The 70,279-nt window shown below is 50.5% G+C and overlaps 2 protein-coding genes across 5 annotated transcripts; both read left to right on the top strand.

Moving 5' to 3' along the window:
- Positions 1-13,219: 13,219 nt before the first annotated feature.
- KCNA3 (potassium voltage-gated channel subfamily A member 3) lies at positions 13,220-30,004 on the top strand. The gene is made up of 2 exons (XM_052815426.1): positions 13,220-16,736; positions 25,904-30,004. Exon 1 carries the CDS (start codon positions 13,362-13,364, stop codon positions 15,120-15,122), a length of 1,761 nt encoding a protein of 586 aa, XP_052671386.1. The 5' UTR covers positions 13,220-13,361; the 3' UTR covers positions 15,123-16,736; positions 25,904-30,004.
- A 12,073-nt stretch (positions 30,005-42,077) lies between these two features.
- KCNA2 (potassium voltage-gated channel subfamily A member 2) lies at positions 42,078-53,092 on the top strand. 4 transcript variants are annotated; one of them, XM_052815442.1, is made up of 5 exons: positions 42,092-42,193; positions 43,104-43,348; positions 44,206-44,593; positions 45,385-48,612; positions 48,646-53,092. In XM_052815442.1, the coding sequence occupies exon 4, from the start codon at positions 45,466-45,468 to the stop codon at positions 46,963-46,965; it is 1,500 nt and encodes a 499-aa protein (XP_052671402.1). In that variant the 5' UTR covers positions 42,092-42,193; positions 43,104-43,348; positions 44,206-44,593; positions 45,385-45,465; the 3' UTR covers positions 46,966-48,612; positions 48,646-53,092. The 4 variants fall into 4 exon arrangements, with proteins under 4 accessions (XP_052671399.1, XP_052671402.1, XP_052671398.1 ...); XM_052815438.1 differs by having other exon boundaries at positions 45,282-48,612; XM_052815439.1 differs by lacking the exon at positions 43,104-43,348 and having other exon boundaries at positions 42,078-42,193; positions 45,282-48,612.
- The last annotated feature ends 17,187 nt before the right edge of the window (positions 53,093-70,279 follow it).

The raw sequence follows: 70,279 nt of genomic DNA, 5'->3' as shown, positions 1-70,279 counted from the left end.
ATTGGAGCTGCTGCTGCAGGTACCTAATAGCTACATATGTAGCACTGGGTAGCAACTTCAGCAGCACTGGGAATATAAGAGGATCCCAAATATTTTTGATAGTATGATTTACATTATAATACAGAGATTCAGGATTGCATCTGCCTTTCAGGAGCCTAGTAACTTCCTTTTGTCACCCTCCAGCAGCAGCCCTATATGACTGGGAATTACTGCATGGAGCAGCAAGGCTGGAAAATACCTTTTAGTTGACCTATGCTGTTAAGCCAGAAGCTAGGATGAGGTGTCAGGCTGAGCACAAGAAGCAGAGATTTGGAATTACCTATGAAAAATTCCCCTTCTGATCTTTCTGGGGCGAGAATAGAGGTTAACCAGGGACCTGGTTCGAGCAAAGGGATTCTGCAGGAGCATCTTCCTCCTGCTGCTGAGCAGCAGCCCCTGCGCCGGAGACTCCCAGGCTGTCGCTTGGGTGTAAGTTTACTCGGATGGGCTTTTTTTCTTTTCCCCAAGTAACCCAAGTGCTCCAGCCAAGTTAGAGTTTCCAGCCCTGCCAGCTGTGCCTGTGTCCCGCAGGGCACCCACTTGGCTCTGGTGTGTATTTGGGACCTCTTCAAAGAAACAGGAGGAAACGGGTGGTCCCAGCCCAGCAAACTCCCCATAGACTCATCTTTTACCCATGATGTTAGAGCAAGGCAGCCTGTTTGGAGACTCAGAAGAAAGGGAGGCTGTAAACTTGAAACAGCAGTATCCCAGAAACCCCAGATGACCTGTGGATGTAGTAGGCTTTATCAGCCAGGGTCTGCATCCTGGCAAGAGTCTCTTCTGCGCTTTCCCACAGTACATCGTATTAGTCATCCCTAATTATTCAGCTCTAGTTGAGCAAAGCCTTGTCTCTGTCCTTTTTTTTTTTTTTGTTAGCCTGAAAACCTATATTTAAATATGAAGGGGTGGGAGGCATTTTTAATCCCAGCTGGATAATTCCTAAAATGCACAGAGGTAAAGCCTTAGCAGACAGCTGCTGTGAGAATGTGCTGTTACGTTCCTCTGCTGCCTTGGGTGCGTAAAGCCGGGCTTGAGCGCGGCTTATGCCAGGCTCTGCCTTGCTCTGTGCCTCTTGGACAGCAGCTGGATTCTTTCTGCTAAGTTTTGCCATCATGTGCTGGATTTGTTGTGTACACCTGTGTAGGGATGTTTGTGAAGCCTTTCTGGATTTACATGCTTCATTTCTACCTTGGTCCTGTCTTGGGTATCCTGTCTCGCCCATGCATGATGCCTCTTTCCCATCTCACTGTTTTAAGCCCATTAAACTGCGTGATATTTAGGAGGCAGGGAAGTATTGTGGCTCAGCAGAGAGGGACAACAGAGCTGCAGTAAGCTCATATGCCATGGTGGCAAAGGGGCTTTTTTGGGGGTAAGTTCAGGAGAAGAAACTAGTTAGATTTGGGGATGTTTCTTGAGTAGCAAGAGAGATGAAGATGTGATACGGCCAGGAACATCCAACAGTGACCACAGACCAGACCTTGCCTCTCTCTTTGGTGAAAGGAGCCAGATGTGAAATACTCTCTGAAATAGAAATACCACACATGCGATTTTGGCACAAGGGTCCAGAGCCCCAGGAGACTTAAATGCCTGACTCAAGGCCACGTGGAAGGTGGTGGCAGAGTCTTTGAGGCTTCCTCCAGCCTATTTCCCACCCTCATCTCATCTTCATCACGGGCTGCCTCTCCATCTCGTTAATTTGAGCTGGGGAGGCTTACTCTTGCCTTGTAATCTTGATTTGGAGTTTCATTATGAATTACTTGAGTCTCATGTGCCATTTTAAATTGATTCGTTATGCTAAGTACTTGCCAAATGCATAATGAGGGTCTAAATCGGTCTGTATGTAACAAGGCAGCAATTCAATTATTCCTAACACTCACGCTCTGACAAAAGCCTCGATTATTGCTGTCACTTGCATTTTGGGACCTTCCTGCACACAGACACACACACACACACGATCCTTCGGAGGCACTTCATGGTTTCTAGCACCCGCCCTGTTATTTATTATTATTATAAATGTTGCTATTTTTGGCTTCCTCGCACATGAACACAGGGCTGGGAGTTTGCCCTGCAGGGATTTGTATTAATGAGAATTGGAGCAGCTTTCAGTGGGGATCGCTGCTCTGTCTCTTCCAATCCATTCACAAAGTCTGTGTGGCAGCTCTTAAAGACCGGTGGCAGAAATGAAAATTAATCAAATGAAGGGGCTATTAGCCACAGCACATCAAAGAGAGCCTGAAAGTCTTCAGACCGACCAGAAAAAAAAGCTTTTATCTCTTTCTAACAAATGTTAGAAATCCAGACACAACCACAATGGGCTCTAAAATGCCATTGGGGTGGTGTAAATAATTATAATCGCCACTCTAACCACGTCTTCCCTAGATTTCAAGGCACTCCACCAAGGAAGGTCAGTACCTGCAACCCATTTTACAGACGGGGAGACTGAGGCACCATTCCCCAAGTGCATTGCAGAGCCTCAGTGACAGGGATGAGGGGACGTGGCGTTTAGTCCCTTTTCCCCAAAATTTTGTGCATCACCTTGGGACATAGTCCCAAAGTCATCTGTTTAATGGAATAATGAATGATGGGCTAAACCAGACCCAGATATGGTCAAACCTCCTGGCTTTTCCCTGACCCTGATTTGCAGTTCAGGTACCTTTAAATGATGAAGCAGCCTCCAAAATATAGGTCCAGGATCTCCTCCTGTCCCTGGTCTGTGTCTTTATCCCTCTCCTTGAGTCAGGCTGGTGGAGGAGGTGGTTGCAGTATTGCGCACATCACATTTTGGGGCATTCCTGCAAACTTTGGAGCTCAAAAAACCCTTTTACCTCTTTGCTTTGGAGATTCAGATGAGCAGAGAACAGCCTCAGGTCCAAACCTCAGTCTCTCCTCCACGCTGCAAAAAGCTGCGAGATGCTGGTAGCCGTAAGCTTTTCTTCCAAGCTCCCTCCTGATGAAATGTCAGTGCAAGGCAGCGCCCCGTCCGCAGTGCTGCAGCTGACACTGGGGCTAGGAGCTGCTGTGAATCATCCTCATTAAAAAGCATTTCCAATTCAGCTTTGCAGAGATGCCTTGCACCGTCTTTGCTGCCATAATGGAGCTATTAAAAGCTCCCGTGTAAGGCAGGCGGCAGACAATAGACACAGGCAGGTACAGCCTGAAACCCTGTTGCAGAGGGCATGGGGTGAAAAACACGTTTTCTCACCCGTTTTCCATGCCAGGAACAGAAGGAGGAGGCTGGACCTGCCAGCAGCATCTCCTCGGTGCAGGGGCTGCTTCCTGGGGATGGAGGGACCTGGCCTTATGGCATAGGGGTTCCTAGGGAGGCTTATCTATAGGTGATGGTTGTCACCCAAATGTGGGTGAACTGGGAAGAAAGGTGCGTGTAGGGCCTATATGGCCAGCAGAGCTTCTTCGATATCCCACCGTATCCCCAGACCCCCATTATCCACATGCCCTGGGCTCTGACATCATTGGGTTCCTGCAGTGCTGAACATGGTTGTGTATGTTGCAGAAATTGGAGGATTCAGCAGGATTTCCCTGTTGAATTCTGGCTTAAGATAACTGTTGAGCAAGGCGGGATCTTTTGGGTTGATTTTTCTCTAACAGGCACTGCCAACCTCGTGCGTTTCCCAGCCGTGAGTCACATCTCATCCTCTGCTCTTCCCCCTCCCCGAAATCATCAGGCGCCTCATGAGGTTTTTGGAAGATAATAATAATATCTTGTGCAGGGTTTTTGCTGGCTCTGCTCTGCCTGAGGGCTGGAAACTCACCCTTTGAGTGAAAGGTGAGGGTCTTCCATTGCTGCTGGATGGCAGGAGTTGGGGTCAGGGGGAGAGGGAACCCAGCCCAGACACGACCACATCTGGCAAGACCATCCGGGCAGCTTCACAGCTAGTTGGGGGTACCTAGACATACTCCTCATGATGGATGAAGGAAAAACAGAAATAAATCCTGGCAATTAAAAAAGCATCATCAAATTCACTATTTATTGGGAGGGGTGTCACATAGCTTTGCTCCCAAGGGGGCAGCTGCAGAAGTGTGTCCTGTTGGGGACCACCGTGACACCTCGGCTCCCTCCCCACTCCCTCTCTCCCTGAGATGCTGGAAGCTCCCTTTGGGTCCCACTCCCGCCAGCATCTCCATGCTCTGCCTGCACTATGTTCCCGTTGCTCTCTGGCCAAAATTACTTTACCAGGAGGAAAAGCTGTGAGAAAAGGCGAAGTCAACTGATTTCCTCTCTCTTGGCTGTTCTGGGTCTCATTTTGTGCTTCCCCAAGAGAAGAAGGGGAACAAAGCAGTGGAGAAAGAACAAGATTTGCATTAAAAAAGAAAGCAAGCAGCAGGCAAATAAGGTCAAAGGAAAAGAGAGAGGAGACTTTCAGTCATTTAGGGGAGAATTCTTCTTTTAAGAAGGCCTTCTCAAGTTTCTTCCCCTTTCTTGCTATCTCCAGGCTGTTAATAATTCAGTGATTTATATTTGCAGCAAAACCTTCCATCTCGGGAGTCATTTCTGTTTGTAATGACTTCAGCGAATTAATGGTGGGCACTGCCTTTTGAACTGAAATGAATTCCTTTGTGGAATTAAACTTTTCCTTGATATTCACTGATACTTTTTTTCATGTGTTCATTTATAATTGAGTTTTCTTAATTATTTTTTTAAGGGGAGGGTTAGAGGAAAGGAATAGCAAGACTCTTCCAGCGATGCTTTTTATGAAGGGTGAGCTGTGAAAGCGAAGCAGGCAGTGAGTCAGCATCCTCTCCTGCCTCTGCCGGCAGCCGAGCTGTTGCTGGGGTTACTGTCACAGGTGACAGAGCAGATCAGCCTTCCTGGTGTCCCCAAGCTGAGCGAGGACCTGTTTTTCCTAATATATCAAAGAAAAAAAAAAGCCAGGCTCCAGAAAGCATCCCCCACCAAAGACAACATCCCCAGATTGGTTATATTGTTATTTGGGGCTTAGAGAAATGGAAAAGAGGAACGTGGTGGCTTTCACTTTTGCTTTGGAGGTTGCATAAGAAAAGTCGTTTGAGAAATCTTGCGTTGTTAGCAGATCTTGTTTGTTATTACTAGCTCTTGCCAAAAAGGACATCGGTCAGCCCCTGTGGCACCCATAGGTGATCTCCTGGCAGGACTGTGTCACCCATCGCCCGTCGCCCAGCATTGCACCCCTTGGTCCCAATGAGAGGGCTTAAGAAGACAAAAAAGTGACTCATCTGCTACCCCTCACACCATTTTTGGTGTGTTCCTCCTTGCGAACACCCCGTGATACAAGGGTATTTCTGAGAAGGTTTTCAGGGTTTCTCAGAAACAGGCTGTGCAAGAAGGGGGTTCCTGGAGAAGAAGTGCTGTTGCTAAAAAGCAGGAAATCTGCTTAAAAATAAATCACAAGGTTGAGCTGCAGAGCTAGGTCTTCCAACACTCCTGCAGACTCCCTGTGATGCTGCACAAATTCCTTTGCTTCAAATTTTTGCTGGTTTGGGTTTCCCAGCTAGAAATGAAGCCTTTACCTAATGGCTGGGAAGCATTAAGGAGCTCCAGCTTTACCTGCAGGCTTTGCAGATCTACCAGCATCCAGATGTTACAGCTAAATGCAGATCTACCAGCATCCAGATGTTACAGCTAAATGCAAACAAACTTACTGCCTGTGTTTGCAAACTGCAAGACATGAGCAAATGTGTCTCCCCTGCAGAAGATGACCCCCATATAATGTTATAGCTGAGGGAGGGCTTTTTATAACAAACCAGTTCCCAGTGCTGGTGATCGAGGGTTAAACGCACTTGAAGATGGGGAGGACAGACAGAATGGCCTTCAGGCAGAAGAGAATTTCACCTGGATTGTCAGCTAGAAAGCAAATGATGACAATATTAGCCCTTAATGCAGGGGGGTTTTTTGTGTTTCAAAGCACTGTACAAACATTAACTAATTAACTTAAGCCAGGAAGCCAGGGCTGCAGTAATGTGTTTTGCCTGGTGACCTGTGCAAGTTTTAATTTTCTATTTAGCCATTTCCTTTGAGACTGAAAACCCGAGGACCGTGTCACTGGGGGATCCAGCTCACTGGAGCATCCTTGTCTTTGTCATGTGGCTCTCTAATTGCAGCCAGGCAGCCACCCTGTTTCTTCCCTTGACTTTATTAAACTCTAATGGAATTTTGATGGCTTCAGAGTAATTATACCATAGTGAGTTTGCTCCTGTGTTTGTTAGAAGGTGAAACGTGATGATCTACAAAAGGGTTTTTCTGTCCCCTCTTGGCTCTCCCCTGTCTGTCGTCTTCCCCATTTTGACCACCAGCAGTTACACCTCTGGCAAAATCTATCATGTGATTTCGGTGGAAACCAGAGAGCTTCCTTGTTTTGGTTTTTTGGGTTAGCATAGTCTCATGGGGGCTGTGGGTACCCAGAGCTGGGTCAGGCTCCCCCAATCCCACTAGCCCTTAGGGGACTGGGATGCTCTGGGGGACAAGCCCGGCTCTCCAAAAGCTGGCTTGTCCCCAAGCTGAATGTATTGATGCTTGCATTAAGCTGCATTCCTCATGCTAGCTCCTTACTGACACCAAATTTGCTAAATGATGGGTCTTCCCCAAAGATGCCAAAGACGTGTAGTTGATGGAAGTCATGTCCCACTTGAATACAACATGATGGCAATGCCTCATCCCTCGTTATTTGCTCTAGGGCTGTGTCGATCAAACTCCTTCAAGCTCAGATTTCATCTCTTGCCTCTAACACGATGTTCACTGAACTGGCAAATGAAAAGTCATGAAAAAATCGGGAGGATTGGGGAAGGGTGGAGAAATCCAAGAGACAAAAACCAGTTGGAAAGTCCTTGCCTGCTTTCCAGGCAGCACAGCGGCTGTCATGGGGATCCTGTGCTCGGGTGAGACAGCTCAGTGCCCTCAATAAATCTCCTCCTTGCTCAGCTCCCACTGATCTAATTGCTGGGAGGCCGCTGTGCCTGGTGCCAGGGCAGAGGAGGGTTGAGGCAGGCTCCATCCCAGCTACCCAACACAGGAAAAATCACTTCATTTCTGTGATGCGATTTGTTTTTCTGAATATAACTGGCTAAAGAGTGGGAAAAAGGTGGAGAGTACATGTTTTAAAAATAAGCATTTGAGCCTGTACAAGGAATGCTTTGTGGCCCATGGTGGCTTATAGATTCTCCAGTATTTCTATGCAAAACAAGATCATATTACTTAAAAACAGAGTTGTTTGTGCAGCCAAAGGGAGTTAGGCACCAATTCACCCTGAATATCTTGAGCAGCCTCTGAAAATTCAACTTAAAATACTGTTGTGAAGAGACCAATCCCGTATTTTAGGGCAAACTGCTCCGACCACATTCATTTAGATGGATGAGCCATTGCTGGATTTGGTTGTAGGGGCTGATAGCAAGAGTTTTCGCTGCCGTGGGATGGCATTGTGGTTCGCGCAGCTTAAGGAGGATGCAAAGGCTGCGCCTTGCCTTGTGCCGCCTCGCTGGGTGACTGTCACCAACTCTGACGAGAAGTGACATCCATCGAATAAATTATTCAGGGGGTGAGCAGTCACCCCTCGCCTGCACGATGGTTTTTGCTGCCAGAAATTGGGGCTTTCATGTCGTTACACCGATGGTGTCTCCAGCTCGGCACCGTTCCTCTCCCGACATTGCCTCGAGTCCCCAAGGAGTCCTCTGGCTTTCCTCCTCCCCATCACTGAAATACAGGTCGACTTCCACTGCTGCAGACATTTTTACCTTCATAATGAAAACACAGTAACGTTGCCCTGTTTTCTCCCTGGATTTGTGGTTAAATTGCTTTGTCAATGTAATCTTATACCTTAATGACCAAATAATGGCGCGCAACAGGAGCTGCATAAGAAGTCGCTGGGTATCATTTTGCTGTCATTGTGAAGGCCGTGGAACGTGATCCCCATTACGGTAGAATTTGCATTAACATTGTTTGGCCACCATAATCCCACCCGGTTAATCATATTTTTAGGATATTAAAATAGGTCTAACTATATCCTGAGTTGTAACCCCTATATCCCCAAAGGGTTGGATGGGATTTAGCTCAGGCAGCTCCGTTATAGCCAACAGAGTCACTGAGTGAAATAACGGAGCAATGCAGAGTAACTTGGCTGAACTTTTTTAGCACCAAATCTTGTTCTTTGCTGACCAAGTAATACTCTTGCTAAATCCACAGCATTGTAGAAAAAAAACATATGAAAAATAGCTCCTGTCCATGCTCAGTTATTTTGGGTTAGCAGTTCAATTTTCACTTCCCCCAATCTATTAACAGTAATGACTGTTCTCGAAAGACGTGCTGCCTTCGGTAGCTGGACTGCAGCAGTCGGAGAGGATCCCAGAGTGTTCGGGGTCCTTTTGTGCTTGGTGCTAAATTCCTTGTTAAAGAGAGGCATCAGTTACCCCTACGGAGCTCGCAGCGATGCTCTTCACCTGTGCTAAGGGCTAAGCAAGCTGCAGTATTTAGGCAGCATTGAATTTTCCTCCCTTTTCCAAATTTCAGTGTCTTTCTCGTTTTCTGCAACCATGAGCGCAGCGAAAGGCTTCTGGTGTAGGATTTAAATAGAGTCTAGGTGGGAGGCGAGAAATATTCTCTTAATGTACAGATGAGAAACTGAGGCACAGAGAGATTGAAGGATTCACTCCACAACTGAGTTACACCCGGAGTCTGACTAAGACAGGGACAGGAATAGGGACTGTGTGCTCCAGAGTTAGAGCACTAACTTCATCCTGGGAAATCAAGATTCAGTTCCAATCCCTCCTGCTGCCTCCCTGGGTGGCATCAATGAAGAATTTGTCTTACACAGCTCTTACCCCAGAGGTGTAACCCTCACTGGATGCTTTTGTGGCTTGATGAGGAGACGAGATGCGATGCCTGATTTCTGGGAATGGGGCCAGTGACCCCAGCTTGGTGTAGGTTGGGATAACATCACAGCTGTCCTGGAAGGGTGTGAGCCTCGGGGACTGTGGGGATGTTCCCACCTCCTGTCTCCGCAAGGGAGAAGGTGAGGATGGCAGGACTGGTCAGTGTGGAGCCAGAGGTCGCGTTTTTCAACTTATTCCCCAGCTGCTGAGCAAATAATCATAATTAAATCAGGGATAATCTGGAAGGGAAGAACTAGTTGAAGGCTACAGGGAGGGCAAGCAGCTGAACCTGGCTGAAGCAAGCTAAGCAGAGCAGGGTTAGAGCATCCATTCATCTGTTTTAGCTGTGTAATGTATGTTTTAGCTGTATAGTATAGGGATTGCTCCAAGTTAACCTTGAAAAGTTGGGTTGATGCTGATGTCTGTCTGATGCCAATGGTACTCTGCAGTCCTGTCTGCAGAGGTTTCAGGCAATGCTTAGTGACCCGAGTGACAACCTTGAGCCTTTATCTGTAATGTTTGTCCATGTTATGAGCAGCAGAGGTAGAGCTCATGTTTCCGAGATGACACGAGAAACCTCGCCAGTGAGTTAATACTGCACTGCCTTGATGTAGCAGTTGGGGCTTTGCGCGCTCCCTGCTGTGGGAGGAGAAACAATACATTTACAGCGCATTAAGGTATTATTGTAACAGCGTTTGTGCTGAAAGGTTTCTGATCCTCCGAAATAAAGAATAGCAGATTTGTCCCAGATTTATCAATGGAGGCAGGGTTCCCATTCAAACACGAGGGACGGGAGAGCTGGCGGGAGGGGAGAGTGGGTGAGATCCCGCTTGCTGCAGCAGCCAGGCTGGATGCTGAACCACTCTGCCCAGCTGCCTGGTGCTAACGGGGGGCAATGGGGGGGTTGGTAGGAGAAGGACAACCCCAAAAGGCTGCTTGAGAGGTGATGGGGTTAAGCAAGAAGGATGCAATATTTCAAGGTGGAAGCAGGGTGCTAAGGCAGCCCCATGCCTGGAATAGCTGAAGGTTGGGGTGAAGGTCCTGAGATGTTTTGTGCAGCCCATGTGCCCCTGGGGAGGAATGCTGGGGGTTTCCCTTCGTGGTCCAGGTCTGGCTGTGGGAAGAGGGAAGCTGTGTGTCCCCTCTGCTTGGAAAGCTGCCCTGAGAAGGCCATTAAAGGAGGAAAAGAATGATGCTTGCTCTGCTTCTTTGTAGAAACTGCATCTGATGTTACAGGTCAGCCTGTAGATCATTGCATAGGGGGATTTCTTAAATGGCCGTTAGGAATAAAATTAAGTTTGTTGAGACCAGATGCAGCAGAAGAGCTGGATGAAAAAGCAGAGGGAAACTTGCAGAGGGAGGACTGGGACATCTTGCATTAGACAGAAAAGTCACAGCCTTGAGGAGCAGGTTTGATGCTGCACCTTGCACAGCGAGCTCCCAGCTCGCAGGAAGGCGCTGGCCAGGTTGGAGATCACAGAGATGTCCCTTCCCTTGGGCTTTTATTCCCCTGCCTCTGCCCTTGTGCTCAGACCTCCTGGTTTTGGGATGTGACCTAGGCCACCTCTGTTGCTGCTTGACAAATTTTGGGCTTGGTGCAGTGCCTGTATACAAACCCCTCCGGAGAACATGCGTGGGGCTGGAGGTGGGTGATGCCAGGCTGGAGGTGATGCTATTGCTGTATCCCCGACGCTGAACCAAACCTTGGCTGGGGACCTCACGAGAAGGAAGGAGCTGAGGGGACTTTGCTGGGGAGGAGGTGATCTGCCCCTCCGGCTGCTCTCTGCCTGCAGCGATGCTGCTTGCCTGGCACAGCTTAATTGGCTTTGATAGGATTACAGGGAAGCAGTGGAGGAGTAAACATGGCCAGGAGGCCACTCAGTGCCTGGGGCTGCCGGGCTGTAGCCTCCGGACAAATCCTTTGAGCCAGCGCGATGCCAGACCAAAGCTGCCTGGAGCTCAAGGGTTAATGTCTGCTGCTGTTTTGCGGCTGATGGGGGGGTAAGGGCTTAATCCTCCTGCTGGTTTTAGGGGAAGGGCTTTTCCTAGCAGCATCCCAAAGGTCTGTGGGTCTGTCAATAATTTCCAAAGAGCTTGCCCCTGCCTGAGAACCAGACTAAACTGTTGCAATTATGGAAGTTAGGCCTTGTTGCCTCAAGCCTTTTGTCATCAATAAATGTTTATGGTTTAAAGCAGCCTTGTTTGTTTCCCTTAGACCAGATGACAGTGATTTATTGGCAGAAATCCTAGCAGAGGAAAGAGATGAGCCAGACAAGTCTTGAAGTGCTACACACATATATGTAGTGAGGAGTTGATGGTTATTTCATGACCATGGAACCTGTGGAAAATAGAGCCTCAAACTTGGATGTGAACTGTTGTTTCCAGGAATTTTTCTCAACCTACAAGCAACATGGGCAGCTGAAAGGTTACTGATGCTCCAGGGCTTTGCTTCCTCCTTTATCTGGGTTTTGGGATGGCTGGGAGATACTATATGTTGGAAAGGAGGAGTGGATGCTCTTGCTGGGAGCATGTTGATGGTTAGCACTATTAATTGCTGTAGAAATGATGGGAGAGCAAGACTGGGGACCCATCGCTACAACTCCCCCATGCCAGGAGATCTGCAGCCTCAAACAAAACGGGACTCAAAAGCGGGGCTTAAAGCCAAGGATGGAGGTGGCAACAAGGGACATGTGTCCAAGTCTGGGGCAAGGTGACATGTCCTGGAGATGGGTGTCCCTGCCTGTGATTGCGGGTGAATGTCTTCCAACAGCCACACAGAGCTGCTGCCTTACTGCTGGTGTGAAAAACCCAGCATTGGCCACGCCAGCACCGGGAGGTTGGTGGGGATGGAGGCAGAGCGGGCGGCTCACCTAAAGGCTGTGTTGGGTTAGGTCCTGCAGTCAGGTCCACCTTTTCATGCACAGGACCTAGCTGAGGCTTATTCCCCCAGGAAATCTCCCTGATTTCTACTGGCAGAGGGTTTTTTCCCCTCTGTCAGCAAAGAGGAAGGTGGGCTTGGCTCGCTCAGACCTCGTCTGCACTGTTAATCTGCCATTCGCAGTCTGGAGTCAGCTGTTACACCAATATTTATTGTTGTTCCCCCCCCCCAGTTTGTATATTTTGTACAGCTTGTTTCTAATTTAAAGTATAAATAAGTTTGATCTTTTCATCTGTTTTTCTCCCTACCTTCTGTAGGCTGTGCTGGTTAAAAATAACCACGGTGATGAGCTAAAGTGCGGCTGGTGGAGGGGTTTTAACTTCCCTCACGGCGGGACCACTCGGCCAGCGTGGGAACGGCGGTGCGGTCGCCCTTCTCGCCTCTCCCCTACGCTTGTGGTTGGGCTTTTTCCCAAACCGGGAACTCCCTGAATTGCCTAAACCCTGCTTGGCACATGACTGGGGATTAAAGCGCTTCTGCTGTTGGGGGGGGTGACAAAATGGGGACCCACTGGGGGAGCTGGGGGGACACAGCTGGGTGCAGAGATCAGAGCTTGTCCCTGATGCACATCTCCAGGGGATGGAGCGTTTTCCAGTGTTGGGCTCCTGAAGAGGAGGCTTTCACCTTAAAAAAATCCCTTTTGACCAAAATTGGAACTATTTGCATAAGAAGATCAATTGAAGGGAGAAAGAAAAAAATGTGGAGTCTTTTGGCTTTCTTGCAGGAAAGTCTGAAAAGCTGATTTGGGTTCAGACTGAGGCTGCCTTGGTTGAGGGCTGGCTCAGCTTCACTTCTCTGTTTATTTTGCTGGGGGGATGCACATGCACACACACGCGTGTGCAAACACACACACGCACACACACGTGGGCACACACAGACACATGCACACACACACACAGAGTCTCTCTCCTATAGAGAAAAAAAATCCCCAGCACTAGCTGAAACGCTGATTCAAAACAACTGTTGGCGGCTCCAGCCGCCGCGGTCTGCTTTCCATTACCCACAGCCCCGCCGCGGCTTAAAACGGTGACTTGAAACAAACAGGCAAACCCCAAAATTAATAATAAAAATTACATTTCACCTTCCCCGGGGAAGGGCAGAAAAACTCTTTCTAGGCAGCGGTTGTGCCAGGAAAAAACTCTCCCTGCTTGTAACCCACTGAGCATCAAAGGATGCTCTCTGGGAGGGGACCGAAGCCCCTCGGCGTGTCGCTGGGTGGGGGTACGGATTGGGCCCCCCCTGGGCAGGGGTCGGGGAGGGGGTGCCCGCAGCTTGCTGGGGGCTGCAGGGCAGGGCTGGGGGTGCTGGTGGGTGTCTCCGGGAGCTGTGACTGAGCGAGGCGGTGCCAGCGCTGGGGGCGGATTTTTTGAGAAGAGCCTCAGCTCTTCAGAGCAGCAGCAGCCGCTGGAGGAGTTGGGCGGCTGTTTCTCCCTCTCCGCCCGGAGGAGGAGGAAGAGGAGGAAGAAGAGGCTTCGGCTGCCGCCTCTCCGATCCCCCCCCTCCCCTTCCCCTTCCGCCCCACACCTTTATGGACGAGCGCCGGAGCTTGCTCTACTCTCCGGCTGCCTCCTCCGCCAGCCGGCATCCGAGGGGCGGCTCGACCAGCAGCCACCACAACCTGGGCTACACGGAGCAGCTGCCCCCCGCCACCCCCCAGCCGGTACCCGAGCAAGAAGAAGAAGAGGGTGAAGAAGGGGAGGAAGGCAGCATGACCGTGGTGGGAGGAGGCGGCGGCGGCGGAGACCCTTTGCTGGAAGAACCGCAGCATCCTCATCCTTTGCTCGGGGGGGACCGCTACGATCACGCCCCGACTCCGGCCGCCGTCCCTGCCGGCCAGCCCGCGGGTGGTGGGGAGCACGAGTGCTGTGAGCGGGTGGTGATCAACATCTCGGGGTTGCGGTTCGAGACCCAGCTGAAGACGCTGGCACAGTTCCCCGAGACGCTGCTGGGAGACCCACGTAAGAGGATGCGCTACTTCGACCCCCTCCGCAATGAGTATTTTTTCGACCGTAACCGGCCCAGCTTCGACGCCATCCTCTACTACTACCAGTCGGGTGGGCGCATCCGACGACCCGTCAATGTCCCCATCGATATCTTCTCCGAGGAGATCCGCTTCTACCAGCTAGGGGAGGAGGCCATGGAGAAATTTCGGGAGGACGAGGGTTTCATTCGGGAGGAGCAGCGGCCGCTTCCCGACAAGGAGTTCCAGCGCCAAGTGTGGCTCCTCTTCGAGTACCCCGAGAGCTCTGGGCCAGCCCGAGGCATTGCCATCGTCTCTGTCCTGGTCATCCTTATCTCTATCGTCATCTTCTGTCTGGAGACCCTGCCTGAATTCAGGGATGACCACGACTATGAGGGAACTGGGGGGACCTTTGGGACAGGCGGTGGCCCTCTCCCACCTGATGTCTTCACCAACTCCTCGTCCTCGGCTGCTTCCATGGTGTCATCCTTCACTGACCCTTTCTTTGTGGTGGAGACTTTGTGCATCATCTGGTTCTCCTTCGAGCTGCTGGTCCGCTTCTTTGCCTGCCCCAGCAAGGCCACCTTCTCCAAGAACATCATGAACATCATTGACATTGTGGCCATCATTCCTTACTTCATCACACTGGGCACCGAGCTGGCTGAGAGGCAAGGCAACGGCCAGCAAGCCATGTCCTTAGCCATCCTCAGAGTCATCCGGCTGGTCAGGGTCTTCCGTATCTTCAAGCTCTCCCGGCACTCCAAGGGCCTGCAGATCCTGGGGCAGACCCTCAAGGCCAGCATGCGGGAGCTGGGCTTGCTCATCTTCTTCCTCTTCATCGGCGTCATCCTCTTCTCCAGTGCTGTCTACTTTGCAGAAGCCGATGACCCCAGTTCAGGTTTCAGTAGCATCCCCGATGCCTTCTGGTGGGCAGTGGTGACCATGACCACAGTGGGCTACGGAGACATGCACCCCATCACCATTGGGGGCAAGATTGTGGGGTCTCTCTGTGCCATCGCGGGGGTGCTAACCATCGCTCTCCCCGTGCCTGTGATAGTCTCCAATTTCAACTACTTCTACCACCGGGAGACAGAGGGTGAGGAGCAAGCCCAATACATGCATGTCGGGAGCTGCCAGCACCTCTCGTCCAGCGAGGAGATGAGGAAGGCTCGCAGCAATTCCACCCTCAGCAAGTCTGAGTACATGGTGATCGAGGAAGGGGGAATCAACCACAGTGCATTCAAACAGGCTGCCTTTAAGACAGGCAACTGCACAACCACAAACAATCCCAACTGTGTGAACATCAAAAAGGTCTTTACGGATGTTTAAAAAAACAAAACCAAACAAACAGCAACAAAATCTGAGGATGCGGTAAAAAAAAAAATAGTAACAATAATAATGCAAAGTGACTGTGTACTCGGTATTGTGTGGAACATGCACCATCGTCGGTCTGTGTGTGCCCTCGTTTTTATACGTTTATTTTTTTAGATCCTTCCTTTCTAAAGATCCAAAAAAAGGATTTAAAATTCTCTGAAGAAGAAGACGGCTAAAGGGTAAAGAGAAGGAAGATGAAGACAAAACACACTCACCGTCGAAACAGGTGTTTGTTCTGCAACATGTTGCAGGGCTGCTTTTGTTTTCTTGGCTTTGGGGACCTCTCGCTTTGCTCCTGAATTTCCCCCTCTTCCCTAAAGGCAGCGTGTAGCCGATTTCCCTTCCATCACATAAGCTCACTTGTTGGATTAACAACCCTGGGTTGGGTGGGGAGACGAGGAAAACATGTTGCAGAGCGAACTGGAAGGGGGTTGGGAGGAAACAAGCATTTAATTTTGCAGAGAGTCTCTGTTACCACACTGTTAAATGACGCTTAATATTGAAACATGTGGTGTGCCGTTACAGGCACATCACAGATTCCCTTTTCTCCGCCATTAGATCATTTATAGAGTTCTAATCTGGTCAGAGACCGTGTGCAATCAGTGCTGATTTAAATAGAAAAAAAAAGAAAAAGCCCTTTTTTCCATTGTTAATTCCCTTCCCCTGTAACCCTACGGCATTATTTCATCCAATGTCAAATTTGTGGCCGTGCAGTGGGTCTGTGTGCGGGGAGAAGGGAGGCGAAAGGCAAAATGGAACGGCTTCAGGAGCCGACGGTGCGCAGGGAGCGATGCCGGCGTGGACCGGGGGATGCAGGATCCGTGACGGGCTCCTCGCCGTGGCTGTGCAGCCTCAAACCCACCCAGCTGGAGACAAAGGGATATTTCCTCCTTTTTTTGCAATGCGTTTGGGAGAGATGCAGCCGCTTATCGCAAGAAGATTAAAGTGGCGAACACGCCTTCCAGCGGAAGTCACTAATTCGGACCGGAGTGATGCAGTTGCCATGACGACCCTGGTTTCCTGGGAAACCCCCAAAGGTTGTCATGGCATCCCTTCTCCCATCCCCCTTGGTCCTCGCTCTTCTCGCAAAAAACCCTTTCCAGATGGTTCCAGCCCCATCATCCCGCAGGACACCGCGGCTCTGCCCCGCTACGTGACCCCATCCTGGCATCCCCTTCCCCTGCCACGGCTTCCCCGGTGCCGAATAAAGCGCCCGTAGGCAATAAGTACACCACAAATCCACCTCTGCCTCGCAGAGGAGCTCACACCTTGGCAGTGAAATTGGGGGATGGAGTCTCATCCTGCAAACACGAGCGCCCGCTCCACCGAGAACGACCCCGCGCTCCCCCCGCGCCGTGCAAAACCCAGCGGTTTCCCCAAACCCGGTGTGAAATGGCACTGAGCAGCCAGCGGGAAGGCTCGGCTGAGAAACCTCGGCAGCTTTTTGAAACAAGGGGGACAGAGCTATAAAGAGCAGGATTGAAAAGTAACCAAAACTCCGCCGGGGAAAATACACCGGCTTCATCTTTACGTGTGCACCAGGGGCCACGGGACATCTGATGGGATCAGGTGAGCTTTGCACGGGGCAAAGTTTAATAGCATCATAAAGTAATGTGGCTTTTTTGAAACAAACCTCGTGTTTTCCAATGCTTAGTATTATTTTTCAGCTTGCCCTGCTGCTCTCGGGTATTTTTGCACACATTAGGTAAAGTGGAATAACATGCTATAGCTCCTCTGATTTTATTTGCTTTTCACTTTGCTTTTTAGTGCTATGCATAGGAGGAAAACCCTGCTACTTTTTTGAGCTGGATGTCTTCAATTCTGTGCTAAAAAGGTTATTTGCAGTGGTTTAATGCTTCAGTCCGACCCCTGCCATCAAAGCAGGCTGAAGGCAGGGCCTGGCTGCTCAGCCTCGAGCACCTTGGCTCCAGCTCTGCTCTGTTTTGCTGGGTTTTAGGTTAAATAAAAGAAGATTCCTTCAAGGTAGTGTACTGCACAGGGACCCTGTTAAATACCTCCTATGACAAAGAGAGATTTGACCCCAACCTGTGCGACTCATACCTTTCCCAAGTGTGTGGAAAGAGGGATTTGTCCTGAGAGATGCCGTCTGTGCCGAAATAGGAGTTTAGCTAAGATTTTACCCAGACTGAAAAGGATCAGGACAGTTTGGAACACTCTCCCTTAGCCTTGCCTTAGCCCCAGTTAATAAAACCTTTATAACCAAGAAAAACATCAGAGCAGCTTCTTAGCTGATGGTATGTGACAGCTTTATTGGAGCTACCGCAGTTTTCACCAGCTGAAGATCTAACAAAGGATCTTTATTAGGGAGATGCTCTGGAGCATCGCAGGAGGTAACAAACCTGGGATCCCTTGTCTGGGATAACTGGGATCCCTTGTCTGGAATAACTGGGAGCACCCCAACATGCCTTTTCCCCCAGCTGCCAGCAGGTGAAATGTCATTTCTGCCTACAAGCCCTCACTTTTTATTGTTATTCAAGCTTTCCCACATGCCTATTCCTAAAAGGAGGATTTGAGTTTAAAAGCAGTGGAAACAGTCCTACTTGGGAGAGTTTGCAGATAAGTTTTGTGTCTGTGTTTTCCCCATGGCAGCTGCATGGGGTACGGAAACCACATGTTCTCCTGGAAATGGCACAGTACAATTTTCGGTTTCTCTGTCATCTAAAATAAGCAGAAACCTTGCAGGTTGTTAGTTTGCTTTCCTGACTACTTCCTGCCTTATTTTGTAGGGGCAGAATAATTTCAAATGGATTTTATTGACAGTAAAAGGTGCTATATGGGAGAGGTGGCAAGGCAACCACTTCATCCACTGGAGTAAAAGGCAGTTTTGCTCCAGTACTGAAAAATATAAAAGCACTGCTGCTCTGTCTTTAAGATACACCCAAAAAATTGGAAGTGGAAAAATGGGGATATCCTTTCAAAGCTTTGCCCCATTTCTGTCTGCCTCTTCCCTCTGTGCTGTCTCGTTAGGTACCATTCAGCAAGATAAACACTTTCTGCTATTGCACGGTCTGACAGCTTCTCTTAAACTGGCTGCCGCGTGCGTTGTGCCAGGAACTGGAGAGATCCCCGAAAGATTGCTCTCTTTGCAGCCAGCTGCTTATTTAACTTACTCTGCTCTTTTGCAGTGTGCCTCCTATTAGGACTTAGGACTGTTTTAACAGTCACTCGGGAGTTAAAGAGGAGCCTCAGCCTTTGCAGCGTGTTGGACTCGACTGTTTCTAATGTGCTTAGAGGGGGTAGCATTAGGAGATTAGTATTAGCGGAGTTGCCTGCCTGCTGTCTGGCAGCCTGCTGCAGAGCCTTCCCAAGGCAAGGCGAAGGGCTTGCCTAGACTCCGCTTATTACATTAAATGGAGGAAAGTGCATTACCAAAAGCTGCTGGCTGACATTTAAGATCACACAGAAAGCAAGAGGGGGAAAAGCAGGGTCCCTGAAGCTCATGGTAGTCCCCGGTGTGGACTCACCGGCTTGTTGTCTGCGTTTGCAGCGTGGCAGGGATACTTTCTGAAATGTCCTCCTCCTCCCCTATCCTTCATACCTGTCATCTGAGAGACAAAGTGACACTGCTGGCACCGAAGGATGGGAGCAAGGACGGGAGCAGGCAGCTCCTGCCCAGGGGATGCAGCCCTGGGAGGCTGTAGCTGCCTCCCTGGATGCTTTATGTATTTGGTTTATATAGGGCCATTAGGTGATACAGAGCCTTGTACAGTCTCCTACCTCCTTTCCTAGGGTCCTTTCCCCTTCCCTCTGCTTGTATTTTAGGACCTGCTCCCTTCCCCTGTTTCAGCCCTGGGTGCCACCTTGAAACACACCCTAGGTACAGGGTGATGCAGGGGACAGGCAGCCACCCTAACCCTGGCCCCTCTGCTTGGTACTTTGACACCGTCACCTTTTTCTTCTGCTTATTTGCCCTTTTTGTGTGTGTTCTCAGACCTGAACTCTTCTAAAAAGGTTCTGTTGTTCTCCAGCACAATAGATGCCCTTCAGGTGCTTGGGGTGGCCAGAGGAGCAGAGCAGTATCCATCCCACCCCACGTGTGGACACAAACAAGGGCTGGAGGTATCTCTTTCCTCTGGGAGGGTTAAATTTCTTCCCAGGCAATTGTTCCTGCTCCATCACTTGACAAAAGAAGTTGGTTTTTGTTTTTAATCCCCAGTTTATAGACAGTTAAGTGGAGGCAAAGGGCAGACAAGCGGCTTCCCCAGCAGAAGGGAAGGAGCCATCCAGAGCTCACCGGCTGCGAAGGGCTCTCTCCTGGCAGAGGTGTAGTGCAGGGAAAGGGTCTCTTGCAGTGGTTGGTGTGTACGGAGAGTGTTCTGCGTGAAATCTGTTTAATTGTGTAGTTTGGAGCCCTCTTCCTGCCAAGCTTTTAAAATATGCATATCTTGGTGAGAGCACATGGAGGCTCCCATTGCAGCCTGATGGAAGGCAGGATCTTTTTTTCCATTTTTAAATGCCTTAACAAGTGATCTCTGGGTAGGCTGCAAACTTGCAAGTGCAAACAGACAAATAGGATTTAAATGCAATTCATTTTGCCCTTTGGTCTCAATTGCTGCATGTACCGGGAAGGAGAGCTCAGTGCATCGGCATCCTTGTGCAAAGGCAGTCGTATGGGCGATGGGTGCAGGGAAATAGGGACTTTCTGGACATTTATGATGCTGTGCGCAGGGCAACATCCTGTAAATTGTCTTCTTGGCTGCTACGGAGCTGGTACTGCTCTTCTGCACCCTTTCCTGCTACATGGGTCTGCACCCATAGTCCAAATGGGGCGCTTGGCTCAACTTTGGATGTTGTGTAGCTGGAGGATGTGTTCAGGATAGGATGCTGTTGCCTTTCCCTGTTTCCCTGAGTGTTGTTTACATGCCAGAAGCTGCACTAACACAGCACCTGCTGGGTCCGGGCGAGCCCAATGGGTGTTGTGCCACTGGTGTTGGGTGGCGGGAGCCCTCTCCCACTGCCGGTGGTGGGAGTCAGGCATTGAGCACGGAGGGCTGGAGCGATACGCTTCTCTGGCAGGAGGGTTTCCTTGGAAACAGCCACGGGACTGCGGCTGTCACCGCTCTGATGGGGACATTTCGGGGGTGTTTTGGGGTGGGTGCCCTGAGTTGCCTCACCTGAGCCAGGAATCGCTTCTCTGGCAGTGGGAGGGTTTTGACTTCGTTTTGGGGGCTGGTGATGTAGGGTTTTCTTAGGGCAGAAATAGGACTGGCATAGGAGGGGGGTACAGCCCTGCTGTAGGGCAGAGCCATCCCACGGCAGGGGGCATGTTCGCTGCTGGGGGGAGCCCTGCAGAGCAGCCCCAGCCCCATCTCCGCAGCATCTGGCTCTTGCCCCAGCCAAAGCTCTCCCGGCTCCACTGTGGTCGAGCCTGGGACACAGTCAAGACCTTTTACTGCCGTACTTGGCTTCCCAAACAGGAAAATGAGTAATGGTGTCTCCGTCAAAGCAATAGTCATCCCACCTGATGGGACGTGTGTTTGCTGGTTTGTGCTGGGAAAGCATCAAGACTCCTGCTTTTTGTCACCAGCAAAACCAAATCCCATTTTTTGCTCATGAGAACTGTCCTCTGGGTGGGAGAGGGATGTGTGTGGGGTCCCATGGTGCCCTGATAGCTGGAGCCCTTTTATCCCCGGTGCTGGCAAAACTCAGCCAAAAATGCTCTGAAAAATATCCCCTGTGAACCCCTGTGTGCTTTTCCTTCCACAAATAAGGCACTGTTTTATGAGACCCACAGGTTTCAGGGTCTGTCTGTGTCTCATCACTGCTCAGAGCTGGAATTTTCAGCGCTGAGGGTGCTCTGCAGCAGGACAGGGAAACCTTCACGCATGAACCTCCCCGCAGGGCACCGTCAGTTTTCTCCTTCTTATGAACCAGGACATGCTCAAGTAAATTAAAACCTGTCTTCTATCTCATTCAGCTTGTCACTTGAGTTAGGAGTAGCTAAAATACTTCCCGGTCGCTGGTCTTCCCCTTCTCATAACGGAAATAGTCTTTACCTAACTGCGCTGCACACTAATATTAAGGCCCCTGGCTCAGCGATGCAGACGGCAGCACACGCTGCTGAGTTTGTCTAAGAATGATTCATTTCCTTAAGACTTGTAATTCAGATGCTTTTCTGAGCACGTTTGAGCTCTGTCATGTCTCTTGCTTTTCTACAGTTGTTGCACTTTATTTTTAGCATCTTTAACACTTACTTACTGGGAGGAAAGACTTGGTTTGGATGGGCGGCTCGCATGAGTAGATTAGCAAGCGGCTATCTGCTCTTGCTGGCAAGGATGTGGAGTGCAATCAGTTTTATTTTGATGCTGACCAGTACCAGCTGCTTTGCTTTGCTTCCTCCAAAGCATCGTCATGGATAGATACAGAAAATCCTTTGGGGTTGTGTCATGCTTCGATCGGCAGCGGAAGCACCAAAGGCTCAGCCCCTGCGGCGGGAGTAAGGCTGCTGGCAGCAGGGTCCGTGCTTGGGATCCTGCTCTCACAGGAAGCTAAAGATTGCAATGGAGCATGGACAGGATGAACAAACGCTTCGCAAAGTGTTTTTTGCATTTGCAGAGAGATGTGATTGCTGTTCAACTTGGTTGCAGTAAAGGAGCTGAGTGCAATGCAGGGTGGTGAGTGATGCTGTGCCACTTGGGGGGATTTTCACAGAATCATGGAATCGTTTAGGTTGGAAAAGACTTTTAAGATCGTCAAGTCCAACCTTAAACCTAACACTGCCAAGTCCACCACTAAACCATGTCCCTAAGCACCACATCTACACGTCTTTTAAATACCTCCAGGGATGGTGACTCAACCCCTTCCGTGGGCAGCCTGTTCCAATGCTCGACAACCATTTTGGCGAAGAAATTTTAACCAATATCCAATCTAAACCTGCCCTGGCACAACTTGAGGCCCTTTCCTCTTGTCCTATTGCTTGTTACTTGGGAGAAGAGACCGACCCCCACCTCACTACAACCTCCTTTCCCGAGCCTCCTTTTCTCCAGGCTAAACAACCCCAGTTCCCTCAGGCACTCCTCCTAAGACTTGTGCTCTAGACCCTTCATCAACTTCATTGCTCTTCTTTGGACACACTCCAGCACCTCAAGGTCTTTCTTGTAGTGGAGGGCCCAAAACAGAACACAGTATTTGAGGTGTCAAGTACAGGGGGACGATCCCTGCCCTAGTCTTGCTCGCCACACCATTTCTGATACAAGCCAGGATGCTGTTGGCCCACCTGGGCAAATTTTGGTTGCTTGTCCATGAAAATATGTGTCCCTGCACTCCAGGCCTGGAGGGTGGGAGCACTGCAGTGTTTGCTGGGTGTTTGCTGTTGGCCTGCTGGGTGGCTTTGGGGAGGTCAGCTCTGCTGGGCCTCAGTTTCCCCATCTGTAAATGACACTGAGCGGCTTCATTAAGTGTTTGCAATGAAACATGCTGTGGAAGGAAGAGGCAGTTTTGAAACACAGAGCAAGAAGTAAAGAATCAGCCAAAGGCTTTATGGAGTTCAGCTTCTTGAAGCTTGCAGAGCCTGCAGACCCTCCCGCCGATATCCCATTAATTGCAGTTCTTTCCCCCAGCTGGAGGGAAGCCCAGAGTTTCACCCAGCTTCCCGGGGACACCAGCTCTGCCCTACAGCTCCCCTTCCCATAACCATCCTCCTCCTCTCCTGTGATTTCTTCGCTCTGCGTCTTTGCACTTGCTTTTCCATCCTTATGGCTCATTTCTCCTGAAATCTGTGTGCATTTATAGTCAAAATCCCTCTTCTCCCTCCTTGCTGGTCTCTGCCTGGAGCTGCCACTGCGACTGTAACGATTCAAACCTCAAGCTGTTGCAGCAGGTCAAAAATGAGACATAAGAAGTTTGGGCTTAAAATGAGCCTGCTTGCTGCAAATTTGAGCTTGTAGGAGGGATGTGAAAGGAGTTTGCTGTGAGCTGGGTGTAGCATTGCAGGCTAGAGGGGTTTTCTACCTCTGTGCCTGCATCAGTGGATGCTGGCACCCAGCACTTGTGCTTTACCCTTCAGGTGCCCGAATGATATGCTGCACTTCAGAAACCTCTGGGTTAAAGGAGGAAATCCTCTTGCTGAAGCATCTGAAACAAGCCTGGGCTATTCTCTCCTGGGGCTGGAAACCTTTCAGCAAAGTCTCTCCCATCGTGGTTGCAAAATGCTCTGAGAAAGCAAAGCATGCACAGGGAGAAGCAAACCAGTGAACGCGACCTGGGTTCAGCTGGTTTTCTTACTTGTGATGTCTCCTGGGAACTGGCTTTATTGCTCCGTTTTCTTAACCAAGCTGTCATGCAGCTCCCTTAGAGGAGAGCATTACACAAGCACTTACCTTTATCAGCCAAATGTAGAACTCAGTAAGAAGAGATATCAAGTTAATACGATAAGATCTGTTTTCCCTAACCCTGCGTTGATTGGCATCAATTATATCTTCCTCTTTAATTCTGTATTAAGACTCTCAGCCATTCCAGCATATTGTTTGGGATCAGCGACAGATGGCCAGACCCATCGCTTTTGCAGGCCACTTTGTTTATCCCTTAAAACACTGGCCCAACAGGAGCTATTTTCCTGTCTTCTGATTTTCACCAGGTCCAGGGCTCAAGAGGTATGCAATACTTGCAGTCTCATGAGCTGCTTTGCCAGCTCCGAATGCTTGGATACAAGTTATTTGGCTCGGCCATTTTAAAAACAGCTAATTTTTGAGGCTGCTGTTTCATATCCTCTGTTTCTTTTGGAGTGGAAAGGGTTTCATCACCCCTGTATGATGGGAAGACATCTGGATCCCTTCAGGAGCCGGAGCAGCAATATCTCCTGAATGGTCCTGACTTGTCATTCCCACGGCTGTTCTTGATGAATTTGGTGAAATAATGTCATCGTTAGGCTGAGGATTTGGGGTTTCTTTCTACAAGGGCAAGGATACAGCCTGAAAAGGCACCAGGGTGCCCCAAAACACTGGATTATTTGCCCAGTTTGAGAAAATTGTTATTTACCACTTAATCTGCAGAGTCTTGACTCTGCCATTCCCTTCTCAGCCAAACCAATGGTATTTCCCGGGCTGTGCTGGGCTGAAGGTGCTATTTGGGTTTTATTTGTGTAATACTCCAGCGATGCTTGAGGATCCCGGGAGTTTGACCATTGCTTTGTAAAAAAGCAGGAGCCCTTCCCTGCTGGCAGGTGGGAGGGGGGTGTAATCCCCCCCAGCAAGCCCAGTCCAATAAAGCATAAACCCCAGTTAGCTTTAATCCCATGAATAGTCCTTCTGGCACTTCAAGATAAGCTGGTGCTTGAATAACTGGCTGGCCTGAGACCCTTGCAAGGAGCACTAAGCCCCTCTGGTAGCTTATTTTCCCCGGAGTGCTGTGCTGCCTTGCAAGGGGATCCTTGCTCCTTGTGGGAAATCCCACCTCTCTCCTTTCTCTGCCTGCTTTTAGCATCCCTGCAACATCATCCCTGCAATGTCATCCCTGTAGCATCCAGAAAGTGGGTCTCACCCTTTTTCGTGCATGGATTCTAGCCCGTCTTGCGTATCTCCATCCTGACTCTCCCTTTGGGGAAAATAAGCTCATTCTGGGGGGCTGAGCTGGGACCAGGCAGGTCTTGGTGCGTTAGGCTGGGCTCTAAACCATGAACACAGATCCTTCCTACCCTTGTCTCATCACCGGCTGCTAATGAAGCATCCGGCTCACATAATCTGATTTGGTGGTAGTGCTCGTCTTATTAGTGTGCACCACACACTGGTTTTAATATAGTTAATGAACCCCGCTATAGGAAGCTTTACTAATTCCCACTTGAAAAATCACGGCAAAAGGGCCAGAATTTGGGTCTGTGACTCCCGCTGACTTACACAGGGCTTAAACCCTCAGGAAATTTGGCCGTGCCCCATCCACAGGTGGGTGCAGAGCCCAGGATGCGGTTGCGGCAGAAGGTGGGATGCTCCGATTGCTGCAGTATGAACTAAAGGCAGAGCGTATGATTTCTGAAAAGGAGACGGATATAAGCAGTTGCATGAAGTTTTTAAGAATTTCAGTGTCTTAAAGACAGAGCAGAGCATCTCACTGTGTTAAAATAGGAGTCAGGATGAGTCCCTTCATGCTGTAGAGTTATTAGGCTTCGAAGCCAACCTGTTGCAACACCAGCTGGGTTCATGCGCTCCAGAGGCTCGGCAGCTCTTGCATCACAGAGGTTGGGGGATTTTTTTTTGCCCTTTGCTAGACATCTCCATCCCCGCATCAAAACGAGGTCTTGGGTTTGAGCTGTGCTGGAGCAACTCTGCAGTCTGAGCACTGGGCTGGGATCAGCCCCGGCTCCTGCCATCCCCTGTATCAGATTATAAGATCAACCAATTGCTTAATATCATGTGGATCATATTGGGTCAGAACAAACCCAGCTTGATTAAGATAAAAACTTGATGAGGAAAACCCACTTTGCGCTAATTATTCTGGATTTGGAACTTGCCATTAATGTGAGATAATAGTTAATAACCAGAATATATTTAATGAATCTTTTTTTAATCTTTAGCTCACTTTAGACTATGTTGCATTTAGTCCATTAAACAATTTTAATTAGCAAATTTTCCCCTTTTTGTTTATGGGGAATAGGCATGTGAAGTTGTCAGAGGGAACCAAAGTGCAACATCTCTTCCAATGTACCTTGGAAAAAAAATAATAACCTGTTGCTTGTTTTCCAAACCAGGCTATGCATAAAAGTGGCTCTTTGCTCTGTCCAACAGATAACAGAAGAAGTTTCAAAATTAAGACCTTCAGGACTGTGTTGAGAAATAAAACGCCTCCAAGGAAATTGCAAACATCACAGACACGATGACTGATGCTGCTGTGGACCCAACCAACAGAGGGTCTGTCCTCCCCAGTTAAACCCATTTCATATTTCATATATATATATATGAAATATTTGCCAAGTTATATGTGTTTTCTAACAAGTGCACTATGTAGAAGGGAACATCTTTGCAGCCGGAAGATTATCTTCAAATCATGTGCAATATAATGAGACTGAACAAAGCCAGGAAAAAGGAGGAGGGGAGGTGGAAATAATTTGGACATTAGTTCAGTCTTTTTTTTTTTTATTAAAAAAAAAAAAATCTCTTGAAAGATTAAGCAACCAGAAAGGAAACGTTAACCAGAGCTGCTAATAAGCAGTCCAAGTGTTTTGCTTGGGGTGGGAGGGAGATGGGGGAAATTCAGTTGCTCTCGCTGTTCCCTGTCGAAGGCCAGGGGCTGTTTTCGGCATTGGGACGTGAATAATTTCTGTTCCATTTTTCTGACTTTCATGTAAATGCTCTTTATAAGTAGGTATGTGCTGTACCAAAGGCTGTGATTTATTTTAAGTCCTTATTAAGAAAGTAACATCTCCACCGATGCTGAGGAAAAGAGTGTCAAACAATCAACAAGTTGTGCCTTGCTTTCAGGATCACTTCATGAAAAACTAAGGAAAAATCGAATTTCCAGGGGTGGAAAAGGTATAAAAACCCAATTCTGACTGGTCATGCCCCTGCTTCATTTCACGAGAGCCCATGCGACCTTCTCTGCTGTTCCATGGTACTTCAGTCCTGAGGGAATATTATAGTATTGTCGTGCTAATACTATAATAAACGGGAAGTTCCTCACTCCTTTGCCCGTTGCTGTTTCATTTTGCATGCTGAGGGCTTTTTTTGTGGCAGTTTAAGAGCTGTGGGTTGCCGGCACTTGGCTGTGAAGCTGTTAAAACTGGGGTTTCTGTAACCTCACTGCATCTCCTAGGGCCGTATGGGTAAATATTATCCTAGTGATGGGATAAATGGTCTGCAAAGACATAAATGGTCTGCAAAGGCATAAATGCAAACGGCAAAGGAGTTGATGGCCTCTCCTGCTTCTGGGTCCCCCCTCTCGCCCCAGCCGCATCCACCTCCGCACGCTGCCTCCATTGCAGCTTTAAGACTAAAACCCACCTGGCACATACTCTGTTGGAGGACCAAGGTGATACTCGCAGCAGCATTGGATTTCTGGGCAAAAATAATGTTGGTGGGACTCAGGCGAGCATGGGAATCTGCATCTGCATTGCAATAATTCACCGGGGATGGTTCTGGGAATGTTAATGTGGACTGGATCAAAGTGAACTGGAGCTTGCTCTGAAGCAGAGGATGCTCAAGGAGAGGTAACAGGAGACAAAATCGTTAGGCATGTGAAGCAGACTCTTGACTTCATGCTGCTGATTGCTTTGGGTCCATGTCCAAGGACAAGCCTTGAGGTCACCACTGGGTACCTGGAAAGTGGAGCAAGGACCACTCTGCCTGGAGGGCAGCACCAAAACCTGGATCCTTCACCGAGTGGAGCTATTTACCTGCATCTGGGCAGGAGATGGGGAACATCCACAGAGGACACGTGTGGGATGCTTCAAGGCACAACCCAAGTGAGGATGCACTTAAAAATAAACACTCTACCTGGAAGAAAGGCTCTGAAATGGGAAAACTTGGGGGAATATTCATGGCAAAGCAACCAGCTGTCTGCACCACGTGTCTCTCCTTGCAGAAGAGGTTTGAAGATGAACGAGACCCAAATAGGTTTCTGAGCCGTCCTTCGGGGCTGGGATTGCTCCAGACCTGTCTGCAGTTCAGCAGAAGTTGTCCTCCTTTCTGGCTGTCTAAGCCCCGCATGCAAACTTCAGCCAAAATTAGTATTGAGAAATTCCCTTAACGGTGGGGAAATGATGTGGTTCTTAAAGGAATGCATTGACTTTGGTGAGGTCACATTTATTTTCTTTGATTTTTAAACACGGATAATTACTTGGCTTGAATTCCTCCTCCTGTCATGGCATATGCATTGTTGGTGATGGTGACCTTGTCCTTGGGAGGAAGGCTTGGGGGTCCCAAAGACAGAAGTCTCTGGGGCTTAACATAGGTGCAGGCTGGGGAGAATGGGCTGAGATGGTGAGAAAACAAACAAAAGTGAAAAAACCAGCAGTTTTAGTCAAAGCTGCGTTGCTCACCGTGGGGAATGAAGAGCAAATATGGATCTGGCCCTTAGTGGCACATTGCTCCTTGGGCTTGTTTGCATTTATTCCCAGCATGGTAGAAATGCTGTGGCCACTGGACCTGTGGATAAATGAGTTAGAAAGGGCTGGTGCACCTGGTTTTATTGTGGCTTTTGCAGCATGAGGTGCAGAGGGAGGTGTGTTGGGGACCAGAACTGCTGGAAAAGCCTGAGGAGCAGGTCCACGAACCCATGGAGATGAGCTGGGGGTGCCAAGACTGGACAGAGGGATGCCAGGGAATCACGGAGGTGAAGTACCCCGCAGTGTGAAATCAATCCAGTGTGAAAGCCATCAGCACAAATTAAAGCTAATTGGAGCAGTGGCTCTCATTAACTTTGGGTTTGGCTGTGTCCTGCCCTGAGGCCAGCCCATGAGGGGTAGGGAGAGGGAGCTCTTCCATGGGATCCTCCAGCAAATTGCTCTCCTGGCAAATCCCCAGGGGTATGGCAGTAACCGCGGTGCTGCCGCAGCCAGAGCGGTCTGAGGATGGGCTTGCAGAGCTTTTTGCCTCGTGGCCATCTGTGTCTTAACGTGGCACAGCCAAAACCCACCTCCTAGGCATCCATCCCCTCTCACCTGCAGAGGGGAGCTGTGCCCCCCCAGGCTGTCTCATCCTGCAGCTCCCCAGCACCAAAATTAATTAATGTTCAGACCATAAAAAGTCTGAGGCCTTAAAAAGACCACTTAAAAAAGACCGTAAAAAGTCCCCAGTGTTTGGGGAGTGAGGGCTGAGCCTGTTTCCATCAGTGGGAACCCCAAATAACTGAGCAGTTGTCTCTTCCCATTGCCATGGATGGAGCTGCCGACAGGCTGGGGGAGATGGGGCTGGGCTTTTTGGGGAGGTCTTACCTCCAAAACCACTAAGGAGCTGCAAAATATTTTTGTTTGCAGTCTTCCCTGCAGCATGATGGGTTCGTAGCATGCTCTTCGGGCTGCAAAGGAGATTGAACAAAAGATTAACAACTCTGAAATCTCCAGGGACTGACCCAGAAAGCACTTTTCTACCATGCTGATAGTTTTGGGGTGCAAACAGCCAAAGCACCCACCGAAGGTCTGATGCAGCATCCACCCCCAGCCCTGCAGACAGCCCCAGGCTGCCCGCAGGGGTAACGGCACATTAACAGAAGAATTGATTTTCTGGATTGCAACACAGGCCTGGATCTTGGGAAGCCCTGGTCCCAAAGGTGTTAAATTTAGTTTCTTTTGGAACATGATCTAGTAGCCCTTAAAATGGGGGATAGAATGTATCAGTACTAAAGTTATTTTTATTTTTCACGGTGTTATGGAGACCTTTTTTATGGCATGTGTGTATGTAACATAATTGTACCTCGTCTGTTTTCAATCGCCACTTTGTTAAAGCGTCTCTCTGTTACAGTTTGAAGTGCATATTTTGACAAACAAAGTGATGGGAAAAACCAGATCCCTTCACCCATTTGGGTTGGTGGGTCCCAGCGGTCCGGCTCCCGGCAGCAGAAATGCCCCACTCCCGGAGCAGAGCTCAGCCCACGGCCGCCGGCCACTCCACTCCTCCCAGCCAGCACCAAACCCACCCCACGGACATCTCACACCGATGACAATCTTGCCAAATTTCAACCTCTTCTCGATATTGTACATACTGGCGTTGACAACGTTGCTCCATGCTATTGGCTTTCTTTTGCTTGGTTGCTGAGCCAGCTAATTGTTAATGTGCTTTTTCAAAATAATCGAGAGTTTGATAGTCTTTAACTGTCAGTCCAGTATATTAATCTGTGTTGCCACGACTCTGACTCTAGCGTTGTGCGTTTTAAAGATAACCATCATATCGGGACAGCCGTGTTGAAATGTCATTTGGAGCGAAGGGCTGGATTTGGCAAGGGAAGACAAATTAAAAATGTATCCAGTCGATTAAAAAAAAAACAAAAAAGGGAGCGATTTAATGATGGCTGACATCAAGAGAAGATCCAAAAAATAGTGTGCACTGATTCCCATAATCATCCAGACGCAGGCTGCTCATCTTTATTCATAGCCCTTCAAAGCCACACTGAGATGCTTAGAGCATCTCTGAGATGCCGTGCATTAGACGTGCTCTTTAGACGCTGAACACGTAGACGTTTCTCCTCTGCACCCAGTACAGCTGCTATCTCCTGCAAACGCTGTATGCCATCCCTTCCCCCTTTTAATTTTAGGGTGCTATTGAAGTGATGAGAGCTCTGCCATTGGGTCCATCCTGGTAGAAGTGCAGGAAAATCAGACTGAGGGAGCTGGGCTGGTATAGAATCACGTAAAGCCACTTGTTTTAAGAATAAGTTTTAAGAAGGCAGCAAAATTAGAAAGCAAAATATCTCATAAAGTGTTTAAGGGCACTAAAGAAGGCTCAGTGGGCACAGCAGATGAGATGGGGCTTAGCGGTGTGGCTGCAGAAGGCTTTCAGAGACAATGTACAACAGGCTGCTTTGCTTGCCCCGCTAGATTTGGTGGAAAAGTCAGGATTCCTGTGGTCCCATCCTGGCCTCCAGCCTCTTTCCACAGGTGCCAGTGAAAAACCCTGCAATATTAATGTCTCAGAAACAGCCTTTGAGCACCCTGGTGGCTTTAATTACGCAGACACTCGGATGTTTTCTGAGACAGATGTTCAAATGCTATTATCGCTACTGAATCCTTTTAAAATTAAGAAATTTGTGGGATAGGGTTTTTCTCCCCTAAAAAGCTTTGGGAGCCAGCATGCTCCCCACACTCCTTTTCTTTCCATTGCACAGAGTCAGCTAGAAAGTTGTGCCTTTGAGCTGAGACTGAAGCCAAGTAGCAGCCTGGGTGAATTAAATTACACATCTCTGTAATCCCCATATTTTCATCCACCAGCCTCTGATAGAGGTAAATTATGTTTCTTTTTCACATTTTGTCTGCCTTCTCCAAGCCGACATCATCAGTGCATCTTTAAAGGGAATGGTCTGAGATATCGCTGTCACCGACTGGTGTTTTCTGTAACACATCATCTCTCCAAGCATTGCAAAACCAGGCTGATGGTGTGTTTTAAATGCATCACTCCTATTCCTGAGGATAATTTCAGAGCTGGACAATTTATCTGGCAATACAAAAGTCATTGATAGAGCTGGACTTGCAGGTCAAATGGTATTAAGGGGAAACGTAGCCAGGAAATTGCAAGCCAGTGCCTGAAATAGGGCAGTTTTAATGCAAAACAACGTGTTTGCTGCCGTGTCGCTTGTGCTGCCATTAGTATATTGGCAATTGGACTTCGTATTCAAATTGTTCAGGTCTTGTAGGAAAATCACCTTCATTGCTGAAGGTGAGATATTCCCATGGCTAATTTTAGCATCTTTCAAGGAGAACGCTCTTGTAATTCATCACCTGAGGTCCCAAAACCCCCTGCAAGTGGGGGACATTTCATTGACCATTGGCTTCCAACACAGGAGCAGCTCGTGTTTCTTAATTTCCCATCCTCTACTATGCAACTTATTTTCACAGTATCTTCCTGGGACTGAGACGGCTGGATATAATTTTGACTTTGCTTTCCCTCGTTCACGTGCGGAGCTGGGTAATGCTGAAATGTTTCCATGACTCTCTCAACTGGAACACACATTGGGTATATTTGAACAGTGAAATATTGCCTTGTGAAATTCAGCGTATCAGACTGAAAAACCAAAGCCTTCTCCACAAGAAGGCTAAATCCTGACTAATTAGGTGCCACAGAAATGATGCAATTTTGGACTGGAGATGTAAAGCGCAGTCTTGTTACTCTGGGTTCATTTTAAACTCTGGTTTTGCCAGTGAGCTGTGTTGCAATTGTTTAAACTTGTTGTTTTGATAACAGTCTGATGCTAAAACAAGCTGCTGCATCCCGTCATCCTGGTGACCTCCACTGCGGTGTGGGCCTTGTGTTCAGTTACCGGTAAAAAAAGTGATTTTTTTTTCAGTTGCGTGATTTTTTTACCTGATGTTGAATTTATTTTTTTAATGTTTTTTTCATTAGAACTTGAAACTGTTATTTCATACGCAAAGTTCAATAAAATGGCTGAAACGCAGCAAATGGTGGTTTGAAACTGAAATGGGGTGGAGGGGAGATGTTGGGGATGCAAAGGATGGTGCAAGGATGAGGTTTGAGATGCATCCCCTGGATGAACTCATTTTTCAGGATGAAATAATCTGAAATTCAATGCCATTCTCAGGAGTAAAATTTATTCCATTAGAGAAATAAAATCTTGGGGTAAAATCTGCACATTCCTAGCACATGAACCAGCCATCTGGAGAGCTGTGCTCTCTTTATGGACTGAAGAAGCTCCAGGCAAACCCTTGAAATTTTGATGATGTGTCACAAGAAGGGATGTCACTGGTGATGCTTTGGCAAAGCAGAGGTGCCTGCACTGGCGCTGACCCGCTCGTCCTGATCGCAGGAGGAGATTTTGCAAAATGGTTCGAAGCTCATTTGAAAACCTTGCCCTTGGCTTCAGACCACGTCTTTGAGCTTAACCCAAAAGTGAATGTGGCTGAATAATGTCAGAGCTTTTTTTTAGGTTACCGGTTGTCTTAAAAATATTGAATAGTGAGAATGGAAAAAGAAGTTAGGATTTTACAAGCCATGTTTAATAGGCAGCAGCTGTGACCGGTCCCAGTCCTGCACTCCCACAACCGTGGAGGAGAGGATTTCCAAGAGAAGCTGAAAACTGGGGACTTTTCTGGTTCCTTTTGCTTTTAAATCACCTGTTTCTGGTATTTTCAGATTTAATTTAAAAAGCAAGATGCACATTCCTGGTTTGGGGAAAACAGCTGGAGACCATGAAGTGAGCAGAGCTGTGGCTCAGCTGAACCCCAGCTGAGATTCGGGATGAGCCGCCTGAGCCTGGGGAAGCGCAGGAAAGGCTGGGTCTGGTTCAGGATCTGAATCACTCAAAGGGGACCCCTAAGTGATAAATTATTAGAGATGGTGCTAAAACGGCTTGAACTGCAAATATAAGTGCTGCTGTGCTGTGTCCCATGGCCAGAGGGCCCAGGCTCCAGCAAGGGGGATTTTATTTTAGCAGTCACTGAGCCAGGACCACAGACTATTATACCAAATGAGTTGGGTATTTTTGCAAATCCTCTTCCTAGGACTGAAATCCAGGCAGAAATCCTGTAAGATGCTCCAGGTGCTGAGCTGGGAGGCTCAGGACTGGGAGCAGAGCAGCAGCCAAGCGTGCCTGCAGCCACCCTGGACAGGATCAAACCGGGGGAATTCAGCAGTGATGGAGAAGCTCGAATTCTTGAATTTTACATCTTGTTTGAGCCTGTTGGCCTCAAGAAGTCTGACAGGATCAAACAAGTTCCTAGAAAAGCAGCATTGTGTGCTGGGACTGGTTTGTGTGGTTTCGTCTCTCTTTGCTCTCTAGGTTTGCTGTGAGCGTCAGGTCTGCTGGGGAGGATGAGCTGGGTGGTGGACGACTCATGATGAGCAAAATCAGCTTCAGCGCAATTATTTCCAAATTATCTCAGAGTGGCTGTACTGGATGGGACCAAACTAGATCCCAGCCAGTGTTGGTGACAGGGGCAGATTTAAGGCTGGGAGGAGGGACCCTCTCTGGTTCAGAGGTGCTCAGAGGCAGAGCAGTGGGTTTTGGCAGCTCTTCATGCTTCTTTCTCTGCCGTGACCTTGATTTCTGTATCAGCTCCCCTAAGGGTTGTGGTGCCTCCAGCTGCAGGTTTCGGTTGACATGTGGTTAACTGGGGAGGTGCTTAAGCATCTATGAAAAACAGGATATTGCAAAGTTTGAGATGCAGATGGCGGCATGAATACCATCAGCCAAAACCAGCCCCGGAGGAAGGACGGGCACAGGGGCTGTGTCTGGCACATGCCACCTGGGTTTGCTTGAAGAGCAGCAGGAGACACCTTCCACAGCACCACTGATGAGTGGAGGGTGATGTTCCCATACCCAACCCATCACCCGGACCCAGGGGTGAACCATGATTTGAGGCACACACCCAGAGCCCATGGGTTTTGCAGGGTTTCCAGCCCATACCTGGGGTGATAAATGCATGGAGAAGACCTTGCACCAAAGAGCTGCAGAGGGTCTGGACATGGTCGATGCCAACAGCTCATCTTCCCCGAGTCGGATTTTATTTACCGACTGTCGTGGTTTAACCCCAGCCAGCAACTAAACACCACGCAGCCGCTCACTCACTCCCCCCCCACCCAGTGGGATGGGGGAGAAAATCGGGAAAAGAAGCAAAACCCGTGGGTTGAGATAAGAACGGTTTAATAGCACAGAAAAGAAGAAACTAATAATGATAATGATAACACTAATAAAATGACAACAGCAATAATGAAAGGATTGGAATGTACAAATGATGCGCAGTGCAATTGCTCACCACCCGCTGACAGACACCCAGCCAGTCCCTGAGCGGCGAATCCCTGCCCCCACTTCCCCGTTCCTATACTGGATGGGACGTCACATGGTATGGAATACACTGTTGGCCAGTTTGGGTCAGGTGCCCTGGCTGTGTCCTGTGCCAACTTCTTGTGCCCCTCCAGCTTTCTCACTGGCTGGGCATGAGAAGCTGAAAAATCCTTGACATTAGTCTAAACACTACTGAGCAACAACTGAAAACATCAGTGTTATCAACATTCTTCGCTCTGAACTCAAAACATAGCACCGTACCAGCTACTAGGAAGACAGTTAACTCTATCCCAGCTGAAACCAGGACACCGACTTGTTGGCTTTTGGAGGGAGGAGCTGAGAGGAGCGCAGAGGCTGTGGGATGTAGGTCAGTCTGGGGGTGGCACAGTGTGACAACAGGATGGATGTCATGCTTCATCTCCAGAGGTTATAAACAGCAGTGGGTAAATGCCACCGTGGCAGTAACACGGCATTGGGTGTTTGGAGCTGCACACGGAGCAAGTACTGGTGCTGCCTGGGTTTGTGATGTATAAATTCATCTTAAAATAAGGGCCTGGAGGAGCCTGGCTGGTGAAGGGCTGGTTTCTGCTGTCCTTTTGGCTGATGTTTGACTCACCTCCTTACCCAAGCATGGGCATCTCCACGTGAGGACTGCACGGCTACAGCAGCCTCCAGCAGCGCAGCTCTGCACACTGATGCAACGTATGCAATAAATCCTTCGCTTGCTGCCTTGATATTTGCTGCTTGGAAATTTCCCTGGGTGCTGTTTCCTTCTTGCATGATGAAGAAATATTGATTAATCATTCCCAACTCACCATCTCACCACCATGCAGGATTTTAATGACCTGTGTCATATCCCTCTTTCCAAGCTAGAGCATCCAGCTCTTCCAACTGTGATTTTTCCAGGATGCTGCAGAGGGGTTTTTCTAGCTCAGGGCCAGGCTCCTGCTGGATATTTCCTCTCTCTCCAAGCCATGCCTTGCTAAGGAGGCCTTGTCTTAGCTACTTCACTTTCTATCTTTCAAACAGAGGTTGGTACCAGAAAGGATCTTCCTTTCTATTCCAACCCATGAGGCACGGCATCCTTCTGCAAGGGTCATTGGCCATCCCTCTGCCATTGTATTTGCCCATGGGACAGCTAAGGTTATCATTTCCCCCATGGAAATCTCCTTTACTTAACACCACCTGGTCCTGGCCATTTGCTACTACTCATTTTATTCATATAGTCTTGAATGTCTTCTACTGGGGCTTCAGTTTTAGGACCTCACCCTGCTCATCTGCAGGCAGCACCAATACCGAGGATTTAGGCAGCATTTCTGCTCTGTCTGTATTTGTGAAGGATGGAAACAGACTTCATCTCCTGCTCTTCCAGGTAGACGTTAGCATGTGAGTTGCCTCTTGATTTATCCCTCAGCATGAATGAGACGTGCGCCATTGAGCATAGATAGGACGAAGATACCAACAAACGAGCATCGTTTTGGGGGTGGCAGGTGCTTGGCTTTGCAAAGCAGCAAATGACAGAGGGGACCGTGCTCTCCTTGTCTGTCCCAGGTGGTGACCGCCACCACGTGTGACTTTCTTGGCTCCATTTGGGCAACCTGTGTTCATCCCAGTATGGGGTCAAACAGGAGCCCATGTGCACAGAGCTCCTGAGCTTCAGGTCAGGGCTACCTGGGTCTACCTGGGGCTCTATCCCCTCTGCAGTTGCAGGAAAAGAAATATTCCTCCAGCTTCATGGGGTCATGAAATCACAAAGGATGCTGCAAGGATGGTCATTCCCGAGGACTCAGCCCACAGGATGGTGGGAAATTTGGATACTCCAGGGACCTTCCGGCAGAACAGAAGCATTTCCTTTTTACACCAATATTTCCACACCCCAGAGGAATTAAGCACAAATTAAGGGAACCACCAGGATCTGGACCATGGACCTGAGCAGGGACTGATGTGGCTCTTGCCCCAGCTGAGTCACCAGCCATGCGGGTGGTGCCGCAGCTCCCATGGGTGCTCAGCAGCGGTGGCAGCCCCGGTGGGTGCTGCTCGTCTGGGAAAGCGTGAGCTGAAAGCAAAGGGTGGGGAGGGGGAGAAGGGGAAGCCAGGGCTAAAAATAACTATTTTTGAAAGAAACAGATGAAAACCTCTTTGAAGTAGTGAGGGGAGAAGGGGAGGGTTTCCATGGAAACGGGGAAGTCTGTCTCTTCCCAAAAGAGGGGGTGGGAGATGAAGAAGTAGTAAATACGGCAGAGAAATGATGCCGGGGAAGAGGATGCTGCAAGTTGGTGGCATTCCTCATGGATCGAGCGGAGGGGGCTGTGGGGTCCAAGCATGCCTGGATCCTGGTGGGGAGCAGATGGGGCTCTGACACTGCCTGCCTGCATAGCCTTGGGCATGTCACCCCGCGTCCTCCCCGGTGTCATCTGCAACCCTGTGGCTGTCACCTGCCCAAGTCACTGGTAAGAACAGCGAGCCCAGAGCTGCTGGAGACACGCTTGAGGGGCCAGGTCAGTGTCACTGCAATGGGACATCTCCGGCCATTCCCAGCAGCTGGGCAGCGGCAATAAAATAATGAATTTCCTCCAAATCCCTTGAGAAAGCACACAAAATCTTTTTTTATTCTCCTAGGAATTTTCCACCATGGCACAGCCATTTCAAGGGGAGGCCCTGCAGGGAAGGGAGCGGCGCTGGGCAGCAGAGACACAGGGGCCTTGGCCCCAGAGTGAGGGCAACCGGGGGCTTACGGTGAGTTTGGGGGCCAAGCTGGAGTGGGTTGGCACAGCGAGCAACTTGGCACAGCTCCCAGTCTGGCATGATCCACAATTTGGCACAGCGTATGACCTGGTGCGGCTCATAGTTTGGCACAGTTCATAATTTGGCATGGCTCACAATCTGGCACAGCCCGTGGTTTGGCACGACCCATAATTTGGCATGGCTCACAATCTGGCACAGCCCATGGTTTGGCATGACTCACAACCTGGCAGGGCCATGGGGCTGGCATGCCCCAGACCTTGGCCCAGCCCAGGATTTGGCCCAGTGGGCTGGATGCTTTGTGCCATGCCACGCAGTGCCATCTCGTGGCTGAAGCTGTCACAATGCCACAGTGCCCAAAATGCCACTGTGCCCACAGTGCCACCGTGCCCATGTCACCTAGCCGTGGGGAAGGTGCTCCCCAGCCTGAGCATCCCTACTGGCTGCAACTCCCCCCGGCAGCATCTCCACATGGGAGGAGGAGAAGAGGCAAATCATCCTCTCCAACCACTTTTCCTCCCAGCTTGTTTGCAGTCCTGCTGCTCGGTGCGGAGGGATGAACGTCTGGGGTGATGGGAACATCTCAACCCACTCCATGGCTCAGATCTGACCTTCAGCAGCCCTTGGCCCCCACCCAGCACCAGCAGAGACTTGGGCTGAGACCCACAGGGTCTAAAAATAGCCTCTGTGGAGCTGCTTGTCCCATTTGTGCTGTGACGGGAGATGCTGTCACCCTGGTCATCACCTGTATGGGGAACCAGTCCCAGGACTGGTGGCTAAAAGGAGTTGTGCCCCATCATGGCAGTGCAGAGGGGACCCTGAGGTCACCTAACTGCTCCCCCAAGGCAAAGGCAATCTGCCTACAGGTTCTCGCCACCTCCACTGGAGGTTTCTCCCATTTCCCCTTAGTCTTCTCCTCCCTAAGCTCAACAACCAGAAGGTTTCAACTTTTGGCCCAATTTCCCCTCTTCTTGGTAAGCATCACCCCGCCCAAAGCAGGAGGAGGAGGAGGAATGCTCCGTCGGGCAGATGGGTATGGGCTGGTTCAGACCCTGGGAAAATGAATCATTGGAGAGAAACCGAGATGTTCATCACCTCTCCTCTGTCTTGGGGTCACACGAGCAGCCCTGGCTTGGCAAAGCAGGCATTCGGTCGGCATCTTGGATAAAGGCACTTTTGGAGCCTTGAAGCGACTGCTTTCTTGGTCCCTCTGGCATGGGAGGACTGGAAGGACAGAGGGAGACGGCTGGGTCCCCTCGGTGAGGAGGCGGTGGCCCGCAGCCAGCCTGCGGGGACACAGGGGCTCAGCTGACACCTTAAATAAAGCCCCAGCCCCGGGGAGGGATGGGGGGACTTTATCCACACATGATGCACAGGCCTGCGAGCTGGCAGGCTTTCTTTCCTGAGCTGAAAGCACTCGCGCCTGGCTGGAAGGAGGCTATTGATTTCTTTTCCGTTCGTTAATTTGGCTTGTCCTGTCCTTTTTGTTTGTGCAAGTGAAATAAAGCGGCTTTAAGAGCCTTTTAACCCGAGTGGCTGGAGCAGCCCAAGCAGGAGGCACCCGCCCAGGACCGATGCTCACCCTGCACCAGCCTGGCAGCGGGTCCATTAGCTCTCCTGGAGCCAGTGGCAGCCTGGCATGAAATATTCACAATCATCTCGACAAGCTCCAAAGCCCTCAAGAACTGAAGTTCTCTACTTTGTTTTGGTTGAGCTAAATGACTTTTATCTTCAATGAACGGTGCCCAGCTCCTCTCCAGACTGGCCGTTCAGGCTGGTGGAGCGTCTGTGGGGGCAAAGATGTTGCAACTCAGAGATGAACCAAACGAGAATTCAGACTGGTACTCAGCTATTTTATTACGAAAACCACCTTGGAGAAATACAGAGGGAGAATGTGTTTAACATTAACTTTGCAGACAGGCAATATTTGCTGTTTTCCCCCTGGCCATGATGTGCCTTCCCAGGGATGAGGAGATTCTCCCACAGACCAGGAGCCCTGCCCCGCTCCTGCAGAGCCCAGCATCGCTTTTTGCTCTGCTCCTCCTTTCTTGCGTAACCTTGGGCAAACCCCTGAAACTCCTCCAGTCTCCCCAGACAGGAGGAGCTACTCTGACCTATCTCACCACGGTATTTTGGGATTCACCAGCAGCATCTGCTGTGGAAGAGCAAAGTCTGCTCTGCCGGTCCGTGTCACTTTTTTCCCTGGCTGCCTTCATTTTTAGACGCTGTGCCATCGCATCAGGGTCACCGACATTTCTCGGTGTTCCCTTCTCTTGCCACCACGCGCTGAGGCGTGGGTGCTGGGGTGCTGGGGGGCCGGGAGCTTGGTGCTCTGACATAGGCAGCGGGTGGGAGGTTGGATGCTTTCCCCGGAGGGTGACTCACAGCCCCAGGAACTCGCTTACAGGTTCTAAAATGACACGGGGCCCAGTTATGTCAACCCCTGCGGCTGGAAAGCCGTGGCTCGGGTGGAGATGGGGGCTCAGCACCCTGCCCCGTCCAAGCCCACTCTGCTTGGCACCATGGTCAAGCCTTGGTCCAGCTCGGCTCTTCCTCCTGGCATGGCTGCTGGTGCCCTCAAAGTCCCTCTGGCTTTGCAGGAGGTGGCGTGGGCTCCCCAGGAGGGACACCACAGGGAGATGCCATCATCTGAGGCTGTGCAGGATGCGTGAAGGTGGTGGGACAGGGTCTGTCCTCTCTGGAGGGAGCAGCTCAGCTCATGGCAGCATGGGGAAATGCTGGTGCCTGTCCCAGGTGATGCAGTGTAGGACCAGGCGTGGGTCATGCTTTGCAATGTGAGTCTAGGGCTTGAGTTTTGCTGTTCTGGATGAGGCCAGTCCTGGGGACACCCTGCCCTGGGGGTTTCATCTATGCCCCCACAGCATCACATCACTGAGCATCCTCCAAACACACTACCAGCAGGTTACAGGGGAAAAAAGGGGAAAAAAAAGCACATTTTTGCTTTTTGTTTGTACTGTGGGGGCTGGCTGCAAGCTCATGAATACAAGGTCTGAACAGCCCTGGGGGGCTTCCCTGGGAATAAAGGCAGCAAAGCAAGGGGAGCTCATCTGCTTCCTGATGGGACCTGGGACACCCCCACACCAAGTGACTTTCCCAAGGCCACACACACAGATGGGATAAGGCTTCTAGTCTGGGTGACTATAAAGTCCATTTAGATAAGAGAACTAATCAAGAAGGGACTTATTTTTTAATTATAATATTGATGCAAAGACGTTGGCTGGTTAAATTCATGTAAAACAGACAAGTGGGTGCAGTGCATCGGCTCGTCTAGTTCTCTGAAAGGCTGGGTTACGTCTGGAGTTGTCAGCGTGGCTGAGGGAGACGAGTGCCGACACACAGACTATAATAATAGCTCCACAATTAGGATAGTGAATCAGGAGAGTGTCACTCAATTCAGAGAAATTCCCCTGATTTGCTAGAGATGGGATTTTGGCTCTTGGTAAGGAGTTGGTGCTGTTTATATGAAAAATCCCCCTGGTTTTGTAAATCCTTCGCAAGGCGGCAGCAAGAATAACAAGTTAGAGATTCAGCTTCAGTTGAATTGTTCTCTGCCCGGCCTCAGTTTCTGCATATTGCATAAGGATTAGCCTCAGGCAAATCATTTTCTGGATTCAACCTACCCCGCTATGGCAGATCTGCCTTCAGAAAAGGCTAAAATAATGCAGATGACATTAAAAAACCCTCATCCAGAGTAGCCTCATGTCAGCTGGATGCAGGCAGTAAGAAAACCCATACGTGAAAGGGCTGTTCGCGGCAGGGAGAGAAGGATTCCCAATTTTGCCGTAGGGTTAGAAATTAATTTTCAATATTGGGATCTGGCTAGGGCTTGGGGAAATATATTTTTGTTTCAAGACCAAGAGGGGTGTTGGGAGTAGCAGTGGGTGATAGCATCCCCCTCACCCCCACCCCGTGCTGCACCCAGTCTCTGGCTCTGTGCCACCCGCTGCTCCTGGCACCTCGGGGAGCTAAAATAATACGGTTTAGCCCTACCAGGTACCCAGATCCTCCTGGCTGGCTGGGCATTACACTAAGCACTGATTTTTTGGGGTATTCAGGGTGGTCCATGCCCTCCCATCCCACCTCGGGTTGTTGTCCCTGGGGCGATCACCGGCGGCACCGACGGCTCCTTGCAAATTTGACCACTGTGTATGGGAATAGAAATATTTTCCATTGCCTCCTCCGGTGCTCGTGTTTGCTGGGTGCCAGGCACCTTGCAGGACTTGTTGCTGCCCCGATGCTCTTCGTGGGGCTGTGGGGTAATGGCAGAGTGGTCCAAGCAGATGCATCTCCCTCATGCCCTAAGGCAGAGGTTGATCCGCAGGTCTTATTTGCCACATTGGTATGAGCTTGGTCATGTCCCTCCTTTGGGGGTGGGAGATGCCTCCATGTGAAGGGAGGTCTGTAAACATAAAGTAATATAAAATTACTGCTTTTTACATCCTCACCCCAGCCAAGAGCAGAGCAGTGTGGTCCCTGCGAGTCCCATCCTGCCCCATCTCCTTCCCTAAAGCTGAGCGGAGCTGGTGGTTCTCCACCCCCCAGATCTCCCCAAGCAGATCCAGGCTATTACCAAGAATATGGTATGGATCAGAGCCGCACGGTAAAGCAGCATCACGTATCCAGGGATATGATTATTTCCCAGTGGTTGAAATCTAGGTCTCTTGCTTGGGAGGAGGGAGGCGGGGGGGGCGGGGGGGGGGGAAGATGCTCATATTAATCTTATGAATATTCATGGAGAAGCTCTGCTGCCTTCGGAGGTTGACTCCCGGGGTACGAGTTTTGGGGGCCGTAGGTGAGAGGTGCCGGCAGCGGCGCGGAGCAGAGCGGCTGCTTGTGCATTCGCCGCATGCCTGACTGCAGAGCCAATTGTAAGTTGGTGCCTTTTTCTCTCCCCCCCCACCTTGCATCCTTTCCCCCCCTCTCCCCACCGCTGCCCTGCTTAAATACAGCCTGACCATAAACTGTGCAAATGGAGGTATTCGTGGTTTAGTTTGCAAACACGACCTTGTCCTCGAGGCGTGCAACCTGAAATCTCGCCCCTCTGAAATACAGGCATGGCTCCTGCCTGCAGTGGTCTGTGCAGGCAGGGGGAAAACTGAGGGTCTCTGGGCAAATCTTCTTCTTCACCTCCTCCATGCTCCCCCCCCAACCCCCAAATTTGCATGAATTAACCCCAAAGATGCTTGGGGGGGGGGTGTTTGCCAGGAAAGCATGCGAAGGGGAGAAAGTAGGAGAAACTGAGTGTTGGGATGTGTGATGTCAACTCAGATGATGCCGTAACCATCTCTGATAAGCACCAAGCACCACTGCTTGGATTTGGACTCAGAAAAAGGAGCCTAGACCTCATGCCAAATAAAAATCAACATGTTAAAAAAAATAAGTAAATTTCTGTGCTGTTAAACAAACCTGGGGTGTTTGGGGAAGGGAGAAAGGGGAGGAGAGAGTTTACAGGCAAGAGAAAAACTGTATTCAGAAAAAAAAAAATCAAGGTTGGTTGATTTTTGGTGAAATGGGGGGTTGTGGCTGCCAGATATTTTTTGCAGCAGCAGAAAGATGGTGTTTGTGGCGTTTTAGCATGATGCTCGGACGAGCCAGGGAAGGTCAAATCAAGCCGAACTCCTGAGCGAGTCACTGGGGAGCGAGCGGTGGGGAGAAAATGCAGGAAAAGGAGAAAAACTGGGACAGATGCAACCTCCTCTCCTCTGGGCCTGGCAGAAAAGGGTTAAGCGAAGCGGTTGAATGCTGCAAGCCTTGTCAGGGTTGTACTATTTTTTCTAGTGCATAAGGAGAAGGGAGAGGAGGGTTGCACGGAAAAGGGAAATTTCCAAGAAAAGAGGGATCTGCGGCAATATCTGCACCCCAGGTGATGAGGAGAGGAACCAACAGGCATAAATGGCCTGGAGACGGCTGAAATCTTTGCCAAGGAGGTTGGGACCGCGGGGTTATTTTCCACCTGCCTCCCCTACCCGGTTCTGTAATCCTGGCTCAAAGTAGACAAGTCGAGTTGGAGCTGAAGAAGGGAGGTTAGAGGTTTTTTGGTTTTGTTTTTGTTTTTTCTTTGGGAGGGAAAAAAAAAAAAAGAAAAAATGAGAGGTTGGTTGGACCTCTCTGGGTTGAGCATCTCCATGGTGTGAGGCAGTGCGGGATGATGTAAATGAGCGCTCGTTAAGAGCAGGGATGCTGCCGACTTGGCATCGACCGGGGACCAGAGCCTCAACATCCCCATGAGAAATTTTGCCCACCGGAGTCGAATTCCCCTGGGGGGGGTGGGTCGGCCGGGGGGTTGGCTTTTCGGAGGATGGGGAGGGTGGATGCAGGTCGCGTGGGTTCCCATGGTCGGGCCCACGATGCTCGGGGCTCCTCGGGGCTATCTAGGGAGGCAGGTGGCCTTTGGGGGGGGAATGACAGACAGGGACCGATGGGGGGGGTCAGTCTCACGGATGAAGCCAGAGCCTCCCGAATCACCCGGGAACGCGACGCGATGGCGTGTGGGCGCTGCACCCCGTGGGTACCACCGACTCCCGGCTGCTCGGCGGTGGTGGGAACCCACCGTGGCTTTGCAGAGCCTCAGCGGTTGAGGGGGGCTGCGTCGTTGTTTCCCCCCCCTCCCCTCCCCTTCGCCTGGCACCAGCTCCCACGGGCAGCCCGGCCCTGCTGCACGCCGTGGCGTTGAGCGAGAGCGGAGGGAGATGGGGCTCTGGTTTTTTCCGCCTTGCCGCTAGCGCACTCTCGCCCTCCTCTCGTGTTGCAGTGCAGGTTGGCCAGGCAGCGGGCAAACAGCTCACGGGGAGGAAAAAGGGGGTGCCTGGAGGAGCCGGGGCTTTGCAGATGCTCCTTTCGAGCCCCCAGCAGCTTGCTACCTTCTTGGTGTTTTTTCCAGGCGATGCCACACCTCCCGAGGACACTGGGGACATCGGGTTTTGCTGAGCTTAGCATCTTTTCACCGTCGTACCGAAGGCATCAGACAGACGCTCATCTGCCCTGAAGTGCAGATCTGCAACAGCTACCGAGAAGACTCTGTCTCTCTGTCTCTCTGTCTCTCTTTCTCTCTCTCTCCAGTCCAAACCATTACAAGACCTGACTTCCACCATCTGGGAATCTAACCCCTTTTATGTCCCTTCTCCTTTTTCTACGATGACTCACCATTATTTTTAACTTTGAAGAGAGAGGAAATTATGGGGATCTTGGAAGCCTGTATTTCTCTCTAGGATTTCCCCAGGGTCAGATAATCGGTGTTACTAAGAGACACTAAGATTTGGCTTCTCCAGGTAATGTGATTTGTTTTCTGTGTGCCATGGTGGTTTGCAGAGAATGACAGGAGCCGGGACACCAGCGGTCGAGGAGGGGGACTGCAGTGGTCCGCGGGGCAGCTTGCATCGGCATCGGCAGCTCCAAATTCAGGCAGCCGCAAAGCTTGCCCGTTTGGCTGCAGGCAGGGAGGGCAGCATGTCGCCTTGCCGCTTTATGGCCAGGGCAGGAGGATCGGGAAGGTGTCGAACTTAAAACTGAAGTTAGAGCTTTCCTAGAGGGTAGATTGCCTGAGATTGCACGGTTAAATGTTAACCCTTAGCTGCATGCCTGGAAATGAGCTGAGCCTGGTCTGCCTCTCCCCGGCACCCCACGGGGTCCCCTTGCCACTTTAGGGCTGGATGGGGTTATTTTTCTTCCTTCCTTTCTCTTCCCTTCCTCCCTCTTTTTTAATTTTTTTTTTAATTAGAATTTTTATTGTTAGCCAAAAAAAGTTCTGGTTTGCCAATGCCAGTTTTTTCCACGCTGGTTTTGAATAGGTGACAGTTCCTCAGGTGTTTTCTCTCTTCCACCTAATGGGTTTAGATGGGAGTTTTTGAACTCTGTCCCAGAGAAGGCGAATTAACCCCCCTGAGGAAGAGGATAGACATGCTAGTGAAGGGAGCTGCTCTCCTCCCCCCAACTTTATTTCATCTCTCTCTTTCTCAGCAGGGGCAATTTTCTTTCTTTTTTTTTATTTTCTCTTTTTTTTTTATCATCCCTTCGCCTTTTCATGAGACACTTCCAAACCTACGTACCTGTCCTTCTGCAGGATAGTAACCCTGCCCTGAATCCGATCCCACCACCGGGCACTGGGAAGAGTTTAGCATAAGGATTTCTTTTAAAGCCCAATATGACAGTTGCTACTGGAGATCCTGCAGACGAAGCTGCAGCTCTTCCCGGTCACCCGCAGGACACATATAACCCTGAGACCGACCATGAATGCTGCGAGAGGGTGGTCATTAATATTTCAGGTCTGCGCTTTGAGACACAGCTCAAGACACTAGCCCAGTTTCCAGAGACCTTACTAGGGGATCCTAAAAAGAGAATGAGATATTTTGACCCACTCCGGAATGAGTATTTCTTTGACCGGAACAGACCAAGCTTCGATGCGATTTTGTACTATTACCAGTCTGGTGGGAGGTTGCGGAGGCCGGTTAATGTGCCCTTAGATATCTTCTCGGAAGAGATTCGTTTCTATGAACTGGGGGAAGAAGCGATGGAGATGTTTCGGGAGGATGAAGGTTACATCAAAGAAGAGGAAAGACCCTTGCCTGAGAACGAGTTTCAGAGACAAGTGTGGTTGCTCTTTGAGTACCCTGAGAGCTCAGGCCCTGCCAGGATTATAGCTATTGTCTCCGTCATGGTGATTTTAATCTCCATCGTCAGCTTTTGCCTGGAAACTTTGCCCATTTTTCGGGATGAGAATGAAGACATGCATGGCAGCGGGCTGAGCCACCCCCCCTACTCCAACAGCAGCATGGGGTACCAGCAGTCCACCTCTTTCACAGACCCCTTCTTCATCGTGGAGACACTTTGCATCATCTGGTTCTCCTTCGAGTTCTTGGTGAGGTTTTTCGCCTGCCCCAGCAAGGCTGGGTTTTTTACCAACATCATGAACATTATAGACATCGTAGCCATCATTCCCTATTTCATCACCTTAGGGACGGAGCTGGCCGAGAAGCCGGAGGATGGTCAGCAAGGCCAGCAAGCCATGTCCTTGGCCATCCTTCGAGTCATCCGCTTGGTGCGGGTCTTCAGGATCTTCAAACTCTCCCGACACTCCAAGGGGCTGCAGATCCTGGGGCAGACTCTCAAGGCCAGCATGCGGGAGCTGGGCCTCTTGATATTTTTCCTCTTCATCGGCGTCATCCTCTTCTCCAGCGCCGTCTACTTTGCCGAGGCCGACGAGAGTGAGTCCCAGTTCCCGAGCATCCCCGATGCCTTCTGGTGGGCCGTGGTTTCCATGACGACTGTTGGCTACGGAGACATGGTCCCCACGACCATCGGGGGGAAAATAGTGGGTTCCTTGTGTGCCATTGCTGGCGTATTAACGATTGCCTTACCGGTGCCCGTCATAGTGTCTAACTTCAATTACTTCTACCACCGGGAGACGGAGGGAGAGGAGCAGGCTCAATATTTGCAAGTAACCAGCTGCCCAAAGATCCCCTCTTCCCCTGACCTAAAGAAAAGCAGAAGTGCCTCTACGATTAGTAAGTCTGATTATATGGAGATTCAGGAAGGCGTAAACAATAGCAATGAGGATTTTAGGGAGGAGAACTTGAAGACAGCCAATTGCACCCTAGCTAACACAAACTATGTGAATATCACCAAAATGCTAACCGATGTCTAGTCGCTAAAATCTAGTAACATATTTAAAGCTGAAGTGGAACAATTGCAGATATTGAGTGCTGCTCTGCATTGTAGTTAATACAGTATTTTCTACGGTGTATATTTGGTTCTGCATGGGAAGCAATAGCTGTGTAAGTGACTTTTAACCTTTGATTTCCACACCGAATAAGCGTTTGTGCAAAAAAAACCCCAACAAACCATTTTGTTTCCCTTCTCCCATCCCAGGCTTGTGGGTTTCCAAAGATATGGAATGGTTGGGCATTTCGAGCAATGGGATGGGGACGCGGGGGGCAGCTCCGGGCCATCCCAGGGTACCATGAAAGCCTGTCCCTGTCCCGTGGAGCTGGGTGACAGCCAGCTTCCAGGCATGGGGAACGGCTGGGAAAGGTCAGGCAGAGCTTAATGAAGGGAAGATGCAGTCGTGTGTCCGAATTGCTTGAAGGCTCGGGTTTCCGCCCCGGGAATGCCAAGTGCGAACGCATTGCCCAGGCTCATGTTTCATAACTGAAAATGCTGCATGCTGCAATAGTTTCAGCCACTGCAGTATGCCAGTGTGAGGCCCAGGGGAGGGATAATTAGTATGACGACACATTATTTATTAAGTCTTAAATTTTCTATGCTAGGCATCGGGAGGGATGAGTAAATAAATCAAGCGCTTGGATTTTATTTATTTATTTAGCTGACACTTCCATCACCAATATTTCCAGGATCACCAAAGACACCTCCACTGACACATTGAAAATGAGTTGGAAAAAGCATCTTTTTTTATATCTATATATAAAACTGGAGCAACTATGCTGTGGCCTATAATATATTTATACTGCAGTGAAATTTAACCAGTAATACAGTACAGCTGCATGGATATTTGTTGCATGAATCTGAATATTTAATACACACACAAATATATATTTTCTTAGTAGACTATACAGTATTCATGTTTATAGTGTTTATAGATTCTCCGGTGGCTCGAAGGAGATTCATGGGAGTTAAAAAATCTCCATTATATTTAAAAACTGGATGGGGAAGGCATGTGCTGACAACAGTTTGATAGATAATAAGGCAAAGCCTGAGTGTCCGAGCATCCAGACACAAGAGCCAACTAATGCAAGCGAGGGAAGGTGAGCTGAAAGTTAAACACCTGCACTCATTATGGGGCGAGTAATTAGTCATTAATCTTGGTGCCATGAGCACAAACCACGGTGGATCAGAGAGGGCACGAGGAGCAGGTGGAATAGCAGGTACCGGCTCTCCTGACTTGTTTGTTCAGCAATTTTCAGCCGTTTCCCATATAATTATCGTGTGTGTGTATATAGATATTTAGAGAGCGACTATAGGGCCAAATCCTCAGCAAATGTGAGCACTTGGGGCATCAGGGGCTTCCCAGCTCAGGGGTGCCGGGATGGTGGGACACGGGCTGGAGCAGGATGACCTATCCTGCAGCACCCATGGGATCACCAGGGCAGGGTGCGTTTTGGGCTGGAAAACTCCTTTTCAACCATGTAGAGCCTCAGGACTGGCGGTTTATTCCCTTATGGGGGAGAGGGCACACGCTGAGGGTGGGCTGGATCTGAGCTGGTGCCTCTGAGCCTTTGCTTTGCCTTCTTCCAGGGTTTTTAGGAGGGGTGAGTCAAGATGCAGAGACCCTGAGGTTGTTTCTGCTTCGTCTTCCAGACACCCTGAGGTTGTTTCTGCTTCGTCTTCATCCCCAGTGTTATTTGGGGATCGGTGGGAGCTGTCGGTCCAGGGGGATCTCGCCTGCTTTCCCCACCCCTGTCTGGATTTCTTTGTGTTTTCCCCCCCATTGCTGACAATCCATGGGGACGGGTGCCCTGTTCCTCTGCCAGGTGAGGGGAGGAGGATGCAAACCTCTTCCAAGATTGTGGTCGAGCAAAGACTCCCTGGGGTGCAGGATAGGGTTTAGCAGCCTGTTGAGTTGGGGTGAATTTGGGCTGAATTTGGGCACGGCCAGTGCTGTACCGCTGCGGTGAAGTTTGGGCACAAGGAGGGAACCCCATTGCAGAGTGTGCGAGGGAGGTCAATCAGAACCTTCCTGAGCTCAGAGAGGAAAACCATACTAATAATAATAAAATAAACGGTGCTAGCGTATTCTACAGCAATGGTTCAAAATGCTGCTTTAGGGCCGGATCCATCTCTCGTGCTGATGTGGCTCCACTCAGCCAGGTGGAATCACTCCTCATTTTTATTTTATTGATTGCTTGATTCAGGCCTGGCTATAATTAATACCAAGTGTCCATGGTTAGTGCACGAGAGTCCTGGCTTCTGCTTGGTGCAGAGGACCAGCAGCATCAATGCGTTGGGTCTCAAAGGTGCTCAGCACCACACAGCATGGGGCCCCCGGCCTGTCTTTACTTACGTCTCATTATATTAGGAGCCCTCTCCTCCCTCTTTGCTGCTGCAGCTCTGAAATGGGAGCCCCTTGAAACCCATTAACACCTTAAACACACACAAAAAGAAGCAACTCAACCGAAAGCAATAAATCTCTGCTTCTGAAGCTCCTCCTGTCGAATGGGACGGGGCTGGCGTGAGTCGCTGCCTTGGGCATAATTCCCAGGGTGGTCAGCCAGACAGCTTCCATTGATCTGGCTCATGGTGGGTCCATGGGGATGTGAGCTTGCATGGGGTAGCTGCCTGATGCACCGGGATGCTGCCCACTCACCCATGGGTGCCACTAGCACTGGGCGATCCCATCCCTGGTGTGTGGGAAAGTGCCAAGGGCAGGTTGCTGCAGGTTTTTGGGGAGGATGCTGGCACTCAATGAGACTTTGCAAAGTGCCCAGTTGTTTAATGCCTGTGGACTTCGGATGATTTCGGGGGAGCGTTTGCCAAAGTATTGGGTGCATCTTGGAAGTGTGAGTGCCGTTGTGGTTTGGTAAGGAGGAAGAGCATGGGTTTTTTGGGATAGGTGTTTTGGGCACGATGTCCCTGTGGGCTTTCCAAGGCTGGGCAGGAGGTGAGAGCAGGTCCATGAGCAGGATCAGACACATCCAAACCCACACACCAAGCTGGGGGTTCCTGGCTCCCTTAGGGCCGCATCACAGGGATGGACAGGACCAAAGAGCAAGAGGCCACGTTCTTCCCGTTGTCACCAATGTGAGCTGGCATCCATCCCCATGGCAGAGGCCAGCACCACCAGTTCCTTCCTTAGGACGGCTCCTGCACCTCTTGCATTGACTCAGGCAGAAGTTCCTGGGGAAAACGAGCCCTGGTGGGAGAGCATCTCTGGGCTGCCCTTGGCACTGTGTTTGGGAAATAGGGAAAACACCAGGATAAGCGTTTGGATGTTTGGCTCTGGGCAAAAAAGGTCTGTGGGGGCCGTGGCTGGAAGCGATCCGTCAGGCTGCACAAAACAGAAGGGTCCAGGTTTCTCCCCCGCACAGAGAAATGGTTCCCCTATAGCTTTTAATGGGATTTGTGCCTGCAGGTCGGAGCTCTAGTGCTATTTCTAGCTTTGCTTCTGACTCACTGATGTGATCTTGAACCAGTTTTTCAGGAGGAGACTGTGATTTATTTTTTTTTTTCTTGAGGAATTTGATTTGAGAGATTCTGGGCCTGTTTCTGCAGAGACGCTGAGCATCCAAAAGTCCCCTTGACTCTGAAATAGTGCAAAAATGAGCTGCAAAGTGGCTCAGACTGAGGATGCTAAATTAGGGACTGGGGAAAGGAAGGGTCCCACCATCTACGTTAGATTGCATCGGGCCACCTAATGTAGGTGGTCTGGTTCCTCTCCTCCTCCCGTGGACATGTTTGCCTCTCTGCAGGGGCGGGATGGAGGACTGAAGCTCTCTGGTCTGCAGAGGAGCTCCTGGGTTGGCACCCAGAGGAGACAATACGTGTATTTTAGTTTTATCTTTTGTGCCATGGTTTTGGAGAGATGGAAAGTCGTGATTACAGTGCAGGTTGTCTTCCAACACCCAACCACATGCCCAAGCCTGCAAGCAACCCATCAGAACTTTAATATCTTCCAAAATCTCTGCTAAGGGCAATGGGGTGAGGCTCATATACTGGCTGGACACCACCAAGTGATTAGGGCTGCTAGGAAAAAATCATCTTTATGGGTCAATGTGTTTTATTGGGAAAAGTAATCCTTGCAGCTAAGTTTTGTGTCGAAGTCCTACAGGTTTGAATGCTGAGCTAGACAAAGAAAGAGATCTCTAGATTGGCGTTATGAGAGTATAGCACGTGGGTGTATAAATATGGGCATATTTGTGCATAAATACACAGAAGGAGAGAAAAAGACAGAGGAGGAGGAGGTATTTCAGGAAGGGCCTTGCTTTGTTATCAGATAATTCCTGGGTCAGCCCTTGAAATTGCTGCCAAAGTCTTTTAGCTTTTCCAGAGCTTGAAATACACTTAGGGATGGGCTCAAGTGAAGAAGGAAATCCCGATCTGGCCTTGGAAGCGGGAGCATCCTGAGGGGCTGGTGCCGTTTGGCTCTGTGCATCCCTCAGCAAACTGGCAGCTTTGCAGCATCTCTGCTCTCGATCCTGAATCCCTGGCTTGGGCCCGCCACAACTGTTTCTGTGACTGTGCAGGGAAAGCCAAGCAGAAGTTGAAGGGATTTGTTTGCGATGCAAGTGCTGTGCTGCACTGGGTGGGGTTTTTCAGGTGGTTTTTTTTTTGTAATGGCTTTTAAGTCCCTTGAACCATGCTGGCTTTTGGTCCCAGGGTGGTGGCAAGAAGCATCTCCCTGTTTTGGAGCCAGGGTGGGTTTATCTCAAGTTCTACATCCATGGGGAGGGATCCCAGGGTTTTCTTCTCTCAGTGGGAGCTTGTCAGCGTGCTGGTAGGGTGAAAGGGACTGAGGCGTGAAGAAAGAAGGAGTAGGCCCCAAACCACTTCATTTTGCACCCAAAAAAAGGCTGTGGCTTCTTCCTTGCACCCCTGGCAGCATCTGACCTCCTCTGCATCTAGTGCATCCCTTGGTCCCTCCTGTTGGGGACCAGCTGCTGCCCTGAGCCCCAACGGGAGACAAGAGTCCCCCCCATCATGCACGGGCCACTATTCTGTCTCTGGCCAAAGCACTGCCCTTCCCCAGGTCCTGTGTGAACGGCACCCCACAGCCTCGGTCTCCCCATGATGTTACTGCATTTGGCTGCCCAAATTTCATCCCCCCTTCTCAGAAATGGGTGTTCCGATCCTGCTGCATCCTATCACGGGAGGAGAGGGACCAGCCTCCGGTGGTGTAAATCACCCCTGAAAGCACAACACTGATTTACACCCGGGGAGGAGATCCCCCAGCCCAGTTGTATGTGATGAAAGATAAATTCCTTATCAGTGTTCTTCCTCCGGCGGGGGGGACAGTTTGGCTTGTAGGAGCCGCGGGACATCATGTAACCATGGCCTCATTGCAAGGTCCATATGTGTGTTTAAACCCCCGTGGGGACCACGTCCCCTTCCCAGCCCTGCCTGGCTGTCCTGAGCCTGGGTTGGTCTTTTGGAGTTTTGGAGCTTGTTTTTTGTTTTGGTTGTATTTTGGTTTTTTTTTAAATTATTATTCGGTTGCCTATAAGACTGTAATTATCCATTTGCACTTGCTCCCTCGTTGCTTGAGACTGCGCTCTTGTCCTCCAATGTCATACGCTGAAGCACAAGGGGAAAAAATGGGTATTGGATCAACCCTGTGTGCGGTGCCTAATTCGAGCGAATCAATAGAAAGAGGAAATCCAAGAAGGACTCATCCTAAGGATGCTGGAGCTGAACCTTTTGTTTCCATGGTTACGGGAGAAATGGGACCAGGAATGGAGAGAGGCCTATAAACTGTTAAAGGAGGACTCGTGGGAATTTCAAGTCATTTAACCATGCGTTTGCTAGACAAAACTTTAGACACCAGCTGTATCTGAATTGCACAGTGTGTATAGACGTTACTGCTCTTATTGACGACACGGGGGTGTCCTGGGGGTCGGGTGGATCTACAGGCTGAGAGGCACCCGAGTCAATAAGGCTCACCGTTGTATATAGGTATACAGATCTGTGTACATACATATTCCAAATGAGCATTTGCTGTCTGGTTTATCATGAGTGTATATAATTTATTCTTCACAGATTATCACGATTTTTGTAAATATCGGCACTAACTAAGAGAAAATAAATATGTATATTATTGAGGAGTTATCTTGATATCAGTTCTGTGGAGGGTGGGGAAGAAAAAGATAAGCAACTATATTTTTGGTAGGCTGGGTATTTTTTTCTGTATATCTAAACCTTCTGTGAGAAAAGAAGGAAACAGCCTGAGCCATGGAAAAATCAGTTTGTGCTCCACCATCAGCTGGTCTGGAGGGGCTGTTGGAGGGGGAAACCCCCTGGGAGGAGCTCATGGGTCTCGGTGGTGGGCACCGGTGAGGATGGACACGCCACATGGTGTGTTCGGGATCCCCCATGGGATTTACTCCAAAAAAACTCCAGAAGCAACACAGGTGGAGGGGAAGGGGCTGGAGCCGGGGTCAAAGCCACATACCCCATTGTTCCCCACTCCACCAACTTGGATATTGGCCATGTCTGAGCAGATAATGGGGAACGGGTGGTGCTGGGGGATAAACCTGCGCTGGGGAAACCTTGCAGGCACTCAACGGGTATTTTATTAAGCTGGTGATCCCTCTTGGAAGAGGGAGAAGCAAACAGGCAGGGACAGTGCTAGTAGCACGTACTCTGTGGGGCTACAAACCTCATATCCCCAGAGATGTAGGGTCCTAGTAGAATCTCTGGCAGGGAACGGGAATGTACTCCCCTGGGACGGCATTGGCTCCTCTTGCAGAGGAATGGTTTGTTTGGTCCATCCCCAGGGAGCAATTGTAACAGTATTTTCTCCTGCTGTTTTGTCTTCTCCTCTCCTATAAGTGTCTTGGGGCAGCTAAGGGCAGGGAAGGGGTTGGGGGCACTTGGTACTTGTGTTTCGGGGTTTGTTTGGTGGCTTTCACAGGCAACACTGCTGCTCTGGGCTTCCCTTCTTGCAGGGTAGAGCCAAGGAAGGCCACCTACTCTGCACTCACGGGATGGGGAATAAAACGTAAGGAGAAGACATCCTTCTTCTCCCATGGCATGGGTTGGTCCTGCTTGGCTCTGGGAAGTGGCACCGCCTTGTAACCCAAGGGTTAGCACAGCAGTGCTAAACCTCCATCTCAGCCACCCCCGAATCACCTCGTATTGGTCGTGGAGGAGCCCCTGGTGTGGGCTCAAAGTCAGAGTCCTTGGGTTCAAGCGTCACTTGTGCCAGTAAGGCCACTGTGTGACCCAGGGGATGTCATGTCCCATTCCGTGCCTCAGTTTCCCCATCTGTAACACAGCTTGCTAAGCTGTCTTCAAGGACCCAGCAAATTGCAAAGCTTAGCTCAATATTGGGACTGCAAAAATGCATAAATGGGTGGCTGAACCCGTGGATGGATGTTGTTAGGAGGAGAGGAGGTGTTTAAGAGCAGCCAATTCTGAACATTTAAGTATGGAAAACCATTTGAGTGCACAAAAAGTAACAAAAGTATTTATGAGCAATGCATCCTGAACAAAATGTCACAGCATTTGCTATAACACTGAGTGGAAGCAATCCCCAAACTGGGCCAGTTTGTGTTCCTTGGCCCCATTTCCAAGCCCAGGAGAAGCTCCAGCCAGCTTCAGCAGATGCCCAACCCTTCCCTTATCTGTGTCCTGTTGGCTTGTGGGCTCATAAATATCTAAACACAAAGCGGTACAAGGAGTTTGCAGAATAGAGTCTGCTCTGCACAGGCTCTCCAAAGAGATGGCAGGAGGAGGCTGCGAGGCAGATGCAGTAATTATTTTAAATTGCTGGTCTATCAGCGTGCTGCACCATCCCAGCCATGCTTGGAGGATGCGGGAGATGCCGTCAGGGGTGTTACATCCTCCTGCCAGCCAAGCTGCTTGTGCTTTTATACCATTCAAAGAGACAAGGAGAGGGATGGAAGAATTACACTGTCCGACATGGAGACCTCCCCATGCTTGGGCAGCCCTTTCGGCCCCACGATCAGCAGCTCCCAGCCTGTCATCCCAGCTGTGGCAAGCGGCTGATCCCCGCCGAGCGCAGCCTGGCTGGTTACGCCTGTGCTAAATGACCTACTTTCCTCCACTTTCTTTGCTGAGTGTTGCCTCTCTGCCAGGCAAAACCCCATGAAACCCCTTCACAGATCCGCTCCCGAGCTCATAAATTAAAGAGACCTCCAAGGTGGCACAGTGATGCTTTTTGGTGCCGGGAGGACCAAGCCGCACGCCTTTGCAAAAGCTCCTCTCCCTGCTGAGGGGCTCAAGCCCTCAAAGTCCTGCTCATTTACATTGAGGAAGGAAAAGATTCAAGTGCCGAGAAAGCACTACCTCTCTTATTGTCCTGGAAAGCTCAGGATGCTCAACCCCCCCCCCCCAGCCCATCACATGTGCCCCAGGGACAAGCGGGAACTTTTAGCCCTCCTGGCTGCCTGTTAACGAGTCTGCTTCCATTTGGCAAAAAGTGGGCACTTGGATTCTGAAAGCACCTCCCAGACCGGAGCTGCGAAGAGGCCATTAAGTAAGGTGCTGAGAGCAGGGAAGGGAAAATGATCCTGCGCCCGGGATGCTGCCGCCCTCCCAGTGATGCTCTGTGGATGCCCAGGGTGCTGGACCTCGGGTGGGAGCTGATGCAGGGTTGAACCATCGCTGCAGCAGCGCCGCTGATTCGGAGTAGCCTTAACCAAGCATCTAGGTGCAAAAAATTTGCAAGGGTGGGCGTGTGAATTGGGGCCCCCGCAGCCTATCTTTAGGTAACCTCTAGGCAAAGGTTCGGCACTTGCACAGCTCTCGCTGAGATGCACATTTATCCCGCAGCTCTGGAAATCAGGCCAGGTCCCTCTTTCTCCTTCCCACTTTCTCCTTACTCCTTCTTCTCCCTCCTTTGCATTTGTGCTGGGTGTTGAAAAACCTATTCCTGGGAGCAGTGCTTTCATCTGCACCCTGGCACAGTGTACGGGGCAGGAGAAGGGGGGCTTTAGGCAAATGAGAGCAATATCTGGGTGTATTAAAGAAACATAAATCTACGCTTATACGGATGCAGAATTGAGTCTGCTGAGGCCCTGCATCTATGAAGCAGCGCAGATGAAATAACGAGGCATGATCCAAGGATTAAAGCCAGCTCTACCCAAATATTTAGACATACCCTAATATTTAGGCCCCTTGCTCCAATGTTACCCCCATTTCATGGGGAAGGCAAGGACCCAGCTGCCTTTCTCAGCCTGGCATGCTGAGGTCCCGCTTGGATGTCATGGTGCCCAGTGCCTCTCTGTGCTGGGGAAATGCAGAAAGAGCCATGGTGAGACAGCTTCAACATTTTATCCTAAAAAAATGGTGGGAGAATCTGGGTCCAGGTTGTCTGGGAGATTTCCCAAAGTCTCAGCAGGTTTGCCCCCTCCTGCTCTCTGTGGCTTGCTGTCATTGGGGCAAAGCTTGCTCGCCACCCTGGGCGCAGACAGGAGGTGGGGGCGTTGATCCAAGCCACAATTGCACGATGCTCCACAGATGAGTCTTTGGGAGGTTATTGGTTTTGAAGGATGATTGCTGAGTTCTTAGGGACCAAAGGGGATTGGGCACTGCAGCCTCGGGGTTCGCAGAGAAACCCCAGGGCTGGTGAGAACCCAGGGAGTTTGTTTGGCCGCTGCTTTAATGCAGCCAAAATCAGCTCCTGGCAAGAGCAGCACCGGGGTTTGGGGAGCCGGCGATGCCAAGGTCATCCCGCTCCTCACATCCACACAGAGATCAGCTGGGCACAATCTACCAGCTGCCCCCGCGTCCGCCGCAACCTCCTTCCCACGATCATCTCTCTGGTCCGCAGGCACTGGGCAAGATCAGGCCCCAAGGACATGTTTTTTACCCAGCGAGAGGTGAAGGTGGGGTGTGGGCAAAGGAAGCAGAACAAATCTATTCTGCCAGGCACCTGCTCCCTGCCTTGCAAAAAAATGCCGATGGCGCATCATTTGAGTGTAGGCTTTTCCGCTTAGGCGTGGGGTTGTCTTCCCCTGTCCTTTTATCCTTGGCTAATTAAAGGCAAATCTCTGCCGAAGGAACACAGTTCTTCATAGTTGAGCCTTAATAACTAGAAAGTGGCTGCAAATGCTCGGAGCCAGCTGCAGAAATCCTGGGCAGAAATAGCATTTTTATCTCGCAGTTCACCAGCTTTGGCTCCGGGGATAATAAATTTCTGAGTTGTAGAAGGAGGCAACAGTGGATACAGCCTCGTATTGTCCGAGTTTACAAAAGGATCAGTTGGATGCACCAACTAAACTCCCAAGTCATCCCCGTGGGGAGGACCTCGGGGATGATGTGGCCATGGTGAGGTCCCACCAATCCCCGGGGATGCTGTGGGGAACAGCCTGGGTGAACCGTATCTGAGCAAACGAAGGTGTTTGCTGGTCTCTGGGCAGGCAGTTCTAGGTGCAAGTCCCCTCATCCCCAAGGAGATATCTACAGGCAGCTGGATCCCATCTGGAAAGGGCATCACCCCGCTCTAGCTGCCGTAGAGGGAGGCTGGTCCCAGGTCCCTGATGTTGGGTGAGATCTTTGAGACGGATGCTGGGGAGCTCAAAGCCAGGCTGGGAAGGTGGAAAGGGTGGAGGGAAGATGGATCACAGCGCTTGCCTTCCCATTTTACTGCAGCTGCTCTCTGCCCCCTGCCAGCACTGGGCTGGTGGAAGGGCTTTGCTCCAAACCTCATGTTTTATCCCTGTGGGAGGGCTGGGCAGGCCCAGGGCAAAGGGGCAATGCTGAAAGCTGTTTCTCCAGCTTCAGCTGTCTAAAACCAAGCAGTCTGGTCTGCTGGGGTCACCTGGGGCTCAATGCACTCAATGGAGAGACTGGCACCTCCGAGGGATGGAGGGATGAGGCTCCTCTTGGCTGTTGGCCTCCCTCCAGCAACTGCACAGGGGGTCCAGATGGTTGCAACTTCTTCCACTTCCAGACTAGTCTGATCCACACTCTTGAGCATTCACATGCTGGTTATTTCCACTCTTTAAAAGGCAGAAAGAGAGTTTAACCCTGAAGGACCTCCATCAAATAAGAAGAATGCTCTGCACTTGTATAACATCTCCTAGCCAGGCAGCCTAAAGCACTTTACTCACAAATGTTCTTAAAGGTTTTGGGTTACTGTAATGCCCTGAAACCCTTAAGGATGAAAAAAGCCAGCGGAGCATTTGGTATAGTAAGGCATAATTTCGTGAAGACAGACACACACACAAAAAAAAAGGTTGTGGCATCCAATAAGGCTGGCAAGAAGTAGGCATTGATAGTAACTATTATTATTCTGATGATGATGTTATGTGGCTCTTACACAGTGCTTTTCATTAGTAGCTCTAAAGTGCTTTAGGACAGAAGAGATTCAGATGTCTCAACCGACTGCAGTGATTTCAGCACAGGAGCACAAGTGATGGTCTTATGCAGAAGCTCTTACTGCAGCTTTACTGGTTGCAGGGCAAGGGCCTCCTCTGCTCAGCTCCCAGCCACTCTAATGGCATTTGATTTATTATTCAGCTTCTAGAAGTCTCCCTGTGCTGCACAGCCCAGGGATGTGGTCCTGACAAACCAGTGCAGAGCGAGGGGGACACCCCTCTCCATGAGTAACCCCCTCCCTTACAACCCCCCCCAACATTCCCGTTCCACCTGCAATGAATGCAGCAGACTGATGCTAAAAATCCCAGTATTTTTGGCCATTTGACCATTTATATGAGCAGCAGCCTTCCCACAGTGGGGAGGAATGTGAGGTCCCTGTGGGGGGCGGACACCCCCATGGCTTTTGTCTGCCATCCTGGAGGGGTTTTCTCCACACAGGCTGTGCAAGGACGGAGAGAAAGGGCATTGCAAGAGCTCCCTGGCACGGCCCCGCAGTACAAATTCTCCTCCCGTCTTCCTCCCCGCTCTGGCTGGGGGCCAGGCAGGTAACATTAGCTGCCCTCCACCACAGCCCTGCGGATGCGGGTATGAGCTCGGGCTCCAGGCACCCGAACCTGTCCCTGAAGCAGCAGTAGCTCCGTCCTTGCAGCGCTGGGCACAGCAGCCTCCTCTGGGAAGGTCCATCCTTGCCTTCACGCTGCCCGCAGCATCCGCGGGCAGGGGGGAGCGGCTGAAAATGAACTGGCCTCATGCACCGGCTCGGTGAAAACCCTGCTCTGAAAGCAGCAAAAGCCCAGCCCAAAGGCAGCTGGTGCCTGCACCTCATTTTTGGGGCCCCTGGGTGCACTCCGAACCCATACAAATGCTCCTGGGTGCTGCTGACATTCCGCCCGCGTTGGAAGGAGCCCGGGTTTGACAACAGGCGGCACAGGGGTGCTGCTGACTGTCTGCAGGGGGGTTTGCAGCGAGCTCAGCCTTGGCCCGGGGGCTCCCCACTGCATGTAGCCCTCTGCCACGTGCGGGATTTGGGGTTTCGGTTGCCTTTGCCATTTGGCTCCTTTAGCATTGGAAAATCTCCTCTGCATTGGCTGGCAGGTGTGAACCCCAGCATGTGCACACCCAGACCGGTCCATGACCATGGGATGCATGTGTGGACACACTCCCTTATGCGTGGACGTGCAAATACATCCATGAAATCCCAGGGAGCACTAGTTTCAGATCCCTTGCCCTCCGTGCCCTAGTTCAGCCTTAGCGCTGATGCTGTAGGGGGAAAATAGTTCATAGGTTTAGCTCAAGCAGTTCCCCGGTGGGATGGTGGCACCTTGACCATGGTGGGAGTTGTCACCTGAAGAAAGCAGCCCCTGACAGCTCCAGAAAGAGAAGCAAAGGCACCTTTGACCACAATGCAGGCATTGCTTTTGTGCTGTGCAGGATAGATGGGATGGTGCTGGGATGCTTTGCTGGAGGGAGAGGGTTTGCCCAGGTGGCTTCTCCCTGGGAGGGGCTCAGGGGTGGCTGGATTCGGCTCTGCTGCGCTCTGCAGCTCCTGGGAGCTCATCCTTTCCCTCCCCACCAGCACCAGGAGAACCGCCGGCTCAGCACAAAGCTGCAATATCGCGGCTCGAGGATTAGACATTCATTTGCCATAAATAGAAAATTGGGGGAATGTGTTTTAGTGTATTAAATATATTCTGAGAGTCTGCTGATGTGCAGGAAGATGACTGTCCTATCGATCCCCGTCCTCATCCCACTCCCCACCTTCCTCTGGGCAGAGATGACCCTCTCACCCTGTGCCAATCCCAGGGCCTGACCCTGTGGCCAGCAGCTGAGGATTTGTCACTGTGGTGGTGCTCTTTGGGAGCGAAGAGCCCCAGAGCTGGGCTCCCCATCAGGCTGGTCCCCTGGGGATGTCTCATGCCTATGGAGACTTCCCCAGGAGGACCTCTCCATTTGGTCTCAGTGTTGGGAGCCCCATTACAGTCAGTGGAGAGAAGCTCCTCCACATGATTCATCCAGCTTAATTTGGCCATTTGCCTTGGGGCCAGAAGAGGCATGCCTTAAAAGAACCCATTTTTCTGCATTTGTGGTGAAAGGAGCCAAGGAAACAAGATCAGATGGACCGTAGATGCCCACTATTGGTGCAAGGGATGCCGCTTGGATTTCCAAGGCACCAATGCCTGAAAGACCCCTATTAAGACCTGACTGTTAGGTGCTGTGTGGGATGGGATGGCTTTCATAAGTGTCCAGGCAGAGCAGTGCTGAGATGTGGGGTTCATGTGACTATAACTAATTCCCATCACCAGCTCCATGCCTGGACCCATGTTTTCACAGCGAAGCCGTAAGGACATGCCCCCCGCTCTCTCAGCTGGTGCCTTTCACACCTACAGAGAAGAGAGAAGACCCCTCTAGATGCTCTTTTCTGGGCCGTGTGCCTTTGGCGTGCTGGGGATGTGCTTTCCCGACAGCCCGTGCTCCCACCGTCTGCTGCCATGGCATGATGCCTGCTCACGCCTTGGCCGGATGGTTTCCCAAGGCAAGCTCTTGCCAAGCGAAGACGGTTTGAATGGCCAGGCAGCACAATGCTGTGGGTGCTACAAACCTCAGCAGTGGCATGGGGAAAGGGGTTTGGGGGGCTGTAGGGTCCTCACGTGGCTCTGCTGAGTTGCATCCCTTGCACCAACAATGAGCATCTATGGTCCGTCTGAGCTTGGTTCCCTGACTCCTTTCACCATGATTGCAGACAAATGGGTCCTTTTAAGGCATTACTCTTCTGGCCTGAAGACAGATATTTAAATTAAGCTGGATGATTGACGTGGAGGAGGTCCTTTTTCACTCTGCTGACAATGACGGTGCTCTTGGCAACAAGACCCTGTGAGGTTCTCCTGGGGATGCCTCCATATGTGTGAGAGATGAGGAGATGAGTCAATGGGGCTCCAGGTTCCCGTAGGTGCTGTCTTTCCCCACACCAAATACGAGTCATCCTCTTGTATCCTTGAGTCATCACTGCTCATAGCAGTGGTTTCTGGTACCATAAGAGAAAGCCAAAGGAGCACCAAGGTCCCATGGCAATGCAAGGGTCAACAGGGCTTTGTGGCAGCTCAGCGCTGTATTTTTTCTGCTACTGAACTGGCTCATCCCCAATTGCACAGCTCAGAGTGCCTTTGGTTCCCAGTGCTGCCAGAGCCCCAGCACTCCTCTGCGACCGCTCCGGTGCCCTGACCCTGCACATGTCCCTGGATTTACTCCAATTTTATGCCTGATGAGGCTCAAGCCTTACGTTGCCAGTTAATGGACCTGAAAATACCTAGAGATCCTGGTCCTGCTTCCCTGGCTTCATCGAGGGTGAAATTTTGCTGCAGGTGGGGTGATGGTGAGGGTGTAGGTGCCCAAGTCCCGTGGGAGCAAGGAGACTCATCCCTTCGGGTCCCATGGGAGAGCCCAGGCTCTGCCTGGAGGTGAATATTTTGCATGTGTTTCCATGTGGGCTCCTAAGTAGGAGCTACAAGATATTATTTCTAAGGGTATCCTCTATTCCTTCCTCTCTTCATATGGGCTGAAAGCTATGCCCATGGGAACTGCCTCATGGCTACACATTCCCAAGCCAAGTAGATGCGTCCTCTCCACCAGATCTGTCTACAAGAGGATTTCCGTGCCCAACAGAGGAGCAAAAGACACTGCAAGGGACTTGACGAGGCATCAGCAGGGAGATCAGGCTGAACCCAAGTATCTCAGGCGTGAAGAACGTCCTTCTCAGCATGTCCTGTTGATGTTTCCGCCCTGAAGCAAAGCCACTCCTTTTTAGTGACTTTCTGCTTATTTCATAAAAGCATTGGGAAGGATGGGATGATTTTCGGTGGCCTTGGGAGAGACGAGAAGTCTCGTATGGTTCTTCTCCCTATTGATTGTACCCTCCAGATAAGACTTTCCTCTGAAAGCTATTGCCTTGGTTGTCCATTTTTCCTCCAAAATCCTCCCACAATGATTGTAGCTGGCTGCTGTCTTTAGTGGTTCAGCTCACGCTTGCATCTGCCATTTTTATAAATAAATGATGAGTAGATTGATTAGTCACTTCCCTCTGACTCCAGGCCTCTCACCCCCCACCATTTGTTGGCTTAAATGGAAACTTCTCCAAACTCTTCTATATGGTACCAGAGTGCAATTCCCCTTGGGATGAGGTGGGAATGTTTCAGCATCAGAAAAATCTCTCCTTCACCTTTTTTCCCACCTTGCTTAGACATAGGGCTGGTTTTATCCTTGCTCACCCACTTACCCATGGTGTCCCTGTGTGATGTATGCAGATCCCTGGGGTGGGATGAAGAGGAGCTGTTAGCAGCATGGTTGCACCCACTCTGGGGTCCTCACTGGTGGGACTTGGCCAAGGTGAGGGGTACATTAGGGCAGGATCATGCCCACAAGCCAGCCTGTCCCCGTGCATCGCAGGGAAGGATGCTCTGCCTCTTTTCTCTCTCCTACAAGGCCTTGGGCAAGTCCCTTTAGCACAAACCCTCAAAAAAAAAAAAAAAAAAAGGGCTTGGTGTCCTGTGGGTGTTTTAAAAACCCCATCCCCTTGCAACGAGTCACCGCCCATGGTTATGCACAACGCGGTTTGATCCTGGGTGGGAAGGAGCAATTACTGGGGTGTCTCCCACTGTTAACCCCTCGCCTGCTGCTAAATGGGCTTTCTAGGGGAGAAAGGAGGAAGGGGCCAGTGCCCACCTCTGTACCCTGTCCCCCTACACCAGATTTGTACCCTTCTCAATGTGGAACACCGGCAGCTGCATCTTCCTATTTAGAGGAAATCTATAAACCACTTAGTACAGAGCGAACCCGCCAGTCTTCCAGCGGCCTTCTGCGGAAAATTGATCAGCCAAGGGTTTAATCTTAGCGTTCTCTTTTTTTGCCCCCTTCTCTCTCTTTCTCTGTTTTTCTGAAGCTGCTTCAGCAACAGCACCCAGCACCCTACGGGCTCCATCCTGCTCCCACCTCTCATGCAGCAGTACAAAGCCCCATGGCCAATGCCCCTGTGCCTAGTGGGCTCCCCCATCAGCCCTGGGGTTTTGGGGACAGTTTGAGCCCAGTGAGCGGTCAAGGTCCCATGGAGTGGATATCTGAGCTTCCTGTGCACTCTACTGCACTCGATGCAGTCCCTGGGCTGTGAGGGGGTGCCATCCCCCCGTGGGGTGCTTCAGTCCATACGTACTGGTAAAATCTCCGCGGTGCACAGACATTTCCCTCTCTCTTCATTTCTAGAGGTGGGGAGAGCAACAAAGAGCTGGGAAACCATCCCCAGCTGATCTGCACATGGGTGCTTAGTTCACCTGCACGCTCTCCTTCCCCTTTGCAGGCTCCAAAATCTCTGGGGATGGGTGGTATAAGCCAACCAGGCAAAGGCCATGATGCCAAAAAAGTTGTAGATCTTGCCATCACCTCAGAGGAAGGAGTAAACCCTGCCCAGCTAACCTGAGCCTGCACCTCCACCCAGAAAACCCCCACATCTGGCCAGGACCCACCACAACTGCTTTGGCCACAAGGGCTGGTGCAGACATTAGGGCCATTCCTGAGCAGGGAGGTGGGGAAATGTTTCTTTTTTTCACAGGAAAATGATGACTCATTGACTGAATGCCCTTTGTTGTTGTTGTTGTTGTTGTGGACAACATATTGTTTTGATTAATAACTTGGCTTGGGAATGTAGATGAGGAAAAAGATTTGAAGTTTTCAAAGCATCCCGTAGGGAAAGCAAAATCTCTTTTGTTTCAAATGTTAAGTTGGTTGGAAAAAAGCTTTTAAAAGGTTAGAACTTAGTGAAATTCTTGGCTTAAGGGCAACACTCATTCAAATATTCAAACTGCAAAATTTTGTGGTGTCCCAAACTCTTCATTTACTCTAATTCTAGGGAGGAAAACCAACCAACCCCCACAAAGAGCCTCCAGAGGTAGGAAAGCTCTTTCTAGCCCAGAAATTATCTTTACAAGAAGCATTATAGGGACCAGCTTTGTGGCAGTACCTTGGACCTGTTTTTTGTCCAAGGATGGCCCCCAAAGCCTCTGCGGTGATGGAGCTGTAGATCTAAGCTGTGGCACAGGCAGGACCTGCTGGTGCTGGCTGGTGCCTCCTCCCCGGGTGACAGCTCAGTGGCTAGGACATCACACTGGGGTGTGGAGCAAGGGCTGGAACTGGTGGCAAAACCCCTCCTGGATTTTTTTTTGCCTTTTCACTGGAGGACGATGAAGGGATTTGCAACCAAAGTCTCGCCAGGAGGAGGACCGACAGCACCATGAGCATGTCTTCATATGCGCAGGCTGGTGCAGGGAGAAATGCAAGAGCAAAGGGCACTCGGTGCATTTGAAACTGCTCTTGCAAAGCTGGAAAAAACCCCAATCCTGGTGAAAACCACTTAAATCTCCAGGAAGAAAATGCCCGGAGTTTCAGCAGCTGAGTGCCTCCCCAAAGGGGACTCGAAGCAGAACCTTGGGGAGACGCAGGCTCACTGTGCGCGGGGGTGACAAGGTGGCCAGCAAGGGTCACGTCACCTGAAGACCCAGGAGCACCACATCTCTGCAGACACGGTGGCAATAATTGCTCCGAGCCATTACCTACAGGAAGCGTTGCAAAACACCGAAGTGATGCTGAAGCAGGAGGAGACTCTCCGGCACAGCAGCTTCCCAGGGACGTGCTGTTCTCTTATGCACTGCGAATAAAAATAAAATAAAAGCAGTGTCGGGATGGGGTTTGTCCCTGGAGGGGATCCCTGATTCCTGCAATGAGCTCCCAGATGTTCCCAATCCATTGGGATTGGGTAAATATCCCCTCATGTCTTGGCTGGATGCTGCACCAGGAGCTGGGAGACAGCACAGGACCACACATTATTTTAATGTCAGACGTTGTTTTCTTGTTTTCCAGGTGGAAAGCAGACCGCAGGGAGCTGCAGACTGGAGCAGAGAGGATTTGCTGATTGGTTTTTTGGCAATCATAAATCTGGGTGAAATTCCACTGAGGTCTTGAGCCAGGGGAAGGCAGCAGAGGAGAGGGGAGGAGAGTGCCGAAAGTTGAACCATGTCATTTGGATACTCCTTTCAATAAAATATTCACCTCTTTCCTATAGTGGAAATACATCCCTTTCTGAACTGCCCTTTGTCTGGAAGGGCAGAAAGGCTTGGATATTTGCTCCTTACTGAGATATAAATCATTTTTTTCCCCTGGGGCTCCCCTGTCCCTGTCCCAGCATACACACAGCCAAAGAAATGTCCCCTCCTGTCCCCATGGCATGTGCGACCCTCGCCATGCACCGTCCCCAGCTCACCCCCCTCCATGGGGCTGCCCCCCAAGCCGGAGGCTCTGCTCAGGTTCATCCTCCCGAAGTTCAGCTCTAGACATCTTGGTGCTATTTAAATATTTACAGCAGACGGTGGTAAAAAAGATTGAAACATGAATTATTCACAGCTTTGCTTTTATCTTGACAGGGGCTGTTGTATTTAGCAGGGAGGATTCCACCGTCGGAGAGATGGGCCGTGGTCGAGAAAGTGGGGAGGGAGGGAGGGTCTCAGGGTGGCCGAGGGACAAACGGAGTGGGCACATATGGGGCATGGTGTGAGGAACCCGGCACCAATGTGAGATGTATTTTTTTCCTCCTTCCACATCTTTCTCAGTGGCACAGGGCTGGTGCGTCGGGAGGACGTGTTGGTACCCTGCTGACGCGCCTGAGCACGTCGGAGGTCTCCGGGTGTGGGAGATGCTGCAGCGCCTGCATGGCCACGTGTGTGGGTGTAAGTCCTGGCTCCAGGCTTGTCCCCAAGCCTGTGTGTCCCTGTGCCTGAGCAAGGGGGTGATTTCAAAAGGGTCTGTGTTCCACTGAGCTGCCATCGCTTTGGGCATCCCTGGCACTGGGCAGTCTTGTAAACCAGCCTGTGTGGCTCACGAGGGAGCGATTTTCTGCGGGTAACGCTGTTCATGCAAGTGATTTCCAGTGATTGGGGAATATGCCGCAACCCACTCCATACCCCTGTTCATGCCCGAGCAATTTACCCCAAGGATGCTTGCAGAAAGCATAACACAACCCCCCGCAAGACGCTTTTTCTGGGGACTCAAGGGCTTCAATCACACCCTTAAGGCAAAAATAAATGTTCAAAACCTCAGCTGCAAAAGGGAGATGGAAAATCCTCTTTGCCTTTCTGTCCCTGGCAGCTTCTCCCCATCAGGATTGACTCTCACCAGGCTGCAGATGGATTTTGACACCATCTCGGATCTAAAGGGGAGCAGGTGACGTAAATTGGAGTCAGTTTTTGGAGGGAAGGAGTGGGGGAGAAACATGCTGGGGAAAAAAAACCCCACAACCCTGTGTCTCCTGTCCCTTGGATTAGGGCTTGTTCTCAAGCTGGTGGCATCTTGTTTGCATCCAAATAAGCCTGAGCCTGGTGCTGGACCAGTCTCACCAGTATGGCCGTGCAGAAGAACCCAGGAGCATCCTGCATCTGGCCCTACAGCCCAGCTGTGCTAAATGCCCTGTGCAGAGGGAGGGAAGCCAGCACCAGTCTCGCCGTGCCTGCTGCGGCACTGCGGTGGTTTGCAACGAGCAGGACATCCCTGCCCCTTGACTCCACTGATTCCCACTGCGGGAGGATCCGGCCCTCTCCGGCTTTCCAGGCTGTTTCATTTTCTTTGCCTGCAGCGGGAGGCGTGGAGCGAGGCTGTTTGATTTGCAGCTCTGTTTCCTTCACCATCCCCGGTGAGAGCAAAATTAAAATGGGGTTTTATAGCTCCTGCCTCTCCGCGGAGGCTGCAAATCCTTCGTGGAGCAGCAAGAGGGGAGCAGGCAGCCAAAAGGCAGCTCGCGATGCAGCTAGGAGCAGGATCAGGCCCCGTGGGGCTGCCAGGGCAGCGGAGCAGCTGGTCTGTGCTGCCAGCCTGGCCCGTGCCAAGTGCCGGAGGCTTTCGCAAAAGGGCACTTTCGCATTATTCAGCCTAATAAATATAGCTGGCCCTGGGCTCAGCTCCCACAGGCCCACTGAACACCTGCACCGGCAGAACAATCCCTCTGTGCCTCAGTTTCCCCATGCCTGGAAGAGCCACCATACAAAGCTCGGGGGCGATTAGGTTTGTAACTGATGGCAACACGGGATTTTTTAGCTTTTTCTGGGAGGATGTTCCCTTGAATACCGCCCCGGAGGGGGAAATTAAAGGCCAGAGAAGAGAGTGCTTGTATGTCCGCACCCCAAAACCTGGGTGCTCTTAGGGAGCAGCAATGTTTGCATGCACAGCTAGAGACTCAGCATCATCAGCCTGCAAACAGAGGATGCCCTGGGTTTTTTTGCAGATGGGAAAAGCTGCGTTTCCCTATTCAGCCACATACCATCACCAGGGCTTCCCTAAGAGGTTATTCAGCCATAATCAGAAAAAAGTGTTACATGATTCTGCATAATTAATCCCATGGAGATATCCCAGTGAGGACTGCGTCATGCCAGTGGGGTGGGAGAGAGGGATCATTCCTACTTAGCGGATGGAGAAATGAGGTGTGAGGAGCTCATCTGAGGAGGAGAGAAATTCAGAAAGTTACACCAAGGGTTTGCCCAACCTCATAATTAAGGGCTATCCCTTCCCTGGGAAAGACCCATAATTATTTCCTTGCTCCCAGAGGAGAATTAGTCATTGCTGGCCCCAAAAAAGATATTTCTTATTTTGTCCTTCTCATTGCCAGCAAGGATGGAGCATGCCCAGGCAGCTGACTGAGGGCTGTCCCTGTCCCTGTGTTCAAACCAGGGGCAGCTCCAGTTTGATGTGGGATTTCAAGGGGCTCCCCCGATGCAACCCCCCCTAAAAGCCAACCTCTGGCTACCCAAATTTCAGCCTGTCCCCGGGCTTTCAGTGCACTGCAGCAAAGGTCTGTCCCAGCTGGGATTTGCTGGGGGGATAGCTTTAATATTTTGCTTAAAAGTCTTTTCCAAGAAGGCCCCTGCAGCTGGGGGGGGTGGGGTGGTGGCAAGTTGCAGGGCTGAGCAGGGTCACAGGCTGCCTGCGGGGCAGGTAATGTTAGGATGAAAAGGAGCATTTCTCCCTAAGCCTGGCAAAAGAAAGCCAGTGCTGGAGAGCAGGCAATCCAGGGAGCTATTTCCCACTTGGGAATTGCTTCTGGAGGCTGCCCAAGGTTCAGTTCTCTGAGGCTGCAGCACATCTTGCAGTTTTATGGGTGCAAACAGAGGCTCACCTACCCCAGGATCCTCCAGGAGTGATCAACATCAACTGCCCATGGAGGAGGATGGGGATGGGGTCAGTATCTCCAGACCTTTCCCATGTCACATCTCCAGGGACATGTGCCTTGGGGACTGTACTGCAGAGCCTTGCCTGGTTCTGCATGAATTTGTCACTGCATGTGATTTGTGGGGCAGAGAAGATGGGCCAACCCTCAGCTATGGTCCAGCATCTTCCAGCCATGGTCTAGCATCTTCATCCCTCCTTTTCACCCTCTTAGTAAAGCAGTGGGGAATGGGGAGGGAGGATGCTGGAACCAGCACTGGATCTGGGGTCAAACAGGGTCCCCAACGTCATGGGTGCTGATCACCACCGAGATCCTTTTCCTTCCTATTCCCTGCCCAATTCCTAGATTTTCACCTGGATTTTCAGCCCAACCAGCACATCTGGCCCAGACCAGCAGGAAAACCTGCTCATCAGCATCATGAGAGGAGCGGCAGCCATCCAAAGCTGTGGGGTAGTTGGGCACCTGAGGAATGATGCTGATAATGTGGTGAGCAGCTCCACCTGCCTGAGGTTAGAAAAGGACCTTTGGCAAAGGCAAACCAGTCTGGAACCATCCCTGGGTTTGCTGGTCTTACTGGGACAGTCAGACGTATACTGCTCTTGGGTTTAAAGCAGGTGAATAAGGTCAGGCAGAGCTTAGAGGGGAGCAGGGGTTGTGTTTAGATTATTAGATGGAAATAAAACCCAAGATGTGACTATTTGAGGGTGTGGATCCGTATTTCACACGCAGCAGTGTTGGGGATGTTGTGACAGCTTTCTGGCAGCTCCTGCCTGCATCGTCCTCCCCTGCGGGATCCAGGGAGGGGGAAGAGGGTTTGTTAATGGAAAGGATGAGGAGAGGTGGGTTTCTGTGGGTTGTTTTGTTTTACACCAGTGAATTTTGCTGACTTGTTTCAGGGCACACGCTGTCGAAGTGGGGGTGCGGTGCTGCCTGCTGAGCTGGCAGGAGCAGGAGGAGGGCTGGGGGGATGGAGGGGACCCTTTGCGGGCAGCAATGAGAAACCAGCCCTCCAGGAGCCACTGAGAGTCAGGAGCAAACACCTTTTTTTTTTTTTTTTTTTTTTTTTCCAAATGCTTACTTTTTATATTTTACCCCAGGAAGACTGGGGGGAGGGTGCAAAGGCCACTGGGCTGATGAATATACCAGTGTCTAAGAGCTCCTGATGAATGTGTCTGTGTTTAAGAGTGTCTAAGTGTAACCTCTCCCTGCCCAAGGAACTATACAACGGTGCTGAGTGGGTGGGTTTTCCCTTTTTTTACCCCAAAAAGGGCACTTGTACCCCTGTAACTTCCACAAGCATCACTACATCGAGGCAGGTTTACAGCAGCTGAGGACCTACGACAGGTTTTTAAACATCAAATTGCGGATGGAAAAGGGAGAGAATGGATGAAGGAGGGCAAAGGGGCTCCCGTCTGTCGGGTCTTTTCCCATCACTTCTGCTCAGTTGTGCGCGGTGGTGGAGGGCACTGATGGAGCGGGATGTGACAGGTCGTCATGCCGATTTGCCAAGCTTTGGGAGTTCTCTGGAAACCGGGTTTTGGATTGCAAGAGCCTAGCTTGGGGGAAGAAAACAGCATTTAGGGAGAATGGTGGAAAGCCTCATCTCCACCAAGACTGTTCCTGAACCATATCTTTGCTCTCTGCATCCAGCATCTCTGCCTCCATCGCAGGAGTGAAGTTTCATGATCTAATGCTT

Source organism: Harpia harpyja, chromosome 19, assembly GCF_026419915.1.
Source record: "Harpia harpyja isolate bHarHar1 chromosome 19, bHarHar1 primary haplotype, whole genome shotgun sequence".
Classification (NCBI taxonomy): Eukaryota; Metazoa; Chordata; class Aves; order Accipitriformes; family Accipitridae; genus Harpia; species Harpia harpyja.
This window is presented reverse-complemented; position numbering and strand designations above follow the sequence as displayed.

Excerpts from the sequence above, each read along its gene's own strand:
- KCNA3 (XM_052815426.1), top strand. The coding sequence starts at position 13,362 with ATGGACGAGCGCCGGAGCTTGCTCTACTCTCCGGCTGCCTCCTCCGCC.
- KCNA2 (XM_052815439.1), top strand. The coding sequence starts at position 45,466 with ATGACAGTTGCTACTGGAGATCCTGCAGACGAAGCTGCAGCTCTTCCC.